We start from the raw sequence: 72,089 nt of genomic DNA, 5'->3' as shown, positions 1-72,089 counted from the left end.
TCATATAGTTACTAACTTATTTAAACGCCTATAACAACCTGTTACCACGTTTTGACCTGACGCAGTATGTTCTTTCAGACACGCCTCTCTGTGTGCGTGTTTTCTCCAGTTTTGTACATTAAATTCAATTAGTGCTCCTTCAAATTGCTCACTACACCGAAGACACGATCTACCTCTACGGAGGAAGTAGGCGAAAAATACCTTTCTCGATGGATCATCATCATCTAATCTCTAGAAATTACCAAGTCAGAAAAGCAGCTGTTTGTTAACTATATCAATGTCGTGGTAAAGCTGATTTAGTTATGGTTCATTCGGATACAGTAGTCGTTACAATATTATACAGGACCATAGATCTTACAAAGAACTTTTCTCTCGAAAACTCACAGTGCTGTTTCATTATTATATAATAGAATTCAATTCTTTGTTCTATACAGAATACAGATAAGATGAGCGATAAGATGAGCGAAAACTTAGAGCGTAAGTTTTATTTCTTAAGAGAGAATCCTACATCTTAATTGCCTAATAAGCCCACTTATTGACAATGGTGATTTTTAGTCTGATCTCCAGAGATTGTTTTTGTTTGTTACGTCGGTGCTAAGGTACATCAAATCCTCGATAGATTTAAGAGTACAGTCGCCAGCCACCAGCTCGGCGTCCGAGCGACTAATAGCTGACATATTTGTCATTTTGTCCTCATTCATCATTCAGCCAACATTCGTAGGTTGATGTAAGTAGTTTTACGAATTTTTAGAATTGCTGACTATTCCTATATAGAATATAATGCAAAATTTGAGTACTATGTACATGCGTACAGCTATATATTATGTAAATAAAGTGCAATAGCTTACAGGCAACTCGACATTAAAATATTCTTTCGTTCATTAAAACTTAAATATATAAATAACAAAACACTCCACTAAATATATAAACTAAATTCAAAATAGAATTGCAGAGTTATTGAAGATTTTTAGCGGATACTGTTATTATTATTTCACACAATCTTTGGGGTACGGTGTAAATTTGTTTTTTCTTATTTCTTCTTCGTTTGTTTTTGGATAAACACTGGTTAGGAAGCAGCTCCAGTACGTCTATTCTATTTTCAATAAACCAAATGAGGTTTAGACAAGGTACGAAGAGATGTTGTGAGGTTTTTCAATTGCTTTAAATTGTGAAGGTTGGTTTAGTAGAATCTGTTCAGTAATAGCATAATATGTTAGTACGCAATGTGAAATTGTATTTTGTAATAATGAGAATAATGAGTGAATTTGTGCAAGTATGAATAAATATATATCAAGTTGTCTTAGCTAAACCAACATTCAATGCAATTATTTGTAGTTAGTAATATGGAACGAAGTCCTTAAATAGAACATCCATAATAATTTGTTTGCAATGTTTATCGTTTGTAAAACAAATGCTTTTAATATCCACTATCCTAATAGCGAAACGTAGCCCAACCTCTTAGAAAAATCAATTTTAAAGTTGTTATAAAATTTAATATTAACAAAAAAAATTAATAATTTCTAAAATAAATTCAAGTATTAAATAAACCTGATTTAACCTGTCATTAATTATCAGTGCGACAACTATAAATACCACGGGTTAGAAATGAATGCTCATCACTTCATAGTTCCAAGTCAAAGAATACGAAGCGGTTGAATTTTAAGAAAAATGAAGTTTTTATTTGCTTTCTTTTTAGTATTAAGCGTAATTGCAATTTGTCTTGGTAAATATTATATTTTTTTTATTTATCTTATAACTATTATATGTTTTTTCTTAGGCGTTGATCCAAAGGTACTGCAATCTTTACCGGCCTCACAACCTCAACAAAAAACTAACGATAAACCCAGTCATAGCGGACATGTACCTGGTTATATAAAAAGTGTATTAGGACGTTAAGTCAAAATGAAAATAATTGAATTTTATATAAAAATAAAAAGAAAATAATAACTAATACGATGATAAAATGTATAATTTTCACTGCTTGGCTTATTAAATTTAAAGTGTGAGTTGGATAAGTTTCTTTTGATGGGGCTTTATTATTGTTGAAATATGCAAAACGTGAATGATATCATTTAAACTTAATTAATATTACAAAAACAAGTCATAGTCTCAGTGCTCTTAATATCTACAGAGGTGAATGTTGAAACCTATTGTGTGGTTGGTTAGTTGGTATAGCTTCCTTTTCTGTAAATATACTTTAAATATACATTACTTATTAGTGTTTACTGCTAAGTTATTCTTTTACTTTTTTTAAATATATCCATTTTTTTGAGTTCTAGATTTTTGACATCTTTTTAAGTGCTTCTTCGTTATAGGTGTTATTCTCAAAACGCACCAATATACCTAATATTTATTTGAAAAGGGATACGTTACTTGTGATCTGAACTAAAAATATGCCTGCGCAAAAATAGTTTGATTCCTGTCTTGTAGGATGATTTATCTTTCGCATTAAAATAAACCCTTAGTTTCAACAACGACTTTTTAATCGAAACCAAATTTTTTTCTTTGTTGTGTTTCTTGAGGTCTACGAAGAGGAAGTAGTCACGAAAACGAGTCGTAGTGGGTGCGAAAGTAATGTAATTCGTGTGATTTGGCCATATTTGGAAAAAGAACATTTTTTTATATTTGAGGCCGTTGTTTTGGGAGTTCCTCCTTCGAATGCACCAGTTGGGCTATGTAGTGATCGCTACTGATGGTTTGAGCAAATGTCTTAAAACTTGAAAAGCAAAATTTCACACACATTACAAAATACGGACAGCATAAACTTGTCCAGGTGTTTGTCAGTTGACTGCCGATTGGACCTTGGCTGCGCTTGTAGTCAGTAAACCACTTCTCTCCTTTTTGTTTCAATCAAGGAGAGTCCACGTAGCACTTCTCAAGCCAAACTTATGCTGTCATTGCATTTTTTCCATTGTTTTAGTTTTTTAGGCAACAGCAACTGTTTACTAATTGTCTAAACACAAAGTCTCTGCTAATAATAAACCAATCATTCTAATTTAAATAAGGGTTTTATGATTATATATAGTGATAAAAAATATACACAACAATGTTTCGGAAACGAAAAAGCAATTGAAAAATTAGACTTGATGAATTAAAAAAGCCGAAAACAGTTCCGTATTAAATTACGAATTATTAAATTGATTTATATAAATACTACAAATAATTTAAATTAGCATGGCTTCCGCTAAATTTAAAAATGATTTCCAATTACAATCACAATTCACAATTACTCGTATATTTACGATTTGCAACTGCTAAATATACTTTCACGTTTCATGAAAATTATAATTTATGATAATTGATCGACTAATGTCCATAGTACTTCTACCACTAATTAATATTTTGGTGGCATCGAAATATGCTTCTTCACAGAAGCTATTAAAAATTGAAATATCTATGTATTAACTATATAGACCACAAAGGGGTCTACGCTGATAATGGGGTGATAAAAGGGGTCTAAAGCATAATGTCATCTAAAAACAAATTTTTTGTTTTAATTTAATTTTATGTATTTAGCCACTTTAATCCATTACAGAAAAATATGGAAGTTTGTAATTTTAAGCATTGGTATTACATTATGGGAATTACATTTACGGTTCAAGTCTTATGTTGAGCATTTTCCGAGTTAGTGTATCTGTTCACTTTTTCTCTATGATAGCTGGGGGGTTTCTGCAGAGTTCCACCCATCTCACTGACTAATTTGAGTATTGCTCATAATCTTCGTGATTATTCAATGACTGATTTAAGATCTGCGTACCGCCTCGTGCGGTCAGTGATAACTCTGAGATTAGATAGTGCTAAGTAGGGCAGCCCGCCGGTTTTCGCATATAGCTTCAGAGCTCTGTCCCTTATGTATTTTTTGACCGGATCTATTCTAAGGTCTCTTAGCATGTCCTACGTGCGGATGTACCATTGAACTTTGAAGAGCCTTCGGAGAGCCTGACTTTGTGCAATTTGTGGCTTTTGGATAGTAGAGTCGGCAGCTTTGCTATACGCGACACATCCATAAAGTAGTGCTGGTCTAATTATCTTGCTGTAGATCAGCTTTCTGTTCTCCACGGTAAGGTTGTTTTGTTTGAAAAGTGGTTGTAAGCATTGCAGTGTTTTTGCGCAACTACTTCTTTTGACTTGTATGTGCTTGTAACAAGTGAACCGCTTATCAAACGTGATTCCTAAGTATTTAGTGCTGTTCTCCCAATTAATCATGATGTCACCAACTCTTACTCTCGGTGGATGTTGCCTGTGTTTACGTGTAATAAACAGGGGTTTAGTTTTCTCATTGTTAATTTTTATTTTACATTTCTGGAAGAACTCCAGGATGAAATTAGCAGGCTCCTGCAGCGTGTTGATACGGTTCAAGTCTGATAAATAAATGTCTCGAGGGTTTGTTTTCGAATCCTTTCAATAAGGGAATTGGTTTCAGATTATTAAATTATTGTAGTGTTTTGAAAACAGTTGATGATGATGAAGAGTAGTACGACGTAATGTCTATATTTGCACGAGTTGCTAATCTGCGAAAATTGATATAATAATTAATTTAAAATTGCTTTACTATTCAACATATATCTGTATTCCAATATCTAAACTTTCATAAATTTCATCTTTTTTATTATTCATTCTTTTTTAAAACAATATATAAAGAAAGAGAATTCATGAAAATATAATTAAAAATGACGTTAAATTTTTTTCAGAACAGGTTTAACTTTAATATTTAAATAAGCGTCTTAAAACTTGATTAATTAATAATTTAATATAACATACTAAATAATTAAAAACAATGCACTTCAACTATTCAATACAAATCTGTATACAAACATTTTGGAGTTTATTATTAGAAGTTTAAGTATATATGATATATACCAAAAACTAAAATACGTCATTTTAGAAAATATGAAATATTTTAACTGGTGAGAATTTATATATTGAATAAATTTTATATGTAGGTATAGTTAGTTACTTGTTTAAATATTTATAACAACCCGTTACTAGGTTTCGGGCACATAGTGGCGCAGTATGTCTTCCCAGACACGCCGCGCTGTGTGCACTCTTTCTCCAGTTTCGTACATTAAGTTCTTCTAGTTTTTTACACACGTTTTTGACATCAATGAATTTCATTATAGACCGATAAGCCTATTTTCGTAGGTTAATGTAGGTTAAATATATAAATAAAAACGAAAACATTTAAATATGAAAACAATTAATCCCACAAAATATATAAATTTAATTCAAAATAGAACTACAGTGATGTTTAAGATTTTTAGCGAATAATATTATTATTATTATTCCATATTTGTCTTATCTTATTTCTCCTTCTTGTAATATATAGATCAATACAGGTTAGGAAGCAGGTCCAGAACTTCTATTCAGCTTTCAACAAACCGAATGAGGTTTAGATATAGTACCAAGAGATATTGGTAAGTTTGTCAGATACTTTAATTTGTCAAGATAATAATAAGAAAAATGAGAGGGTTTGTCAATGTTCAGGTAATATATATATCAGGTTATCTTAGTTAAGCTAACAATTAATGCGATTATTTGTAGTTAGTAATCTAAAAGTTTTTAAATTGAACCACCATAATAATTTATTTGCAATCTTAATTCTTTATTAAACAAATGGTTTTAATATCCACTATTCTAATAGAGCAACGTACCTAACCTCATTGAAGAAGCAATTTTAGAGTGGTTATAACATTGAATCAAAACAATCAGAACATTCTGTAATCAAAAAATAACATTTAATTCATAAATGAGCTAATTAAATTTTTTGGAGTTTCGAGTATAGAAGAACGTGTTGTATATTATATTTGTTTATTAATAAAAATGTAATTGCTAAAATAAATTCAAATATTGAATAAACCTGATAAAATCTGTCATTAATTATCAATTCGGCAACTATAAATACCACGGGTTACGAATAAATGCTCATCACTTCATAGCTCGAAGTAAAAGAATACGAAACGGTTGAATTTTTGAAAAAAATGAAGTTATTATTTGCTTTCTTTTTGGTATTAAGCATAATTGCTGTTTGCCTTGGTAAATATTAAATTAATTTTATTAAATTTATCTTATAACTATCGTATTTTTATCATAAGGCATTAGTCCAAAGGTACTGCAATCTTTACCGGACAATGGCGATCTTTCCGTTCCTAAATTAAAACAATCAGCAGGACGTTAAGTCAAAATGAAAATATTTCAATTTCATATAACAATAAAAAGGACATAATAGCTAATACGGTGATATAATGTATTATTTCCACCGTTGGGTTTATTAAATTTAAAATGTGAGTTGGATAAGTTTCTTTTGATGGGGCCTTATTATTGTTGAAATATGCAATAGGTGAATGATATCATTTAAACTTAATTAGACTAAGAATATTACAAAAACAAATCATAGTCTTCGTGCTCTTAATATCTACAGAGGTGAATGTTTAAAAGAGATTATTTATTGAAGAAATTTGTATTAAAACGAATATATAAGGACAGTGTAGGACAACGCTTTCTGATTAAAATATTTAATAACATTCATCAGGAAATATACTTTATTTATTAGTATTTATTGTTAAGTTATACCCTTACCTTTTTTTAAGTAAATCTATTATTTTGTGTTCTACGATTTTTGAGATTATTTTAAATGCTTATAGGTGTGTTAAAGATGTTATTTTGAAAATGCATCTACATACCAAATATGTATTTAGGACCTACAAATAAATACTTGTAATGTAAATACCTACAAATGCATCTACAAAAACGTGTGCGTTACATATAATCTGAATTAAAAATAATATTTTTATATAATATTTTTAATTCAGATTTTTAAAATATACATGTGCATTAATAATTTGATTTGTCAGTTGTAGAAATATTCATCTTTCGCATTGAAATATTCCTTAGTTTCGACAACGACTTTTAAATCGTAACCAAATCTCTTTCTTTTCTATAGTATTGCTTTTTTTTTGAGGTCCATGAACAGATAAAACTAGAGAAAACAAGTCGTAGTGCGTGCGAAAGGAATTCATATGGGGCCATTGTTTCGCGATATCCTCTTTCGCGAATTTGGCTATGTAGTGAACATTATTGTTGGTTTGGCTAAGTGTCCTGTAAAAATTTAACACACTTTCCAAATTACAGATACAATACCCTTGTGTATTATTTGTCGGGTGACGGTCGATTTGACTTTGACCGCGTTTGAAACCAGCAAACAACTTCTCTATCATGTATTTCGATCGAGGAGAGTTAGGTAGTTCTTTCCAAGTCAAGCTTTTGTAGTCACGGTATTTTTCCATTGTTATAATTTTTTTAAGCTCATTAATTGTCCGAAGAATAGCGTGACTTTAAGCACAATAAGTCAGTACCTGGTATTATCTTTATATAATACTATGTTAAGTTACAGAAAATTACAGAAAAGACAAAAGAATACAAAATAACTTATTAACAATATGATTTGAATTAATAGGATGCTACTAGAAAGTATATTACTTAGATTTAACGAAAATTTGAAATAACGTTGAAGCTTTGTTGATATTGGATTACTATACCAGCCGAAAATACAAAGTCTCTTATAATAATGAAGCAATCGTTCAAATTCAAATTAGGGCTTTATGACTATATATAGTAATAAAAAATATACACAACTATATTTCGGAAACGAAAAAGCATTAGAAATATTAGATTTTATGAATTTAAAAAACCGAAAACAGTTTCGTATTAAATTACGAATTGTAAAATAAATATTTATAAATACTAAAAGTAACTAAATTTACCATAGATTTTCAATTGCAATCTCAATTTACAATTGTAGATTTGCAACCGCTAAATATACTTTCACGCTTAATGAAAATTGTAATTTATGTTATTTGATCGACTATAGTCCATAGTACCCTGAAAACAAACATAAACCCCAGACATTTTTTAAAACCAACTTAAAATTTATACCTTCATAATAATTTTAAAAATTATTGCCTGAATGGTATATGTAACATTTGCAGTTCTTCCAGTCCTCGAACTTTTTCAATGTTATCTAATAGAAAAACATTTAGTGGATGTTTTTCTAATTTCATCAGTGCTTCATTTTTGTAAAAAGCAAAACTTTGAATAAGATTATTATGAACCTAAAAAAATGTTTGCTTTTCTGAAAGTTCTAAGTTCTAAAAAACAGAACGAAATATATGCTGGAAATTTTTAAATAAAAGCTTTTTAATTTGGTTTGTTTGCTAGCCGATAAACAATTTTATTTCTAAATAAAATGATATCAGATGATAAAAATACAAACACAATTGAAGATTTTTAATGGATAATATCATTATTATTATTATTTTATATAACCTCCGGGGTACGTTTGTTTTATTTTATATCTTGTTCGGTTTTTGCTGTGTTTTATCGTTCTTGTAATATATGAATAAACACAGGTCAAGGAGCAGGTCCAGTACTTCTAATCACTTTTCAATAAATCGATTGAGGTTTAAATATAGTACAAAGAGATGTTGTGAGGTTTGTAAATTGCTTTAATTTGTCCAGATTGGTTTATTAGAATCGTTCCAGTGATAACAGAATAATTTGCAGTATACCATTATACTTTGTAATAAGAAGAATATTAGTGGATTTGTCAATGTGCAAGTATGAATAAATATATATCAAGTTATATTAGTTCATCGAACATTCACTGCGATTAAATGGAGTTAAGAATCTGGAACTAAGTATTTAAATCAAACCAACATAATAATTTATTTGCAATCTAAATTGTTAATTGTTTGTCACTATTCTGAAAGCGCAACTTAGCTAACCTCTTAGAAGAAATAATTTCAGTGGTTATAAAATTAAATCACGACAATCAGCACTTTTTCTATTCAAAAAATAATGTTTAATTCATAACTAAACTAATTAAATTTTTGAGAGTTTCGAGTATAGAAGAACGCATTATAAAATTATTGTATTTGTATATTAATAAAAATAAGAAAGTTATTACTAGACTGAATTTAAATATTAAATAAACCTGATTAAACCTGTCATCAAATACCAATTCGGCGACTATAAATACCACGGGTTAAGAATAAATTGTCATCACTTCATAGTTCAAAGTCAAAGAATACGAAGCGGTTGAATTTTAAGAAAAATGAAGTTTTTATTTGCTTTCGTTTTGGTATTAAGCGTAATTGCTGTTTGCCTTGGTAAATATTAAATATAGTTTACGAAGTTTATCTTATAACTGTTATATATTTATTCTTAGGCCTTAGTCCAAAAGCACTGGAATCACTACCGGCCTCACATCCTCGACAAAATGCTAACGAAAAACCCAGTCATAGCGGACACGTACCTAGTCATATAAAAAGTGCATTAGGACGTTAAGTCAAAATGAAAATAATTCCATTTTATATAAAAATAAAAAGAACATAATAACTAATACGGTGATATAATGCATTATTTTTACTGCTTGGTTTATTAAATTTAAAGTGTGAGTTGGATGAATTTCTTTTAATGGCTTTATCTTATCTTATGATCTATAATCTATATGACAGAAATTTAATTTGAGTTTAGGATGTCGAACCATTTTCAATAATATTTTGTTATTTTCACGATACAGATGATATACTTTTTGTCGCATTATGCAATACGTATTATCGCATTATGCAATACGTAAATGATTACATTTAAATCTAATTAGACTAAGAATATCACAAAAACAGATCATAGTGTCGGTCATAGTATCATAACAGCTATGGAGACATATGATGAAACCTATCGGGTGGTTGGTTTGTTGGCATAGGTTTCTTTTCTCTGTAAGTAGCTTTGGTTTCATGGTCATTAAAATAAAAGTTTTAAAACTAACCAATGCAGTTAATGAAAAAGATTATTCATTGGAAAAACTTGTATTAAGTCAATTATATTCAAAATATTCAATAAAACACATTTTTCTATTGTTCTGTTTATTAGCTTTAATGTTAAGTTGTTCCATTAATTTTTTTAAATGTTCTTTTACTTTCGACAATTTTTATAATGTTCGTTCGTTATAGCAAAGAGTATATATACATAGAGTGTGCATCACTCAAAAAATCTTAAAAATGAAGTGATGGCAATTTCACAAAAATCGGTCGCAGAAATCGGGGAAATAGTATTTGAGTTATTTTTGTGTCACATGGACTCGTTGTGACTCAATTTTTAATTTTTCAGCTTTAACATGCGGGAGAGTTTGGAGTGTTTAAGCATTTTATACTTAATAAGTTTTAAAGAAATTTGTATTGCTTTTCTGCGCTCTGAACTACAGTTGTTGGTATTTTTATGTAGAAAGGTGCATTTAACAATTGAGAAATCAAAAACAGCAACTAATGAAAATATCAAAGCAAGAAATGTCTGCAAAAATACCAAAAAACTTATTTTTTGTCCACAATCCGTTTTTTTTCTTCATTATTATATAGAATTTTCTGTAAAACCGAAATTTTTATTTTCAAGTTTAACTGAAACACATTTGTATAGAAGTAAAGAGCACAGTATATTTTGTAAATTATTGTATGTTATTCGCAATTTTATGAAATTTTGGCAAAATTGAGATTTCGTACAATTTTGGCGAAATTTGAACCCTTATAATTTTATATCTACTAATTGAAAAATTATTATTTTTTATATTTTTTACAGCTTAGAATATTGTTACCATTTTTAAATAAAAACATGTTTAAATTTTATTAACAGTTAAATTTAAAAGTGAAAATTTGCAAAAATCCCTCGTGTTTTTACGACTTTTTTCACTACAATCTAATACAATCGATACCCAAAAAATGTATACAAGTTTTCCATAAAATTTTTTCACTAATGCTAATGCCTAATGCTTAAGGATCACAAAAATTTGCTGTTCCCAGTCTATGTTTTGTATATATTTCAGATCTCAGAAATTACTGAATAATTATGCAAAATATGAGCTTCAGTAAACTTCATAAAGTTTAACAAAAAATTCAATAAGTAATAATATAAGGACAGTTATTATATTATAAATATTGCTTACGATGGCGACTATGATAATATAAGTGCAAACTACCTGTTCTTGTTGCGCTATAGACCACCCTGCTAATCCTTCTTTTATTGCGGTTTTGTTTTTAATTTTAATAGTTTATTGTTTTTTACTATTAAGTTATTTTTATTTTATTGCTTATTATTTATTGTAAAGGTTTTTAAAAAACAACATATTTAGGTAAAAAATTGCACCATATATAAATGGTGACTTATAATATCATATACATACGCTAAAAAAGTAGCCAACTGTGAAAAAAGTGAGGATAATGATAACAAGTGCCTTGATGATGTGCTTTCTTCTTCTTTGATAGAACTCTATGAAAATAACTCTAGGGTGTCTAGTAACTGTGCAGTAGAAGCCTACTCTGATCTAGAGTGCAATGACATCGAAAATTGCATTATATCAGATGCATTTTCCAATTCAAAAAACATAAATATTGATTTATTGTCTTTAAGATACACAATAGGGTACGTAGCTAAAAAATACTTTCAAAACGAAAGTATTCTTAGAATTAAATTAATTTGTAATATTGTAAATATTAGTAAAATAATAAAGAACAAAACATATAAAATAGTTTAATAAACGAAATATAAACATATTTAAATATACATACAAATTAAATAAAACGAACATAATATAAAATGCATATATGTATATACATATGTTTTCATATCCAAAAGAGCATATTTATAACCAAAAAAGCGGTTGAGTGTGATAATGTGCACATATCAATGAAAATGCAGTCTCTTTGCACACATATAGTAAAAGGACTCAAATATTGAGTAATTCCTGGGTTTTTAAAAAACCAGTAGAACAAAATTTTTGTGACTGATATTTTGTTCGACATGCACACTCTATGTGTATATACTCTTTGGTTATAGGTATCATTCTGAATATTCAGCTACTTTTATATTTACCTATTTATCTGGTCACCAATTAATTAAGCAATTCGATTTCGCTCTTGTAGAATGATTTAAGTTTTGCATTAAGTTTAGTGTCGTCGAAGCCAAATCTCTTTCTTTAGAATAATTCTTTGAGATCTACGAGCAGGTAGTATTAGCGAAAACAAATCGTAGTGGTTGCGAATCAGAGAACTGCAACGAGGCATAATTTTAACACTCAGCATGCACTCATAAAACACCAAATTAAAATGCGTATAAATGTTTTTCTCATACACTACTTGTTTGTATTCACATTCGCCACAGAAAGGATTCATAAGTATATTTGTTAAGGAATGTCGCTGCTAATGAATCAGGTTCACAAAAATGCGTATATAAATGGCAAATGATTCATGAATCATAGCATAGACTCGGGTGGGTATGAATATAACCATCGAAAGGAATGACTGAATCACTTGTAACATTCGAAAAAATTTTGTGTTGCTGTTTGTGTTGTTGTTTGTTAAGCAAAATATTTGTGTGTCGTTAGTTTTATACTATTGGTTTCATACTATTTTGTTTGTGTTTTTAAATATTTTGTCTGCATTAAATTGTGGGTTGTTTTAATCGAAAATTATATGCGCAGTACACAACTCCAGGCATACTTTTGCCGACTATAACATAAAACTGTCGGTGTGTATGAATATCAAATGAGGAGAGTATAAATGATTATAAGAGCTGTATATATGAATCAGGTAGAGTCGAATATATGAAAAAGAGTGTCAGAATGCATATAAATGAAACACGGTCAATAATTCTAGTGTGATTCGAGTATTAATAAATGGATTCGAGCATTAAGTGACGGTCGATTCGACTCAGGCCGCATTTCAAGTCAGCAAACCATTTATTTACCATTTGTTTCGATAAAGGAGAGTTCACGTAGCACTTAGGATTATGCAAGATAGGATTATGCTGTCACAGCATTTTTTCCATTGTCATTATTTTTTTAAGCATGATTTGTTAGTTTTATATAACTAACATTTGTTTGCTCTAAAGCAGAGGCTTTAAAAATTTAACTGAAAATGTAGATTTCTATGTCAGCATGAGAGTTAACATTTAATCAAAATATCCTTCAGTTTTGTATAAAAACAAATGCAAAATAATTAAAAACATATTTTCATTTTTGCATAAATACACTTACTTTTTAGCTCTTGTAATTATCAAAGTATGTATTGTTAGACTATCGTTTTATACTAAGAAATAAATAGTTATTAAAATAAACTTAAATACAAACCTGATTTTGTCGTCAATTATATATGCGTATATACGAGTATAAAACTGGTAACATAGTGTTCTTTTCTAGTACAAATTTGAAGACAACAAAACGGTTGAATTATCAAAAAAAATGAACTTTTTATTCACATTTATCCTTGTATTAAGTGTCGTTGCTATTTGCTTTGGTAAAAAAAATAAAAATTAAATAAAACTTTTATTCTATATGTGCTAAGCCCAATACTACCAGGCACTAGTCCACCAAAACTAAGTGGAGTTCTGTAAAAGCAGGTAAAACGTTTGGTGTCAGTAACCCAACAGATAAAACGTCCAAGAAAGATCTCTAAGTCACATTATCGAAGAAACTAGGTCCACACTTGTTAACTGAAGCAGTTGATTTGACTGAAGCAGTGGACTTAAAATTAAACTTAAAATTAAAATAATTAAATTTTAATTAATAATAAAGAGGACATATAATATATTACATAGTATAAAATGTTTTATTTTTATTAATTTTATTTAAAATTTGAATTTAATGTGTATTCAGTTTTATGGGGACATTTGTTATATGATTTTTGAAAACTTGACAAATTTATTTAAATGAAATAAACTATTAGTTCTTTAATCTTTGTAACTCTATGACTTCATTTCCATTACTTTGGGCCTCGTACGCTTTTTGTTTGTGTTGGTTATATTCTGTTATATCTGATAATATTCTCTGCAATAAATAATGTTATAAATTTCATATCACTACAATTATAATTTCTACGTTGCTTTTAAAAGCTTTTCTTGCTGCTTTTTTGGGTTTTAGTAGTGTTGTGATGTACATATACTGTATAAATAGATTAGAAGAGGAATGAAAACGAGTGATGTACCTCCATCGATTTTCTATGAACTGAATGAGGGCTGGGATCTGCATTCAGGTTTAACCATACCACATGTTGGTTTTTATATGTTTTTTACTATACCATATGAGCAAGAATTTTTCTAACAAAATGAATTTAACCTGTATGTGGTTAAAGCATATTTTTCTGAGTGTAGAATCAAGTAACATTGTCAATATTAATGTTCGCATATAAATAAGAATAAATATATATCTACTTATCTTAGTTAATTATGAATTAAAAATATTAACCAAATCATTAAATCGAATTTCCATAATTATAAACAATTCAGACTTGGTCCTTTTAATAACGTTCTTTACCGACCTCTTCTTTTTCAATAGAAAACGTACCCTAATTTTGTAGTCCTGTGTTGAAAATACGTTTAAAAATATATTTAATTTTTACAGTGTTGTTGTGATGAATATTTACCGCCTGTTTCAGCAAATGTAAAGGCAAAGTTTGCTAAGCAAAAATTTATTATTTTTAATTTAGTTTTATCTACAATATTTGGATTCTCTAATCGCTACATTGCAAAGATGGAACTTTATAGTGTAAAGTAGTGATCAATTAGTCCATAATTCTACGTGCAGTTTAGAACTAAGAAATAAACACGTATTTGGTCAGCTCTCGAATATTTTATATAGGTGAATTAGTTTCAAATTATAAAACTATTGTAGTACTTTGGAAACTGTGATTAGTGTCATTCATAAGACAGTTAGGATAGTGAGGAGTAATACGGCATCATGTAATGTCCCTATTTGCACTATCGCAAATTAAGAATTTCAAATAATTAATTTAAACTTGCTGTACTATTCTACATATACTTCTATTCCAATATTTAAACTTTTATTAAGTTCATATTTTTTCTTATTCATTCTCTTTTTATGCAATATATAATAAAAGACAAGTCATGAAAATATAATTAAAAATGTCGTAAAAGATTTTTTCAGAACGGGTTTAATTTTTGATTTAAATAAGCATTTTAAAACTTGATAAATTAAAAATTTAATATAACATACTAAATAATTAGAAATTAATGCATCTTAACTAATACAAATCTGTATCCAAAAATATTGGAGTTAATTAGTAGCAGTTTAAGTATTTATCATACATACAAAGAACTAAATAACGTCATTTTTGAAAGTACGAGTATAAAATATTTGAACCGATACGAAATTATATATTATTTATTAATATAGTTACTTACTTACTTTAATGTTCACAACAACCCGCTACTAGTTTTCGACCTGACTTACTATGTCTTTCCAGACCCGCTTCGCTGTGTGTATGTTTTCTCCAGTTGCGTACATTAAGTTCAATTAGTGCTCTCTCAAATTGATCACTACACCGAAGACGTGATCTGTCTCTACGGAGGAAATAAGCACAAAATTCCTTTTTCGCTGGTTCATCATCATTAATTTATTTTTACCATACAGAAGCAAAAATTAGATGAGCAACCTTGGTTAGGTTAGGTTCGGAAGGCGCGTGCTGACCGTTGTCAGCACTTCCACTCGAAAGCATATATTGCCCATTGTGATTTGTTACGTTGGTGCTAAGATGGATCAAATCCTTGATAGGATTAAAAGTACAGTTGCCAGCCATCAACTCGATGTCCGAGCGGCACACTTTTCAACCGACAAATCCTTCGTTTGGTTCACATTCATAGATACGCCCACTTTCAGAGATTATAGTAGGTATTTTTACGAATTTTACAATTGCTAACTATTACTGTATAGAATGTAATGTAAAATGTATGTGCTATGTACATATGTGCAGTTATATATCAAGTATATAAAGTGCAATAGCTTTAATGTATGTAATAGACGTACAGGAAAGTCAACATTAAAATATTTTTTCGTTTATTTATATTTAAATATATAAATAGTAACGAAAAAAACGTATATATGAAAAGAATTAACTCCTGAAAATAAATTTAAATAATCTTAAATTTAATTCAAAATAGAATTGCAAAGTTATTAAAGATTTTTAGCGGATAATATTATTATTGTTATTTCACACAACCTCTGGGATACGTGGTACGTTTGTTATATCTTACTTCTTCTTGTTTTGTATTTGCTGTTTTTATCGTTCTTCTAATAGGTATATGGAGCAATTCAGGTTGGGAAGCAGGCCCTGAACTTCTATTCAGTTTTCAATAAACAGAATGAGGTTTAGATACAGTACCAAATGATATTGTTAGGTTTGCAAATTGCTTTAATTTGTCAAGATTGGTTTATTAGAATCTATCCAGTGATAGTAGAATAGTTCGCAATGTACCATTGTTCTTTGTAATAATAAGAATAATAAACAGATGTACAAATATAAATAAATATACATGAAGTTATGTTAGTTGATCGAACTTTTAATGCGATTATATGTAGTTAGTAATCTGGAACTAAGTATTTAAATCGAACATCCATAATAATTTATTTGCAATGTTAATCGTTTGTTAAACAAATGCTTTTAATATCCACTAACTAAACTCTTTGAAGAAACAATTTTAGAGTGGTTATAACATTGAATCAAAACAATCAGAACATCTGTATTCAAAAAATAACATTTAATTTATAAATGAGCTAATTAAATTTTTTGGAGTTTCGAGTATAGAAGAACGTGTTGTATATTATATTTGTTTATTAATAAAAATGTAATTGCTAAAATAAATTCAAATATTGAATAAACCTGATAAAATCTGTCATTAATTATCAATTCGGCAACTATAAATACCACGGGTTAGGAATAAATGCTCATCACTTCATAGTTCCAAGTCAAAGAATACGAAACGGTTAAATTTTTGAAAAAAATGAAGTTTTTATTTGCTTTCTTTTTGGTATTGAGCGTAATTGCTATTTGCCTTGGTAAATATTAAATTAATTTTATTAAATTTATCTTATAACTATCATATGTTTATCATAAGGCATTAGTCCAAAGGGACTGGAATCTTTACCGGACTTAGTATATGAAAGACATCCCGGTCCTTCCCCTCCTGTATTAAAACAATCAGCAGGACGTTAAATCAAAATGAAAATATTTCAATTTCATATAAAAATAAAAAGGACATAATAGCTAATACGGTGATATAATGTATTATTTTCACTGCTTGGTTTATTAAATTTAAAGTATAAGTGGAATAAGTTTCTTTTAATGGCTTTATCTTATTTTATGATCTATAATCTATATGACAGAAGTTTAATTTGAGTTTAAGATTTCAAATCAATTGCAAAAATATTTTGTTATTCTCACGATACAGATGATTTATTTTTCATTTTGGTAAACACCTTAAAGTATGAGTTTGTTTAAAAGTTCTACTATGTATTTTGTTTAACATAATTATTTTTAAAGTATGCAATATGTGAACGATAACATTTAAACTTAATTGGACTAAGAATATTACATAAACAAGTCATAGTATCGGTGCTCCTAACAGCTATGGAGGAAAATGATGAAACCAATCGTGTGGTTGGTTAGTTGGTATAGCTTCCTTTTCTATCTAAGTAGCTTTGATTTATTATTCATTCCATACTGCGCTAGGAGCTTAAGGATACAACAAATGATCTCCATCTATCCCTATTTTGTGAAATCTGCCGAAGTTTCTTAAACGATTTTTCAGTTTCAGTATTAACAGTTCTTCGTCATGTTGTTGTTGGCCTGCCTTTACGTTGGGTTCCCTGGGGACTCTATGTTAGCGCTGCGTGCGGGATATCGTCATAAGACTTAATAGATGTTTGGTTAGTTTGCCTTCAAAGTTCTTCATTTGATGTTATTTTTGGCCACCATATCTTCATTATGTTTCGCAAGCAACGATTGATAAAAGTCTGTAGTGTCTTTTTAGTCTCCTCCGTTAGAAGGTAAGTCTTTGATCCGTATTATAAGACAGACTTAACGCATGTATTCAAAATTTTTATTTTTGTGTTTGTGCGGATGTTGTGTGCTCGCCATATATTTCGTAGCCTTGCGAAAGCTCCTTTTGCTTTTTGTATTCGACTGCTTATGTCCTGTTTTGCGCCTCTATCTATGGAGAGATTACATCCTAAGTAATTAAATCCCTCCACATCATTCACATCTTCGCTGCCGATTGTGAAGCAGGTTGTATTATTAGATTTTATTCGCATAGATTTATTTTTTCTTATATTTATATTGAGACCGACTTTCGAGGATTCATTATGCAACTGGGTCAGTTTTGACTGCATATACTGGTGATTTTGCGAGAGCAGGACGATGTCATCTGCGTATTCTAGACCTTCAAGGGTAAAGTCTCCAGTTGATACCTCTATTTTGCGTGTTACATATTTCTAGTACATAGTCTAATACTACAATAAATAGCAATGGTAATAGGATGCCGCCTTGCTTGACACCAGTGAAGAAGTCAAAGGAGTCACTTAACTTTCCGTTATGTAGCACTCTGCATTTTGATTGTTCGTAGCTTTTTCTTATAATCCTTATTATTTCTTGTGGCACTCCCATCCTTCTTAAGGCTAATCATATGCAGTCTCTTTTGATAGAATCAAAAGCTTTATCGTAGTCGATGAATACAAAGTGAATACAAAGTGCTGTTGAATTAAATGCATTATTCAATAATGACTCGCATACTATTTATGTTATCAATGCATTGCCAATGACCGGAAACCCGATTGTTGTTTGCGAAGTTGTGCGTTGATGGGGTCTACAATGCGATTTAGTATTACTTGCTCACTGCTGGGCCTAGTGCTATTCCGCTGCAGTTGTTGCAGTCAGAGAGGTAACCCTTTTTTGTTAATTTTACTTTTATCGATGCTTTCCACTCTGAAGGGATTTCTTCATTGTTTCAAATATCTCTAAAGAGAGGATATAGCATATCAGTTGTGCAATCGACATTGGTTTTCAAACGTTCAGCTGGAATATTGTCGACGCCAGCAAATTTACCATTTTTTAATGAACGTATCGGTGATGCTATTTCTTGTTTAGTTGGAGGTTCATTACATATATTGCGTAATGGTCACCTTGGTTGACCAATTTGCGGCATATCATTATTAGTTGTTAACACATTAAAAGTCTTGTTAAAATGGTCGCGCCACATTTTTAATTGTTCCTCCTCCATAGTTATAGAGTTTCCACTGTTATCTCTTAAAGGCACAGTTCGATTGTTGTTGTCATTGGATAGCTTTCTGGTGATATAATACTTCTCGTAGATCGCCTTTAGATGCTGCTGCTTCCCCTTCGCTAGCCAATTAGTCGTAGAATGCCTTTTTATCTGCTCTTGCTTGTCTTTTTATTTGTTTAGTAAGTGTTGCGATTTCTCTTCTCAGTGCCAAACCACTTCTTAAGTTTTCTTTACTCAGTGGCATCTCTTTTTTTTTGTCTTTCTGGTTTTAACTAATTGCCAGAATAATGCGCGTAGCCATTCTCTATTATTTCTCGTTTCCTTTCCTAGCACCTCAGTAGCTGCTTCTAAAATGGATTGTTTTGCGTTTTCCCATAAATTACATACATATATCTATTACATTGTTTATTCTGGGACGTTGTTCAAATCTAGTGCGCATTGATTGAGAGAAGTTTGACTTAATATTACTCTCCTGAAGTTTATGGTTCTAAAATATTTTCCTGTCAGACATATTCTTACGAGCTACCGATATGGTTTTTAGTCTCATTTCTGCTACAATAGGGTCGTGGTCACCTATTACCACACTACCTTTATTTCTGACATCGAGTAGAGTGTGAGTCCATCGCTTACTTACACATATATGATGTATTCGAAAATTTTGATTTTTCAGTGCTGATCAATATTACCAGATCGTTGCGATTAATTTATGTAAGCGTTCTATTTAATAAACTGTAGAATTGTTCTTTGGCTTCAAATTCACTTTCTTCTGTTGGAGCGTGGCATTAAACAATTGTTATTTTGAGATTTTTAGAATTCAGTCGCGCTGTTATGATTCTTTCTGATATTGGATGCCATTTAAGTGAAGCTGGTCTTATTTTAGGACTGAAATATATGCCAACGCCGTTAACATGTGGGTCGTCTAAATTAATCATGCCAGAATATACCACCAGATCACCATCTGCAGTACGCTTTTCGCTGGAAGTATTCCACCTCATTTCATTTATTCTCATTACGTCGATACATAGCCTTTTGCACTCAGATGTTAACTGCGCTAGTTTTCTTGCCTGATAGAGAGTTTTCACGTTCCACTGAGCAAATCTAGACTGTGTGTGTAAGCCAGTGTTCGTCATCAAATAGTTCTGCTGATTTCTTTGTCTTGTGGATTATTGTTGATAAAGGTTGTTCTCAAGAATCATAAGGTATCAGCCTTTAATTTTCAAAGTTTGGTGGTAGGGCTGCTACCTTTGACGCATATCTATGGGAGATGCGACATCCGAATTTGCCACATTCACCGCTTTAGCTGCAATCATTACCTACTACAGCAAGATGTGTTGGCATGGATATACCGCCATGAACGAGGTTGCGAGAGCCTCTTCTGTTGAAACAGAGTGTACCACGGGAAGGTAGAAGATTGACATTAAAGCCAAAGGTGCTGTTTGAGACGCATCCGACTTCTTACACCCGACTCCTAGGCCGTTGATTTAACGATCATTAAAACCAAAGTTTTAAAATTAACCAAAGTAGTTGATAAAGAAGATTGTTTATTGAAGAAACTTATATTAAAACGATTATAGTATAAAGACAGTGGAGGAGAACGCTTTCTGATTAAAATATTTAATAAAAGACAGCAGAAAATATACTTTATTTATAATTTTTATTGTTAAGTTCTTCAATAACTTTTTTTCAAGTAAATCTTTTAATTTCGTGTTCTACGGTTTTTGACAATTTTTTAAATGCTTATAGATGTGTTATATGTGTTATTTAGAAAACGCATCCACATACCAAATATGTATTTTGAGAATACAAAATAACTTATTAACAATGTGATGGGATTTGATAAGAAACTACTAGAAAGTATATTGCTTAGATTTTACCAAAATGTGCAACAATGATGACGTATTGTTGATATTGGATTATTTTAAAACCTGGGAAATACAAAGTGCCGTATAATAATGAACAAATCACTCAAATATAAATAAGGTCTTTATGATTAAATGTAGAGAAGAAATGAGTTTACAACTATATCACAGAATTGAAAGAGCCTCAGTAAAATTTGACTTTTCATGATAAATTTAAAAAGCCGAAAACTGTTTCGTCAGTTCGTAAGGTTATGGCTACTATATAAATAAGAAAAAATATCGCAATGCACTACTCGTATAAATAAAACATAATGTTGTATTTCTTAATACATGATTCAAAATACATTTATTAAATAATTAATACTACCTTAAATTAAAGTGGATAATTTATGATGAGTTAGCAATTAAAGTCCATAATACCCTGAAGATGACTTCAGACTGTAGTCGAGCCGTAATAATACAATATATTTTTTAAAACTTATTTTTTATTTATTTAAAACTAAAGTTGCATATATATATCAATATTGACCAATTAGATTATTCCAAAATATTTAAATGTATGATAATTTAAAAAATTATTCTCTGAATGAGATTAACATTGTTTAGTTCCTCCAGTCTTCGAATTTTCCTGCTTGAATCATCCCGAAGGGAATTTCAGATGATTGGGTTTACTTGATTGAAGTGATTTCAATTCAAACAGATCATAATTTCTACCATCAATAAATATTTTGAAAACATCGAAGACTGCTGTTTAACAAGAGATAAAAAGAAATTAAAATACTTCTATAATAACGAAGTTTCATATAAAAAAAAAGTCATCTAAAAAAAAAATTATTGTTTAAAATAATTTTATGTATTTAGCTACTTTAATCCCTAATAGACAAAGATGTAACTTTGTAGTTTTAAGCAGTGATGTTTATAATTGCACTTAGGGTTCAAGACTGTTGTTAAATACTTTTAATATGTGAATTGGTTTTAGATTATCAAACTATTGTAGTGTTTTGGAAAGTATAATAAAAGTCATTAATAAGACAGGTGAGATCGTGAGGAATAATACAACGCTTGTAATGTCTATATTTGCACGAATGTCTAAGCTGCAAAAATGAACGCAATAGTAATAATATCATATAATAAAATATATAATAAAATAATTTTTGAGAAGAATATGTTCTTTTATACAACTGATAATTGCTTTCTGTGAAAAAGTTGTTTTAACAGTTGTACTAGAAACGTAACTCTCCATATCAGCAAGAACAGTTCGGAGTCTGTTAAAACATTAAACCGAAACACTACTCGTTTTTGTATGAAAACACATTTTGTCATATCGAAGAATAATTAAAAATGTATTTAAATTTATGCATAAGTAAATTTAGTTTTCAATTGCTGCAATTACATTATAGCTTTATATTAAAAAATTAATAATTGCTAAAATACACTCCAATATAAACCTGATTTTGTCGTCAATTATATAATCATTGAGTATAAATACAACTGGTAACATATAAATACTCATCATTTCATAGTTCCAATTCGAAGATAACAAAACGTTTGAATTATCAGAACAATGAAGTTTTTATTTACATTTGTCCTTGTGTTGAGTGTAGTTGCTATTTGCCTTGGTAAATAAAATAAATATAGAATATAATTTTTTATTAAATATATGCTACAACTAATACTATCAGGCACAAGTCCACCAAAACCAAGCGAAGATGATGGAAAATCCATAGAAGCGGTCGATGTCAATGATCCAGCAGAGAACACATCCAAGGAAGATTCCAAAGTTACATTATCGAGCAAACTAAATCCAAAATTGTTAGCTAAATTAATCGGACGTTAAGTGAAAACAAGAATAATGAAATCTTAATTAATAATAAAAAGGACATAGAATATATTATAAACATTATTGTGTAATGTTTTATTTTTATTTATTTTATTTAATATTTGGATTTAAAGATTTAATGTGAGTTCAAATTGATGGTAACTTTTGTTCTATGACTGTTGTTACTTATGGTAGAAAAGTCATTTTTATTTATTTATTCATGTGTAGGACTTTGAAATAATTTTAGAATATTATAAAAGAATAGTTGTTCTTCTTTCAAAATTATTTGAAAACTGTCTGAAAATATTTAAATGAAACAAATTATTAGTTCTTGAATCCTTGTCAGCATCTCCGCAAAGGAGTATCTCCATAACTTTAGTGCTCGTACACTTTTTATTTGTGTTGGTAATATTCTATTTAAAATAAATAAATAGAATATTGTTATTAATATTCTAATATTATTATTACATAGATTATTATTACATAGAAATTTATAAACTTTTAACTTAATTCAAATTAACGTAGTTTCATTAAGGCCACTAAATTTAAAAATAAATTTTAAAAAGAATCAGTTAAGAATTAATTATTCTTTGAATATATAACATATGCAATATCGTCAGTCATCGATTATTCTCAATTTACTCTAATAAAGCCACGACTAGTGGATTAATTAACTTTTATTTTTCAACATTTAAACAAAATTTCTATGGAATTGTAACCAACTTTATATTTTTTATCAATTACAATGCTATTAAACGAATTTTTGGTATAATTTTAACTCTAATATTCCAGCTGAGTTTAGAACGTAGTAGACACATACTTTCATAACTGAATACGTTAATTATAATTAAAATGATTAATAAAAAAACTTATTAAAAATTGAAAAAAAATTGCATCAGCAAGAAGAATAAAGGTCTTAGTAACAAATTTTACTGACAATTACCTAATTTTTAATATAGCTAAGATTTGTTAAATTTAAATTATTATGTTTGAGTGTTAATACCACAAATAATCTTTGTAATCTCTGATATAAATGAATGAATATGAATTAATATATATATGTAAATATGTAACCAAATCTTTTAATCGACTTTCCATAATAATAAACAATTCAGAGATAGTTATGTTCGTACTAAGGTGCATCAAATCCTTGATAGAATTAAAAGTACAGTTACTAGGCACCAACTCGATGTCCGAGTGGCATAGTTTTTTTACCAGTAACCGACAAATCCTTCGTTTGGTTCACATTCATAGATAAGCCCACTTTCAGAGATTATAGTAGGTATTTTTACGAATTTTACAATTGTTAACTATTACTGTATAGAATGTTATGTAAAATGTATGTGCTATGTACATATGTGCAATTATATATCAAGTATATGATGTGCAATAGCTTTAATGTATGTAATAGACGTACAGGAAAGTCAACATTAAAATATTTTTTCGTTTATTTAAATTTAAATATATAAACAGTAACGAAAAAAACGTATATATGAAAAGAATTAACTCCTGAAAATACATTTAACAATAATCTTAAATTTAATTCAAAATAGAATTACAAAGTTATTAAAGATTTTTAGCGGATAATATTATTATTGTTATTTCACACAACCTCTGGGATACGGGGTACGTTTGTTATATCTTACTTCTTCTTGTTTTATATTTGATGTTTTTACCGTTCTTGTAATATATGGATCAACGTAGGTTAGGAAGCAGGTCCAGTACTTCTAATCACTTTTCTATAAACCGAATGAGGTTTAAATATAGTACCAAGAGATATTGTTAGGTTTGTAAACTGCTTTAATTTGTCCAGATTGGTTTAATAGAATCTTTCCAGTGATAGCAGAATAAGTCGCAGTATACCATTGTTGTTTGTAATAATAAATATATTTAATAGATTTGTCAATGTGCAAGTATGAGTAAATATATATATATCAAATTGTATTAGCTCATCGAACATTCAATGCGATTATTTGTAGTTAGTAATCTGGAATCAAGTCTTTAAATCGGACATTCATAATTTTTTTACAATCTTAATTGTTTTTTAAAAAAATACTTTTAATATCCACTATCCGAATACTGAAACGTTGCCCTTTTAGATAGAGGCAATTTTCGAGGGGTTATAGGATTCAAAACAATCAGCACTTTTTTTTCAAAGAGTAATGTTTAATTCATAACTAAGGTAATTAAATTGTTGAGAGTTTCGAGTATAGAAGAACGCATTATAATATTATTGAATTTGTATATTAACAAAAATAATTAATCATGTCTAAGATAAATTCAAATATTGGGTAAACCTGATTAAACCTGTCATCAATTATCAGTGCGGCAACTATAAATACCACGGGTTACGAATAAATGCTCATCACTTCATAGTTCAAAGTCAAAGAATACGAAGCGGTTGAATTTTAAGAAAAATGAAGTTTTTATTTGCTTTCTTTTTGATATTAAGCATATTTGCTATTTGCCTGGGTAAATATTAAATTTTTGTTTAATATATTTATCTTACAACTATTATATTTTTATTATAAGGCATTAGTCCAAAGCTACTCGAATCTTCACTGGACTCAGAACATGGACAGTTTAGTAATGACGAACTTTCACCTGGTACGCTAAAAAGACTGCCAGTACGTTAAGTCAAATTGAAAATAATTCAATTTTATATAAAAATAAAAAGAACATAATAACTAATACTATGATAATGTATTATTTTCTTGGTTTATTTAATTTAATGTGTGAGTGGGACAAGTTTCTTTTGATGGCATTATTTCATTTTATGATCTATTATGTATTTTCCCTCCGTTTTCCCTGCCTGAGATAAAAGGCATTACGTTAAAGTTAGAATGTCAAATATCTGGGTATCTTTCTGCACTCTAAACTCCTTCTTCCTTCTTTATAGGGCTGCCTTCTGGTGGCAGGCAACTGAAAAGGCGTGCTACACAAAATTAATTGAGAAAACAAAAAGGATAGCTGCCTTACAAATCACTGGTGCTCTACGCTCCATACTCACTCAAGCTGTGCTTCACTGACTGCCATCTAGGCTTTTTGTAGAACGGCAAGCTAAAATAGTAGCAACCAAACTCAATGCTCTTTCGTGCTGTTCAAGAATTGATATAGGGTACGTGATCATACTGAACCAGGATCTGCCAACCCTCGTGTCGACTGACTACACGTGGTCTTACCCAGACCTTAACTGGGGGTTTAAATCTCTAATACCTTGTAGGGAGGACTGGATACTTGAAAGAGTGATCCCTCTCTATACGGCAGACATTTACACAGACGGTTCCAAATCGACGAAGAAGTCGGCTGTGGTATATTGTCTGAAAGACTGGGTCAAAGTCTCTCGTTTCGACTATCAAATCACTGTAGTGTCTTTCAGGCAGAAGTAATAGCAATTCATCATGCTGTGGAATGGATTCTAAACAATCTAACAACCGATGTATCCATGTCAATCTTCTCGCATAGCCAAACTTTCATCAGATCACTGTTAGGCACCTCAACCACATCAATTATAACTCAAAACTGCCGTGCTTCTCTCAATGACTTAGCTACGCTTGTTAGAGTTTAAGTTTAACCCTAACAAGCCTAACAAGGGTTCCTGGTCACAGGGATTTCTAGGGTAATTATAGGGTAGATGACCTCACCAAGTCAGGCGCTCTAACATTTCCTAACATTTTCTTCTCAAATATAGGCGTTGCACTTGCTACAGTTAAACTGTCAAATAAATAAAAATAACTGAGCGTGGTCAAGCAATACTGAGCTGATGAACCTCATTGTAATATATCTAGGTTGCCTTGGTCTAATTTAAATAAGAAACAAACTATTTAGCTACTTCAACTAAAGTTGAAGTAAGGTCACTGCGAATTAGGAAGGCATGCTAGGAGACTGGGTCTACCCTATAATGATTTTTGTTCAGGTTGTGGCTCTGAGGATGAGGAGGAGATCATGCTCCATCTTATGTGTTGGTGTCCTTCTTTAGCTAGAAGAAGATTAAAAATCTTTGGACCCCCTTTTCTCACCGATCTGACTGAGCTGTCACCCTGTAATATTAAGGACCTGGCCAAGATTATAGAACTGTCAGGTCGGTTTTCCTTTATCTAATGGGGAGTCATTACCATTTTCGGCGTTGACTGAATACTGATATGAATCTATGTACTTACCAATGCTATTCCTGTGGTACCAAAATGGGCCATCATTTGAGCTCAAATGAGCTTTTCGGAGAAAAAAGACCGTCACTCCAACCTACCTACCTATTTATATGACGGTAAGTTCATTTGAGTTTAAGATTTCAAACCAACTGCAAAAATATTTTGTTATTCTCACGATACAAATGATTTATTTTTTCATTTTAGTAAACACCTTAAAGTATGAGTTTGTTTATAAGTTCTACTGAATATTACATAAATAAGTCATAGTATCGGTGCTCTTAACAGCTATGAAGGCAAATGATGAAACCCATCGTGTGGTTGATTAGTTGGTATAACTTACTTTTCTGTCTAAGTAGCTTTCATTCATAACTTTTTTCCAATCTTAATTGTTTGTTAAAAAAATACTTTTAATATCAGTTATCCCAATACTGAAACGTAGGCCTTTTAGATGGAGCCAATTTTAGAGCAGTTATAGGATTAAATCAACTAAGCTAACTAAATTTTGTATAGTTTCGAGTATAGAACAACGCATTATAATGTTATTGAATTTATATATTAACAAAAATAATTAATCATTTCTAAGATAAATTCAAATATTGAGTAAACCTGATTAAACCTGTCATCCATTTCAGTGCGGCAACTATAAATACCACGGGTTACGAATAAATGCTCATCACTTCATAGTTCAAAGTCAAAGAATACGAAGCGGTTGAATTTTAAGAAAAATGAAGTTTTTATTTGCATTATTTTTGGTATTAAGCATAATTACTATTTGCTTTGGTAAATACCATTTTGTTTTTTAATTCATCATATAACTATTATATATTGATCCTTAGGCCTTGATTCAAAGTTGCTGGATAGTTCACAACACTCACGTGTTCCAAAAAAGACTGACAAACAACCCAGATCCTACTATTACGACCAGATTCGACTACCACCTGCTAATCTAAAAGATGCAGCAGGACGTTAAGTCAAAATGAAAATAATTTAATTCATATAAAAATAAAAAGGTCATAATAACTAATACTATGATAATGTATTATTTTCACTGTGGATTATTAAATTTAAAGTGTGAGTTGGATAACCTTCGTTTAATGGCTTTATCTAATTTTATTATGTATTATCCATATGACAGAAATTTAATTTGAGTCCAGGATTTCGAGCTATATGGAGGCAAATGATGAAACCCATCGGGAGGTTGGTTAGTTGACATAACTTCCTTTTCTGTCTAAATAGCTTTGATTTAACTGTTATTAAAGGCAGAATTTTAAACTAGTGACTATTGTCTATACTCTATAGACTATTGACTATAGATGACTATAGTCGATCGGTAATAATACAATATGTTTTTTAAAACTGATTTAAAAAGTTGTTTATATATTTTATATTGACCAATTAGCTCATTCGAAAATATTTAAATGTATTCTAATTTAAAAAATTTTTGTCTGAATGAGATATGTAACATTATGTATTTCCTCCAGTCTTAGAACATTTTAATTTCATCTAACAAAACCACAGTTAGTGAATTAGCTAACTTGAATTTTCTAGTGTTTAACCCGAATATCTATAAAACTTAGTCCCGAAGGGAATTTCAGATAATTGGGTTTGCTTCATTGAAGAAATAATAATAAATATTTTGATAACATCGAAGATTGCTGTTATCAATATTATCTCTCGATAGCAAGAGATAAAAAGAAATCGAAATACTTCTGTAACAACTTTATAGTGAAAAGGCACTACGTTGCAAAGCATAAAAAGTCATCTTAAAAAAAATTGTTGTGTTTAATATAATTTTATGTACTTAGCCACTTTAATTCCTAATAGACAAAGATGTAACTTTGTAGTTTTAAGCAGTGATGTTCATAATTACACTTAGGGTTCAAGACTGATAAGTAAGTGTGTCGGTGGTTTGTTGTTAAATACTTTTAATATGTGAATTGGTTTTAGAATATCAAACTATTGTAGTCTATTGAAAAGTATAATAAAAGTCATTAATAAGACAGTTGAGATCGTGAGGAATAATACAACGCTTGTAATGTCTATATTTGCACGAATGTCTAAGCTGCAAAAATGAACGCAATAGTAATAATATCATATAATAAAATATATAATAAAATAATTTTTGAGAAGAATATGTTCTTTTATACAACTGATAATTGCTTTCTGTGAAAAAGTTGTTTTAACAGTTGTACTAGAAACGTAACTCTCCATGTCAGCAAGAACAGTTCGGAGTCTGCTAAAACATTAAACCGAAACACTACTCGTTTTTGTATGAAAACACATTTTGTCATATCGAAGAATAATTAAAAATGTATTTAAATTTATGCATAAGTAAATTTAGTTTTCAATTGCTGCAATTACATTATAGCTTTATATTAAAAAATTAATAATTGCTAAAATACACTCCAATATAAACCTGATTTTGTCGTCAATTATATAATCATTGAGTATAAATACAACCGGTAACATATAAATACTCATCATTCCATAGTTCCAATTCGAAGATAACAAAACGTTTGAATTATCAGAACAATGAAGTTTTTATTCACACTTGTCCTTGTGTTGAGTGTAGTTGCTATTTGCCTTGGTAAATAAAATATAAATAAAATAAATATAGAATATAATTTTTTATTAAATATATGCTAAACTAATACCATCAGGCACAAGTCCACCAAAACCAAGCGAAGATGATGGAAAATCTATAGAAGCGGCCGATGTCAATGATCCAGCAGAAAACACATCCAAGGAAGATTCCAAAGTTACATTATCGAAAAAACTAAATCCAAAATTGTTAGCTGCAGTAGCCGGACGTTAAGTGAAAACAAGAATAATTAAATCTTAATTAATAATAAAAAGGACATAGAATATATTATATAGTGTGTAATGTTTCATTTTCACTGATTGGATTTTAAAATTCAATGTGTGCTCAGATTGGACTTCATTTTATTGGGAATATTACATTTTATGATTCCTGTTATTTATGATAGAAAAATCATTACTTATTCATTCAAGTGCAAGATTTCTGAATATTTGTAAAATAATAATATTTATATTATTACAGTTTTTATTATTATAGAGTTTATTAAAGATTTTTACATGAAACAAATTCAATTCCTGAATCCTTGTAAAATCATATATTAATCTCTATAAATTTGACTACGAATATTATGTTCTTAAAGGTGTTTAAGAAATGAAAATTTACTGCTTATATAATAAATTGGATTCTTGGAAAGAAATTTGGTTTTTGGCCAACCATGAAATTGTGTTTTTTCACAACCAACTTTAGATTTAAGCTAGATAATTATTATGTATTCTGATAGCTGATATGGCAAGGCTAGTTTGTGAGAAATTTTTATTGCTTTTGCGTAGTTGTTTTTGGTTGGTGCGTTTTTATTAACGCTACAACCAGAAAGATGGAAAAAGCTATCGAAGTAGAATGAACAATATATAATTCTATAATTTATTTATTCTCTGTAATAAAATCGGGTTTCATTTTCATAGAAAAAAATGAAGTCATTTTCTAAAAAACCTTATTCTGATTGTTATAGTACACGTTATCTAGACTGTAACTTGATGTTTTTTACACTTGCAAAAATGTATTATTTAATCTACCTTTCTCTACTGGATACGTTACTACTTAATTTTAAGAAACAGTAAATAATTGGTCATGTATTTACGTCTGAAATTAGTAATACACATATGTATATTGCAATGTAGATACCGCAAAAATACTAAAGTGAAAATATGAAATTAGTTTTTTTAATATTTTAAGTAGCATTTACAGTATACTTCTTAGTTTAGTAAAACGAAACTACGCTTCATCGAAAGAACAAAACTTACAGACCTGCTCTAAGCCCAGAAGGTGGCACAATAGACCCAACGGTCGCAGTGGTATGTCCCATATCAATAATAATAAAAACCAGCTTTATCAGGTTAATACTTGTGACAATTAGAACTATATTAACAATACCTTAGTACCTTATTGTTATTAATTACTAACAAACCTATTTGCTATAAATATGCAAATAATTTCTTTGTTTCTTTTCTTACTGACTGTAGAGGAGAATTGAAACAACGTATGTAAGTTTTAAATATTACTTGATTTCGTATAGTTCAGTGAGTTCAATGGTTCATTAACTAATACTTCATTAATATGATACTGTTTACATCAAAAATTGCATCACATTTTCAGAATTACATATTTAAATATAAACAAAATAAAATATTAAATAAATAAATTTTTCATTGAGATAATAGTTTGTTTTATATTTTATTACTTTTTATTATATTATATAATTTAATATATTATATATATATAAGTTATACAAGCATAAAGCATACATACTTATATGCAAATTCGACCCAATTCTAAAGCGGTTAGTGTCTATCCTATTAATGATGATAATAAGACAGTGGATTAGTTACGACAACGTCAACCGAATACGGTTGCAGTTGAATCGCGGTGAGCCGGTTGAAACGGTGGCTAAGACAGAATTGTCGGCTAGGAAAGTTTTGCTTTATGTTTGGTGGGATAGGTGGAATCTTACCTCGGAACTGTACTGTTAACTGGCACAATTTGACCATCTGAAGAAAGCAAATGCCCAGAAACAGCAATAGAAGATGAATTATGTTTCATCACAACAACACCAGGCCACGCATATCGATATTGGGGCTGCACCTTAAAGTCTAGACCTGGCACCAAGTAATTACCATTTGGTCTTGTCCATAGCAAACGATTTTTGTGGTGATAAATTCGCTTCAAGAGAGACTTGTCAAAATCAACTGTCTCTATTTTGCCAATAGGGATGAGGACTTCGACGAGAGGGGCATAATGAAATTACCTTCAATATGACAACAAGTTATCAAGCTAAACTATAGTAAATAAGTCTTTCAAGCAAAAATATTAAATTTCTATTTATTACACTTATTTTAAACAATATCGTTCTTGTTAACGATAGAAGTTTTACAAGTTTCTTTATTGATATTGATATTCAGATGTCTGAGTTGGTGAATCAGCACCTTTACTCTATTTTATCTGTGGACAATTTTAAGTCACACTAAATACGGGGCTTTACGGGGCTTTATAATATGATGGATCTGATATCTTTGTATCTGCCTGTGTTTATCAAATTTCGCTGTATTTTTAGGATACTGAGTGTTGGATTATTGTGACTGTCAATTGTATTGAATAGTTTCAGAGCACGATCTTTAATGTATTTTTCAACTGAATCCACTCTCAGATCTCTGTGGATATCAGCTCCTCTTACATACCATGGGGCGTTAACCAGTTTTCTTAAGGCAATATTTTGCCCTCTTTGAAGAATTTTTAAAGTTTCTTTATAAAAGTATAAGACCGTATTTCTGATATTATTAAAAATATTTTACTGCAGAGTTTTCTTCAATGTTTTTAAACTTGTACTACGTTTATATTTTGTAATAATGTGTGTCAACAAGTTATAAGCTGATATTAAGTGATATAGTTTTTTATTGAAATTGAGTTAAAGTATATAAAAATTATACAAAAAAAAATGTTATTTATTATAAACAATTGTTATAATAAACTCCTCAGGAGGGAATTGTAATAATACTCCGCTCTGTGTAAACAAACTTCGAAGTGTCGACGATTTGTATAAGGACTACTATATAATAATAAAAACAAAAATAAAATCTAATGTATATATTCTATTCCCATTAGTCTTTTTATTCACTAATTAAAAATAAAACTTGAATACGAGGTTGTTGTAATATCATCTTTCAATATTTTTTATTATCTATTAACATCAATAAATAAATTATTCACAACTTATGTTTCTTTATAGAAAATAAAAAAAAATACAAATAAATTTATTGCAACAAATAGTTAAACACTGTTTGAAATACATAAAAACGTAATACTTTTTATAAAAGTTGAACTGATGAAATTAAAAATTTTAATGTATTAAAAATCGTGTCTAATTTAATTTTATAAAATTTCCATTATATTACATGTTCGAGTTAATGTAATCCATGAAATAGAATGCATGGTTTTTTAATTAAAACAGTAAATCAATATTAATGAATAAGTTTCCAAAGGCAAACTGCAAGAAGGCAGTAAATTATAGTACTTGCCTATGTTTAGATAAAACCTCATTCTTAGTTTATAACTGCGATTTCATTACAGTTCTCTTACGACCATTTACGGATTTTGAAATCATTTGTAAGTTGTAATTCGAAGGAAACTGAACTACACCTAACTGAGCTCAATATGAAATATTTAATGACTTTATGTCTTGTCTTGGCTGTTGCTGGTGTATGCCTGGGTGAGAAATAATTAATTTATAGTAAATATATAATATTATAAAATATAATTATAATATATATATATTTATAATAATAATTTTAAAATTATTTTTGGCTTTTTTCTCAGCCAGAACAGCAAATGTGCAAAAATTGAATGATGAAGTGGCTGGAAAATCAGGATCGACTGATAATAAGAGCACTGAAGATAAAAAACCTGAAGAAAAGGTTGAAGCTAAGGAAGAAGCTAAACCAGAATCTAAACCTGATATAAAGAAAGTTGAACTGAAAGAAGATGTTAAAAGTGCTGAAGTGAAGGTTTTAAGCAAAACTAAGGACGCACAGAGTGGCGAATCTAAAGTAGGTGTTATTACACCTCCTGCCGGTGATGAATAATTACAAGTTACACAGAATTGATTTAAATAGAAAAATTAAAAAATTTTACTTTGCATATATAAACGTTTTGATTAAAAAAATTGCTTAATGGTTTTAAAAAAATTCAGTTTGATATAAAATATTAATCGTTTTTGTAACATTTGTATACAATTTTATTTAAATATAGAAAATTTTTTATTAATTTTAATAACGAGTTTTTAATTAAATAATTTTAATTCATGAATAAATTGTGAATGTTTGAAATAACAACGAGAAGAAATTAATAATTTGTGAATGTAGACTTATTTTAAATAAGAAAATGAAAAGAAATGATATCTATCAAAATGTGATTTTAATATTAAAAAGAGGAAACTGATAAATAACCAAATAATTCGTCCGTCACTTCTATATGGATGTGTAGCGTTTAGCAATGCTTCAAACACTACTATTCGCCAGCTAGAAATTGCACAAAGCCAGGCTCTGAGAAGACTTTTCAAGGTATCATGATACATTAGGACGAATGACATCCTCAGGGGCATCAAGATTGATCCCATCCAAAAATACATAAAGAATAGAGCCCTGAAAATATTTGAGACAACTGACAGACTTACCAACACCGCGTTATCAAATCCCAAAATGGTTGCAGGTTCCTAGTGGAGGTATGCAGATCTGAGGTCAATTATTGCTTAGTCTGATGAAGTGATAAACAAAAATCCCATCAAGGCTTAAAGAGGTGTTTTAAAAATACCTCGAGTTAAGAAGGATTAAAAGTGCTCAAGTGCACTGGCTCAAATAGCTCCAACATAAAATTAAATCTTTAAAATTAAAGTATTTTTTTTATATGCTTTCCTTATGTTTTTAAATAATTATCGTGTGCAGTTTTAGTTGCTATTTGACCAACTTCATTAATTATACAATCCTATAACTTTGACTCTTTTTTTGCACAACATTAACTTATTTAGTTCGTTAAATGTGATATTGATATTATATATAATAATATATATATGGAGTATATAAATATATATATAAAATATGTAAATAAATATATGGAGCGAATTTTAATATATGGTCTACGCCAGTTTTGTTGACGTAAATCCATTTTTACTATTTTTTTATTTATATGCAGTCAGAATATTATAAGAAGTTTTACCAGTATATTTCAATATGTACTTTTAATATATAATATAAAAAATTAGTTTTTTGTTCTAGTGCTTGAAAATAAGCACATCAAATTTCAGTCCAGTACACATGAATATCTAGCTATACAAATAAGTTAAAACTATATTTGAATTAAATCTATTGCATGAGGATAATTTTTATTGCAATTTTAATAGATAAGTATCAAAACCATTCATTTTATCGCCTACTTTATTCCATCAAAACAGTATTCAGTTTTTTTGCAATTTTAGTGGATAAATACCAAAAACATTAATTTTATCACCCAGTTTATTCTGTCAACCAAATATGAATTTAATTTACCTAAAGAATCTTATTTGAACCAAATTTTTCGCAAGATGATAAATTTTTTGCAATTTTATATATGCCAATTTTACATAGTTTTGCATATATATATTAGATATATGCTAAAAACTATAATAATAACATCTCGTTTATTCGATCAACTAAAACTGAAATCTTTCCCAATCTAAATAAATGATTTTGATATTATAATTAATAAAGCAAATATTCAGAAATTCTTCCATGAATTTGATTTATTTTTTTATAAGATTCAATTGGTATCATGGCATTTCTTTTAATATTTTTTCCAATATTCTTAAGCAAAATTATTTCTAATGGCGTTAACAATGGCATTATTTGCTATCTAAAATATTTTAAATATCACTAAACTCTATTTATTAATAAATATTCGAAAGTAAAACAAAAGGTTTTAATTAAAATCTCATTGAACTATTCTTAATCTTTACATAAGTAAATTGATTCTCTATATAAAGTTCAAAGTCGGAAATATATTCTTAGATTCTAACATTATATGTTAAGCTTTAGTAAAGCTTTAAGCTTATAAAACAAGTTTGTATTCTAAATATCAAAATAGAAAATATCTTAAAAAATGTAATTCAATTGATGTAATATAGATACTAACATCTAACAATTAGCTGTAATTCTCTTTACTCTTTTTTAAGTTATTTAAACTGGTTTATCAAATGTTTTGAATTCATGTTTATAAACTCGATATATTGCAATTTTAATGTGACTGATTATTAAGAATACGATTTAATGACTAAAAATTTAATTATTATCATATATATAAATTTCATCTCATATATATAAAGAAATGTGAAAAGTTATTTTAATAGTTGTTTGCTTTTATACTAATAACTACTATAAAGAAAATAGATTACGGAAAAAAAATGAAGTATCTTATTACATTTTGTTTGCTATTGACTGTAACCGGCATTTATATTGGTAAGATCAATTCTTAGATCTATCAAATCCATTATTTTATCATATTTTTTTTTTATTCTAGCTAGTGCTGATCATATTCTAAGGCTCAATAAAGGTGCTCTACTTAGTTCTACACCTGAACCAACTGCTATGAAATCGACTACAGAAAGTAAAAATACTGAGTTCGATAAAATCACGGAGAAAACTGATGATATCACTGAAAAAAGTAGCAATGTAGTCAATGACAATATAACGAAACAGACAGAAGAAGATAAAATTACTACTACCACTACTACTACTACGGAAAATGCTCCTTTCATTTCGTGGAGTATTAATTTCTGATTAATTTATAATTATTACTTATATATCCACTAATTAAAATGCAAATAATTTTGCATTTTTATTTTTAGTGAAATTTAGTAATTAAATACTAATAATTACCTTATATTCAGAAGTGAATGTGAATTTGTTGTTCACACTTAATTTAAGATTTTAGAATAATAAAAATAAGAATAAATGAATGTTTTTAATATTAGAATTAGTATTAATAAAAGGTACAGAAAGGAATATTATAATATGTAAATAAAACTATTAATAAAATCGATCATTATGCCCTATTTGCTTTCAAACAAAGGTACACATATTTAAAGTGAATGAAATAAAATATTTTCTAAAAAGTTTTGCTAATATCTAGTAAAATATAGATATTGCCAGACACAAAGAATGGCTATCCTCAAATCTTGCTAACGTAATTAAATCATGTATTATAAATAAACTAAAATTCCAATAAAATATTCGAAACGGTTATGAAATTGAACAGAAATCAAAATAAACTATTAAGTTATTAATTTTATTTATTTTATCAATTACTTCCCTGTAAAAAATTTCAATGTTTTTTTTCTTAATTTTTGCTAAATAAAATTTAATTAATAATAATAAATTTACATCTCAGCGAAGTTGGTATTTGCCTTTAATTCATTTGATCTTAATATTTCACTAACGTATACCTTTAAAATAATGAAAAAAGCAGTAGCAGTAGCACTAACTTATTTTTTTTTAATGTAGTCGATATATAATTTTTACATGTAGTCATATGCCATGTTTATATAGCAGCACTGATTCGAACCGATTTAGTAGACCTGCACGTATAAACGCAGTCTTGAACCGTATCTAATGTTTTCAGCGTGTCAAAAAAAAGGCCATCAATGTGCGTATTCTACTTTTTAGACCCCATATAAGCGTTTGCATTTTAAGTATAGTACACTAAAACGACTGTATTCGATATGGTATTTTATTTTGTGTAAATATCGTAATAAAGGTATTTATACGAGGGCTGCTATATATATTTCTCCTAAGACTTCAGGCAAAAAAATTGTGGTGTACAACTCAGAAGTGACTGTCCTTCGTTGCTCAATCGGAACAGTCGCCACATGACCAGTTTTGCGGAACAAACAGGCGACCATTTGCTTCGAAGTGCTTCTTCCATGAATAACTTTCGTTGAATTTGTTTCGGGCTCATACGCATAGATCCATGATTCGTCACCTGTGACGATATTATAAACGTCTTTTTAAGCAATACGAACGTATTTTTTCAACATTTCTTTGCGATCGTCAAATTGTGCGGGATTCAACGAGAACAAACCTTTTTTACGGCCAGGTGTTCATGCAATATCGAATGTGTGCTAGTGGGAGAAATGCCCAAGGATGCCTCTACCTCACGGTATGTCACATGACGATCTTGCATTATCAGTTCACGCACGGCATTAAAGATCTCTGGCACAACGGCCAGAGAAAAATATATCTTTCTTATTTTGTTTTCAATATTATCATTATCGTTATTATCATTATAACAATAACCAACAACAACTTCATATAATAATCATCGAAGATATCATTATTATCATTGTCACTAAAATAATCATATTAAATTACCTCATCATTGTTATTATTATCATATTTATTATTAATCTAATCATTACTGTTAGCTTCATCATCACTTAAGTACTATTCTAGCATTATCTTTTAGTTTTAACAATATCTGAATGTAATTAATAGGGCCATCTCTTTCAAATTAAAATAATAGTTATTATTCTTTCTAACATTATGCTAACATGTAAAAGGCTTTCAAACTCCTGTTTTTTATGATCTTTATGATCTGATATTGCCATTAGAGAATAGCTGATCCTTTATCTTAATTAGCTTTTATATCAAAAAGTGGTGCTTTGAAGTTATGTTATTGCAGCGTTGGATATCTTTCATACAAGATTTGACATGGAATTTTAATAAACGCAGTTTTTTTGAACAATTTTCTCTACTACACAATATGTCAAAATACCTTAGTTTACGAGTTATCGGTCTTTAAAGTTGGAAATTTAGATATGAAAGTCACCTACAACCAGTTATTCTTTCTCGTCATTTGGTGTGTGTTTTGATCCTAAATTAAGTTTTTAATTCACGGTCTCTAAAGTTGGAAATTTAGATATGAAAGTCACCTACAACCAGTTATTCTTTCTCGTCATTTGGTGTGTGTTTTGATCCTAAATTAAGTTTTTAATTCACGGTACTCTATTATGAAGGTGATTACTTAGGTAATTCACTCTAAGTAAGACTTAATTTTAAATATTGACTAAACTGCATTGATTTTCTTAATGATATCAAGCATTGCTGAATGCTGAATATGCTGAAATTATATGTGCTACTGGCGTCAACAGAATTGAAATCAAACATTGATTTACAATCTTAAATATTAATATCTGAGGAAGTAAGCTTTATAAACATAAAACGGTGTAGAAAAATTTATTGAATTAGGTGTGTATTTGAAATTGATTTCGAGTATTATTTAATATCGAAGAAAGTTTTAATTTTGAAGGAATAACCGAACTATTGATAACAATATATAAAAAAAGATATTATATTTAGTATGCTAGTAAATATTTTCATTCTATATTAATATCAATGAGCCTATGTTGCATAAAGATAATAAAAGGTTCGTTTTCTTTCTTCTTATGGTATAAAATGTACTCAAATATTATTATATGAAGTAAGATTAAAAAGCTAAGGTTGACTTTAACTCTATAATACTTTTTATATAATCATTATATGTTAGTTTTGGTGATGTCAATACCTAGTATTCTCTTCACTGTTTGGCTGTGATACTAGTCATTATCGCTGAAATAGGTTCTTGTTGTTTACAATTTGAATTAGTCAAATGTTACTATCAGTTCTCTTTTTATTTCAAGCTCCCTCTCATATAAACCTCTCACTTTTCTATTATTTTTAATATGATTTATTTTATTAATAAGCTAAATGAGCTTATCTTATTGTGGCTCTTTTATTTTTTTTATTTTTTTTGATATTGATTATCTACTCTCATTTTTAGTTTATACTATATGTGTTGTCCAGATGCTACAAGATACTTGTACAACTCCTATTAAGAAATACTTTTAAATTTAAAAATTCTTCAATTAGGTTAAAGTTAGTTGAAACTACAATATTTTATCTTGAATTAAGCTTTCATAGATTGGCACTTAAATATATTTGAAATTCAATTATTTCCTATCATTTTCTCCATGCGACGTTAAAAACATTAGCATTGATTTTAGTCTATTGAATGCGATAAACATAATACCTAATTTATTAATTGACTATGTAATTGATAATTGATAGTAGAATAACACAACTTTTTTATCTGATTCAGTATAACATTTGCTTTTTTGGTTATAAAAAATGTTATAATCAAATACTACAGAGAATTTTTAATATTTTTATAAATAATGTTACCGACCTCAATTGTTTATATGTATTTATTTTTTAATATGGCTTTAACTTGTTTTTTTATTTATTTTTAATTTTTCTGTTTTACTACCAATAAAAAATTGTACATGAAATATTATTTACCTAAAACAATTTTAACACAAGAAATAATTAGTTATAATTAATTTACCCAGATTAATTTGATGATATTAAAATGCTTGCATGCATATAATGATGTTGAATTTATTTTAATTATTTAATATAAATCAAATTTGCAATATTAATATCTTGACAGTTCAGTGTTAATAATGATGAAATCCACATTTATTTTTGTGTTGGTGGTTTTCACCTTAAGCTTTTGTGATGTTTGCAATGGTAAAATTTATTCTAAAAATTTCAACTTCAGTAACAAAACATTTCCTTGAATTCTGTTCATTTTTTCTTTTCTTGTAGGTTATTCCATAGAGGATACCTCTTCTACAGTATCCATATATGCTGAAAATTTTTCCGCTGAGAAAAATGGGTACTACGCTTCTTCTACAGCATCCAAATATCCTGACTACAACATATGCTTTCTGGCAATATTTTTTTCTGTTTTACTTTTTGTTTAAATACTATGTAAATAATATAAAACTAAATATCGAGGTTTTGAAGATACCTCGAGTTAAGAAAGAGTAAAAGTGCTTAAATGCACTGGCTCAAAAAAAACTTCAACATAATAATAAATATCGGGCACAGTTTAATTATACAAAATGTGCGCATATTAATAAATATATATTAAGTGTGTTACTTACCTACTTATTTGGTTATAACAACCCGTTACCGGGTATCGGTCTGATGCACCATGTCTGTCTCAGACACCTCTGCTGTGTGAGCACTTTCTATATTTTCGTATATCAAGTCTGGTTACTGCTTCCTTAATTTGATCACTCCACCGGAGATACGGTCTACTTTTACGTCTTATTCCTCCAACTACTGTTTCAAATACTTTATTCGCTGAGTCATCTTCATTCATTCTTACGACATGACCAAGCCAGAGGGGCCGTTGAATGTTAATTCGCTGCATTATAACAATGTCGTGATACAGTTCGTACAGCTCGTGGTTCATTCAGATGCGGTAGTCATCACCAACTCATAGAGGACCAAAGATCGTAATAAGAATTTTTTTTTTCATCATTTATCATCATTCTTCGCCATATAGAAGCATATGAAGAATAAGCGACCTGTGGAGTGTAAGTTTTGTTTGTCGAAAGAGAGCGCAGCATTCCAATTGCCTACTAAGCCCTTAGTAGCATCTATTAGTGGTGGCGTTTTTTCGGCAAAAATCATTATTGTTTGTTACGGCGGTGCTAAGGTAGGTAAGTAGATCGCCAGCCACTAACACGACGGCCGATTGACGCATATTTCTACCAGAAGCCGACAAAAACTTCGTTTTGACCTCATGCACCTCTAAGCTTATTCTTGCAGATTCTATTCCAATAGCAGCATAGGCAGCTAGCTCATTTTGTTACGCCCAATGATGTCAATGTCGTTGGCGTAAGCAGGTAGCTGAACACATTTGTAAAATATTGTACCATTACTATGAATATGCATATATATACATTATATATATATATATATAGGATGCTTGGACTCTAAATACTTCGTATAACAAATTACAAAACTCACAAAGCTATTCATAAAGTTGGTGTTTATAATATTTATTCTGGTGATAATAAATTTACTATCAGTTTCTTTGAATTACGTTGGGTTTTCTAGAAAACCATATAATCACTTCAGTTGTATAAAATGTTGTAATATATTTACAGGAATTTTTTTACACATTTCGAAACTAATACCTCTAAAAAATTCCTTAAAGCATATTTAAGTTTCGGACAGTATGAATTATTGGGTATAGTGAAGTACCCAGTAATTTGTAATTTAATTAACTAATTCAGTAAATTAATTAATTAAATTTATTTAATTATAATTTAATCAACCGAAAAGTGACAATACAACATATTCTAGTTCTTTATAGATATAAATTGTTTTGTTAGTTTTCTAAAAACATGCATATATCGTTTTTTTTAATTCATTAATTTAATTCCAATTAATAAAATATAACAATTTAAATCTAATTACAATTCATTAGAACATGTTAGCTTTTATGCCTTTTTATTTAAAGAAGTTAATGAATTAAAATGCATTGGTTTTTTTTGCAATTAAAATAGTGAATAAATATTTATGAATAAGTTTCTAGAAGACAATTATTTACAATACAAAATTGAGGAAAAAAACCACTTTCCTAGAATGAAACTGTGAACATTTGTATTCTATCTAGATTCTATCTAGACTGCAACGAAAACCAAGTATAAAACAATATAAGTTCAACAGATTTTTATTTCATTTGTTAGTTGAATTCGAAAACTGAACTACACCTTACTGAGCACAAAATGAAATATCTTATTACTTTCTGCCTTGTTTTGACTGTTGCTGCATTATGTCTGGGTAAGTTATTTTTTATATCTTTATATAATATTTATTAAATATTTATACTTTATCTCGTACAGCAAATGCGCAACCATTAGATGCTGGTACGTCTGGCAGTATTCAATCGCCCGGTAGTAACACCAATGATGAAAACAAGACGCAGGGTAGAATTGAAATCAGTGAAGATTCAAAATCCAATGGTAATGAGAAAAAGGTAGATGATAACGATGATGAACCAAAAAGTGGTGAAGTCATAAGCGTTAATAACAAAGCTAGAAGTGTCTTTAGTGAATAAACTAAGAGACTTTAAATCAGGATAGATATTTTAATAAAAGTTAAAAGTATTTGTAGTATTATAGCGTAATATAACTTCAGCATTTATTTAATAATTTTATTTCCCTTATTATCATTTTTGAATAATATATATGGGAATGTAAGTATGTAATTGTGATATCTGTTTAACTTAATAAAAATTTTTTCTTTGTTAACATTGTGTTTTTATTAAATAGTACTAATATAAAAATGTTATTATTAATATTTTCATGTTATAAAAATATTATTATGTTAATATCAATATTATAATCAATATATTCTGGGTAACTATTATATAAATTTCTTACAAATAAAATGTTTTAAATATATTTTAACAAAAATAATGTAAAAATGCATTTTGTATTATTTAAAGTTTAATTAGATTACTGTACTTCCCATTATTGAAAAGACTATTTAACCAGAAGAGTTAGCTTAAAATTTTGATAATATGTGAAAGACATGCTAAAATATTACTGTCTATCAAGAAGTCACTACATCCAATCTCCTCATTCGATCTTTAAAATTATGCTTAGAATCGCTAATGAGATCCTATCACATGTCTTTCTTATGACTACAATTCGACAACATATTTTTAAAAAATAAAACTTAAGATCAATGTAATATTTGAACAATATATTTATTAATAATTTTATTGATTGCTTGTAGTTAAAGTAACTGCTATTAGATTCCATATTTCAAAAAATTTAAATATTATGCCAATAAAAAAATTAATTAATATTTTATCTGCATATATAATAAATAATAAATAGTAATACATCTCTTAATAAGTTTCCAGGGAATGTTTTGAATGACTATTTTAAAATTGCTTTCTTAAATTTTTGGTAAGCATATCCATTTTTAAAGACCGAGGTGACAATCTACGGCTAAATGAAAATCGGATATAAAGTACAAACTCTAACATATGTTAATTGTGTAACTTACATAAAGTTGAAGATTTTCAACAATTTATGTGAAGATCTCCACTACTAAAAGAATTTCGATGTAGACACTTTGGAACCTATATGATTGATGAAAAAATGTCTTTTAATGAAGTTCAATAATATTTAATAATAATACTTAATTATTTTTCTTACATTTTTGTTTTTTTGATTTATTATTTAATGTACTATATACATCAACTTCTGGCAGACGGCCTAGAGCCATGTCGTACTACAAACTAAAGTATATTCAGCATTCTCTTTAGACGTTAATTCAGTTCTTTGCTATTGCTTTTGAATTTCTACAAATCTTTGATTATGGGTTTAATCAGCAATATTGTCATTGCAACAGAGATTCGCATATAATATCTCGAATATCAAACCTCTGACTTCTTTTGTTGGAATTATGTTTAAAGATTCATTTTTAAAATTCTTTAGAATGTATTTAACGCAAATGTAGGAATGAATCTGATGACATTTTATCTATTTCTGTGAATTTATTCCACTCATCCACACAAGAAATTTAATATGGTCTATTCGTATGCTTCTTTATGAGTAGGTAAATGATCGACTCAGTAACATGTGTATAACATTTTATCCAAAATTAATTATTCTCTTATGTTTGTAGATATAATATTAGTAATAATAGTATATACTTGAACGTTCCTAATTGATACCAATCATATCAAACATGGACTATTAAAAGAACAACGTGATTTCATTTTTATACATACCACAGAATGATTAGGAAGAAAGTAATTGTAATTTTGATAATTATTACTTGCATTATTATTTTCTATACTCTTTTAAACCACAATATAAGAATATTTAAAAAAAATTTGATTATTATTGTATAAAAATATATTTATTTATAATATTTAATATAATATTAAAATGTATTAAACAAATTCGATTCTATCATTTAATGTAACATAATTTTGAACACCATATAGCAATGGTAAAGAATACTTGTTTACATAAATTTTATAATTGAAATCAGGAACTAAAATATTAAGCCGAAAAAATTAATATTTTTCGGAATTAATAATTTTTTAGGCGTTGGAAATTTTTTTTCAATGCTATAGATTCTATAAAAATTGACATATTTTGTTTGGTATTGTTTGGGATATCGGACTTAGTAGTTAAATTAGTAGACTTCCAATATCCAATGCCTATATCAAATATATATATTAGTATTTGCAATATCGGTTAGGCCTTTAATTTCTGTAATGCAAATCTTTGAATTTGCTTACGAGTATTTAAATGTTCATTCTTTTTTCTGACGGTAGCTTCTTCAATTCTAATAGCCAATTTCATGTGAGTTGGCATCAAAAAAAAAAGGGAAACGACCATGTCATTATAACGTAATAGTAACATATATTATAAAATATGGCAAAATAACAGATATAACAGTATCACATACCAATATATTTTTAATTCTATACATCATACTTCTATGATTAGGTTGTATATGATATGAAGTGAATTGCATGTATTTTTATAAAAGTTCCATAGACAAATCAGTCTCCACGATTTATTTCTAGGAACGAATTTGAAGCATTTTTTTAATTGTTGCTGATTATATATTATACTTAACCCTTTTGAAAGCAGATTTTTTCAGTAAAACTATCATAATATAATAATAAAATAAATCAAAAAATAAATAAAAACACAAAATTTAATAGTATATTATTATTTATTATTCGCTGAATTGCAATTAAATTTGTATTGAATCAAAATGCGAACTTCTTATTCCATAAACACAGATAAAGATGTTAATAATCAGCACAGTTTTTTTTTAAATAATCTAAATAGTATAAAATTATTCAAAAACATTTTCAATTATTATGTAAAAACCCTTGACACCACTAATTGATAAGAAAAATGAACAATATTAGATACATAAATATCAGAAATTAAGTAAGCATTGGATTTCCCAAAGTGTCACTTAATTAATTTAAAATGCGACTTTTAGATTAACAGAGCAAGTGATAGACATTTAGGGATGCATATACAATTATAGCCCCCTTATCATAATATGTCGTTTAATCGATTTATTTTTAAATTTATTATTAAAATTAGGATGAGTTTTTAAAACTAATTGCAAAAAACTAGTGGAATAAATATATTTCATATGGAATATTTTTAGTTAAGTATGTTATTTATACTCATTTGATACTCATCTGATACTCATTTGTTTAAAAACTACACAAACTAATTTATCATTAAAATAGTAAATTAAAATATTATTATTCAAATTGTAAAAATCAGCAGCGGATGTTATTTATCTTTAAATATAAATATTGAAATAATAATATTAAAATTAAAATGATTCATATGAGCATTAAAAAAAGTGCAATGTAGAACGCACATCTTTACCAGAAGTATACAACCTTTTCTTTAGTTGTTGAGGTTCTTAGCTTATTGTTTAAAATATATTCAAATAAAGTTACACAGAAAAAGAAATTGGAATATGCTATACAAGTCTGTGATAGATAGAATTTAGTATAGATGATATTTTTACATATTTTTGTAATAATTTTTTCTTATAAACAAATATTATTATTATTAATATTATTAAAGAGTTATAAAAGCTTAAAAACACACAAAAGAAATAAATTATTTTTAAGTACATAATGTAAATACTTTCTTTGTTATTATTGACTGAAAAATAATAATGGAGAATATTTTTTGAAAGTTTATATTTATGGTGTTTTGCTTCTATCTTAGTAGAATGTTATAATCTTGCCAATCCTAGGTATATGCATAAAAAGTGTTCCACTATTTTAGTTTCCTCTTTCTCTCTGCAGCTCCCTGATCCTCACCTAATTCTTGACATGGGCTCCTACCGGTCTACTAGAACTGACACAAAATTTCCTACTTCGGTCTTAGCTCTTTCAAGTAAATTTATAGTTCTCAATAAATTGAAATTTGGTCGTGTGAGTTTCGACTTTTTGCATTCAATCGAGCACCTTTAATGGGATCAGTACTTTTTCTTTTGCAGAGATTGCTTTCAACCCTTGTCTAAATTAAATACATTTTTATGATAGAAATTTATACTTAAAGATATGTTAAAAATCTAAATATGATTCCAAGTAAAACCATTATCAATATTCTTCAACAATTTATGTCTAACGTTTGGCAGGTGATACCAACTAACATACTGATGCCAATCGACAAAACATTTTACAGTGTCGCTATCAGAAATCTAAAAATTTACTTGGGGTAAACTGAATTTCTATATACCAAAAACGCCATTTTCATCATGTTAGAAGGATTTCTTTGAACGTATTTTTAAACTTTAATTATATGTATTTTAAAGTGATAATTAGTCCTATAGCCAAGAGTAAGAAAAACTGGTTTGGGTTGAAAAGGGATTTGAGCGAAAGAATATCATTATCTATAGCATCCGTGACAAAGTAATCGTAATCGTCTTTCTCGTTTTATATCTGCATCTTATGAAAGATATCCTGAAAGTAGCCTGTATGAGATATAAATATAAACACATAATTTATATATGTTATATCGAAATATATTATACAGACATTTTCATATTAAATAATATTATTTAATACTTCTTTCATGAATGTATTATTTTGTTGCAAATGAACTACAGCAATTATTTTTATGTGTATAAGACTATCTTAATATAATTAAAATTATAAATTTTTGTTATTTTCATTTTACCTAAGCAACTTCGTTATTTTTTAATGAAAAATTTATATTTAAATATTTTTAAAAATAAATTATATTTTTGGTTGCCCATTTCTGACGTAATGATTCAGTTCAGACAGATTGTGTGCTAATTGTTACACTCTAGCCGTCAACTATATAAAGAAAAACTGCCAGTGTTTAGATATCATTTTGTAGCTGTTTATAAAAGCTGCGAAGTGTCTGAATCGCACATAATTCAAAAATGAAATATTTACTCACATTTTGCTTCGTACTAAGTATCGCCAGCATTTGTCTAGGTGAGGCTAATATACAAAATATTTTAAAAATATATCAAAATTCAACATTATTTTATTTTTATCACATTAGGCAGCGATGGAGCTCCTGGAGCACCAGGTGCACCTGGTGGTAAAGGAGGTGGCGGAGGCGGAGGCGGCGATGGTGGTGGTGGTAATGGTGGCGGCGGTGGTAATGGCGGTGGTGGTGGTAATGGCGGTGGTGGTGGTAATGGTGGCGGCGGTGGTAATGGCGGTGGTGGTGGAGGTAATGGTGGTGGCGGTGGTGGTCCTGGTGGTCCTGGTGGTAGAGGAGGAAGCGGTAGTGGAGGAGCTCCTGGTGGTAAAGGGGGAAGTGGAAGCGGAGGAGCTCCTGGTGGAAAAAGTGGTGCACCAGGTGCTCCTGGAGCGCCATCTGGTTCACCAGGTAATCCTGGAGCTCCTGGCCGTTGATAATAGTTAACACAATCAGTCTGTTATGTTATTTGAAAAAATAAAAAAAATTGTTATGGTAAACATTGTGTCATAATTTAAACAGCTAAAATATTTTTCATACCAAAATGTAAAGATTCGAGGATCAAATGGGATTGAAAAACTTGGATGAATTGTGACTTAAGTTAGTAAAGAGTTTTATTTTAATATTTTATAAACTTTTATGAAAATTACTAACTATCAAATTGGGTTTTGTTGACTTGAATGATAGTTAGACCTTTTGTTATGTTTTTGAAGTGCTGAGGTCTTTAAAAAAACAATTGACGAATATTCTATACTAAAAAATTTAATTAAAGTCTGTTTAAATTTTTTAAAATATTTATAGCATATAACAGAATAAAATCTATTTTTGGAGTTCTTTCAGTTTACTATTCTAAATATATTTTTGCAATCATTTTTTTTAAGGTATACAGAAATCAAAATAATCCATTAATGTCAGTATGGTAATAAGTTTTTGTTTTAAAGGGCATCAAAAATTCAACAATTATATTCCTTTAGTGCACTTTATTTTTATATATATGTTCTTGTTGTGGACATGGTTTACACATTTATTAATAGATCGACAAAATTCGGACTATGATTGATTTTATAATCAAATATTTTATTTCTTAAAATAAAAGATTTTTATTGATTTATTATACGCAATTGTATAAACTGTATTCTTATGTCCAAACGATTGCATATAATTTATAATATATTTATATACTGTTATAAATAAAAAAAGTATCAAAATTTCTTTACCATCCCTTCGGAAACGATCGCATTGTGATACCCTCCAAGTTACCTGAGTTAGAAGAGTTACACTGGCTTGTTTTGTTTGCAAATACTGTCTTTGTTAAATCATTTGATATTACGGATAAAGGTTACGAGATCGATAAGTCTATTTTTGTTTTATTTGTCAGGCTAATGAGGAAAACGTCTCTAAAACATAGACTTTGTCTGTAATCCCGAACAAAGCAATACAATGACATTAATAGATTTTACCTCTAACTTATCATAACAACATCTGCATAATTCACTTGTCGAGTTATGAGTTGATACATCGATGTTATGGCACAGTGCGCCCATACTACTTCAGTAAGTTCATGAACTGCTAGTTTGCTAAAGTCCGAAACCCTTTTCGTTTCATTACAGTCTTATAGTTTGGAAGATTATATAACGCTAAGTACCAGTATATGTCTGAAATCAGTTCATATCAATGTAAATTTTAAGAATATCTTAATATATATATGCTATACTAATCAAATACACATAACTAAAACATTAATAGTTAATGATTTATAAAAGAAAAGTTTCACTAAAATCTGCGGTTTCTTATTTGTTCTATTTTAATAATAATATATATTTTAGATGCATTTGCTTATACAAAAGCATCATATATGTATTATTATATACGATTCGAATTCGTATTTACCTTGAGTCATATTTAGTATTATTGGTATGCATAATATATACCAATAATTACAATTTTTGTTGTAATAAATTGTGCACATAAATTATACAATTTATGAGCACATAATAAAAATTACAATAAGTATTGAAAAGTATTTTCCGCATTAATTTAAATTTGTATTAAAAAAACTAATTAAAAATTAAATTAGTTAAACAAAAAATAAGTTATATTACACACTAAATAAATTAAAAATAATTACAAAGACCAAAATATATATCAATTTTTTACGATGTGAGAAAAGAATACAAATGAACAGAGTATTGGCTCCCAGTGAAACAAGGCACTGCGACCATAACAGATCTAGTAAGTGAACAGAAGACTGACATTTTGGCTTTTATTCACCCTTCGAATGAAGGTCAAAATATCATCTGTTTACGAACTCTCAATATCAGATATGAATAATAGCTCCGACTAAGAATATATCTAGAGAGGTACACTTCCAAGCGGAGTCAGCCTTTTATCCCCTCAGACAGGCCCCTTTTGTTAAGTTGTTAGCGCATGTTACATTCTCACATTCTTAATACATATATATTTTTTATCACAGCATAAAATATATAAATTAAATTTATCAGATATATACAATTTAAAAGTCTGTTCATTTAATAGATGTTGTGAAATGGTGCTAATATCAAAAACTAAGGTATAAAAATATTACTTAGTGAGATGACAGTTATACTTCCATAAATATGGTTTTATTGTATATGTTAATGCTTAATATATTATTCATTACATGACTTTATTCATTAATATATATTATCATAAAATAATATATGTTTGTGTTCCTGCATCTCAATAAAGCACGCTATTATTAAGCCAATTATTTGGGCTGTTTAATGTTTTTATAAAAATATTAGATATTTGAAAATTTAATATTCTTCCCTGTCCAAGCTTGTTTCTATCAATTTAGCGTTGTTTTTAAACGCCAATAAAATTTAGTTTAATAATTTATTTAGTTTAATAATTTACTTTAATAATCCATTAATTTTTGTGTAGATACTTAAAGTTTACATTTTTTATTTACTAAATATTTGAAATGTTGTGGAAAGGTAAAGATTACTCATTGTGGAAGACAACCCGTCCTCTCAAGCGCCCATTCCTTTATGTGGCACCAATCCAAAATGGAGTAGAAGAATGGATCAGAAAAAATGTTGAGAAAGCAGAAATGTTTGCCCAACATCTTGCTGCAGTATTCCCACCGCATGACATTCCATCTGATGTTAATATTACACCTTTATACCAACCATCGTCAACTATCAAATCCATAACACCTACAGAAATAGCACAAGAAATTGATAATAACCTCAATCCAAAAAAAGCACCGGGAATAGATGAAATATCACAGGGCTTATTTAAAGAGTTATCACGTTAATCAATTATCATGATGACATATTTATTCAATGCCTGTCTTCGGTTAAGATACGTACTGAAATGTTTAAAAATAGCAAAAATTATCATGATAAAAAAACCAGATAAGCCACCAGAACAAGTTAACTCATATCGACCGATATCACTGTTACCAACAATTTCAAAACTATTCGAGAAGCTATTACTTCGACGCCTCAAGTCTATGATCAATAACGTGACTTTCAATTTGGATTTAGGAATAAGCACTTGACTATTGATCAATTTCATCGAGTAATTAAGACAATTGAAAAAGCATTTGAAGAAAAGAAATACTGTCCTGCAGTGTTTATTGACGTATCCCAAGTATTTGGTCGTGTATGGCACCAAGGACTTATATATAAGATGGGCAAAATACAGCCGACTAATTATTGCAAACTTCTTGAGTCATACTTATCAGAAAGAATATTCAGGGTAACATATGAAGAAGAACATTCGAACATATATTCATCGAAACGTTCGCCAATGATACTGTAGTAATAGCATATGGAAACACACAACAAGAAGCCACAAATAAACTACAGACAGCGCTCAACAATAGCCATCATTAGACCGCTGAGTGGAAGATTAAACTTAATCAATCAATGCTGAAGCTGTTTTGAGCTAGTGCACTTAAGCACTTCTATTCTTTTTTAACTCGAGGTATTTTCAAAATCCCTCTTTACACCTTGATTAGATTATTGTTTATCACTTAATCAGACTAAGCAATAATTGACCTCAGGTCTGCATACCTCCCCTAGGAAGCTGCAACCATTTTAAGATTTGATAACGCGGTGTTGGTTAGTCTGTCAGTTGTCGCAAATAATTTCAGCGCTCTATTCTTTATGTATTTTTGGATGGGATCAATCTTGATGTCCCTGAGGATGTCATTCGTCCTAATGTGCCATGGAATTTTAAAAAGTCTTCTCAGGATCTGGGTTTGTGCAATTTTTAGCTCTGAATAGTAGTGTTTGAAGCTTTGCTAAACGCTACACAACAATATATATATATATATAATATATAGATATATATACATATAATTATATATATATATATATGTATATATTCATGTCTATATATATATATTTAATAGACTGATTATTCATGTAGTTACAGGCTGCATATAATTTAATGGAACAATGTTTCTTTTCTTCTGTTATTGTTTTCTTTATTATATAAATTTGAAAACTCACATTCATCACTTAAGTGTCAGATCATGTTTTTACTGAATATAACAAAATGGCGGCTTACGGATGGCTCTAATATAACACCAAAAAGTATCTAAAACCAAAAAAGAGCTCAATAACTTAGTGATTTTACTCGCCACTACCATCTAATACGTGTTCCAATTTCACGGGACGCTATCTTATAGGAATCTTCTAGATCTTTTTAACGTATGTATATTGTCATAGCTAAGGCCTAGAGAATGTAAAATTAAGTATTATTCACCTACTGCGCCACTAATCAACGCTCATGGTTAACATATGTCCAGTATAGAATCTCCTTTCACCACTATTGGTTAGATAAGGTTAAACCAACAGTCTTGTGCGCCAAAGTTCACAAAAGCACAAATAACACACTTTTGTGGTAAAAAGACTACTTTACCAAGTATTGCACGTTTCATTAAAAAGGTCAGAGTAGATCTTAGTAAAGTGCTAAGACAATACAATATCAATCAATAATATTGCCATCAGTTATTTCTTTCTTCCCAACTACACGACTTTTTTCAACAAATGGCCAATAACCCGATTTAAATTTTAAAATTGAATTATCGTAGGATTTTTTTGTACAATGTAAAAAATAATGGTTGAAAATGTTTCACGAATCGCTTATCATTCATTTCTGCAACCAATCGACTATAATCCCAATATTTACTATAAAAAAATTTAGTCTCAACGACGACGTATTCATTAGTTATTTTAAAAATTACTTCACACTGAATACAAAGGACAGTACAAAAATTTCTCTTCAACTGAAAGGTCTGTAACATACAATCAGGAGCTGATATGTCGATATATAATCTATATTTAATTTTTTGAAATCTTTATTTATATATAACATAAAACAGCTTTTATAAATATACATCTTAAATAATATCTTATCTTCATATTATCGTCATATTATATTATATTATTTATTGAGATTTACATTTTTAAATCTTTAACTCATATCTACATAATGCTTAGATCTGAAATTATTTATATAATTTTTTTAGAAAACGTTCTGCTCATTAAAAGTTTAGTTTACATGAATTCTATTAAACACAATCCACGTAAAATTTATTGACTGCTCATTTGTTAAAGATCAAAATTGAACTAAAATCGATGAACACATCGAAAACTTTAAGTTGTTAATAATAGTTAGTAAATATGTGAATCATTTTTTTGTTCCTTAAATTTAATTGTGTATTTAATTTATTATTTCATGTTCTTCAGAACTATAAAAGTTTGCAACGGCTTTATCGAAAATTTAATGCCCTATACAAATGAAGCGCTATATGAGGCATAAATAAAATAGAAAAATATTAAAAATTTTACTCATTCTACATACACACATATTTATAAATGTACATTTTTACATTTTTTTTTTGCGCTATGTGGAAAACAACGATAGTGACAGTGTAAAACTTTATAGTGGGTTAAAGCACCTCTTAGAATTGAATAGAAAAAATTTCCATCACAAATTCGAATTACAGTAGATGGAACTTCAATTCAACAATTAGAGAAGAGAGTTGAGATAAAAAGACAGTACTTAGAAGTCTAGACTTATCTAAGCCATAAAGCTTAGATGTGATAAATATGAAACGAGTGGGGTTATTGTGTAAACGCGAGGGATATATCAGTTGTAAACCCTGTGACCGTGTTCACGAATTCAACGGTTGTAGAAGGTGGTGATGAAAGCATCTGAGTACCTTTCATCGAAGTGTAAAGTTTTGTATTACAGTATTTAAAAGAAATACTATAGTGAAGCACGCTATTACCTTCGAAATAGGCTTCATTTAAAGCAATACGTTTATGGCAATGAAAAATTTTAATCATCATAAAATTGTTTTAAGACTTCAATGATCGGGACTTGATTGATATAATTTGTTGAATTTTTATATAAATATACACGTACAATTGTCTTTGTAAAGTGTTTATGTAGACCTATCTATCGGACACTTTATAACTTTCAAATATTTCTATTTCTTTAATAACTTAGCTCCATGGGAGAGTTCTGGGAGAAAAAATAAACTTCACATATTTCAGCTCATTATTAAAGCGAAGTTCTGAAGCCAACTGTTTGGTATACATATCAAACTAATACACTATGTCTCACCACCCGGTCTCAGTTACACCAGTTGTTCATTAATTTATTATTCTTATGATTTGGAAATTATGGAAATATATCCCAAAAGATAAAGAAAAAAAGTTTTTGAATAGAAATGATAAACCGAAAAACTAGATCTCTTTAATAATAAGTTGAAAATCAAAAATCCTTCAAACGAATGCAACGGCTGATCCATTACAGTAGCTTCAATTACGGTAATTAGTAAGTGCTTTTAAAACGCCATTTCAGTAATTAAATGTGTTTGGATTTCAATTATTTTAATTAATTTTCTTTTTGTTGTTTATTTAACATCATTTTTTAGTTTGCTTTAAATTTATAAATTAAATCGTTATTGAAATTTTCCTTCGATTACTTCAACTGAGAGGAAAATAAAAAAATCTTTCCATTACACAACAATAGCATAAATTAAAATACAATAACAGAAATAAAACGTTTTCTTTGTAAATTTTTAATAAAAATTATTAATTGTAAATATTCTGTCTGCTACTCGTACACACTTAAAGTTATCAGTACTTAAATATCAGTTTTAATTAAATTTAATTATATTTTAATTAAATACTTTTCATGCAACTGATCATAATTACCAAACGCAATCCCAGAACAAATCCAACTTTAAATAAAATATGAATAATGCAATACTATTATTTATTGTTATTATTATTAGTAAAAAAGAATAAATATTATTATTATTATTACTACAATTATTTTTAAAGAGGTTTTTCAAAAAGTAGTGAACTACAACACAAAAATTCTTTAATATTATTTTAATTAGCTGAATTTTTGGCTGACCATAGAGCTTTTTCGAGTATTGTCAAATACCCATCATCAGTGGAATTCGAATTATTTTTTATATGTAAATATTCTTAAATAACTTTTTGAGAGTGGAAGTACCTAGGATTGAAGTCGTGCCCTGTCAAATTTGAAGCTCAGAGTCAGCGTTCATTAGCCAACTGACCACAGTATCGATTAGGTAAAAACAGTCACTACTGTCAAACTGGCGTTAAAATCAAATTTATAATTATGAGTAAAATAAAAATTATTATTATTATTATTTACGAAAAATTTGGTTAATAATATAATAAACCATAATTATAAATTTAATCATATGTAGATATTACAATTTATTTATTAACTCATAACCATGTCTCAACTTGAAGTTACTTGTTAAAAATTGTTTAAAGGGTATTTACTGAATGATATTTGGACAACACAATTCGGTTCTCATAAGTTCACGTTATGTACGTGATTATTGTAATTAAAATTAATATATTAATTTATGGTTTAAAACTTCATCTTGACTTAAGTCATTAAAAGCAATTGAGAAGTGTGAAATTTATGTCAAAATTGAAGGTTAAAGGGGGTCAAATTAAATCGTTCTAAAATAAAAAAGTACACACGACCTTTGATAAGAAATGAATACAAGCTGTCAATTATGTAACCAGCAACTATAAAATAAATCGAAAATCAACAGTTGAGTATCATTTTGAAGTTGATATCTGAAGATTGTAGTGCACGAACAATGAAGTTTTTAATTACAATTTGCCTTGTGTTGTGCGTAGCAGCTATTTGCTCCAGTAAAAAATAATTTTTAAATAAAAAAATCGAATAAATAACAATTTAATATTTTAAAGGCACTCCACATAGTCCTCAGAAGCCAGAGCAAAGTACTCCAGGCTCCCCAGATGAGGGTGGTAATGGTGGTGAAGGTGGTGAGGGCGGTACTGAAGGACATGAACATCATCCCCACGGTGATGCTCCTAACGAAAACGGCGAAGATGGAGCTGATGGAGCTGATGGACATCATGACGGGCATGGTGCCCCAGGAGCTCCAGGTGCTCCAGGTGCAGCCCATTTGATCGGCGCTGCACATCATACACTTTAAATAAAAATGAACACGTCCTATTTTAATATGTTTAAAAACGTTATATTAATAATTGTTTTAAAGTAAAATTATAAATAAACTGTTATAAAGTAAAATTATTTTACAGAAATTTTAATTTGTAAAAACGTATATGAATTTTAAATTAGTTTCTTAATCTTATAGACTTAAAGTCTGTTTGTTCTTATAAATATGCTCCAGATCTTTATGTAAGATATGTGTATTAATTTAAAGCAAAGTATATAGTCAAGTTTTCTCTAGACCATTCTTTCTACACTTTCTCTCTTGATTGATGTCAAGCGCGTTCTAGACTTGCGAACCTATAAATTGATTTTCAAAAATCAATATATATTTAAATAGTATTTGTAAAATATTCATCTTAAACTGTCTTTCCATTACTAGATGTTGGTGGACATATTTATTTTATTTATTTATTCTACATAAATTTAAAAATTCGTATAAGATACATTAAGTTAAAATAATTAAGGTAGAAAATAAAAATTAAATAAGAAAAAAAAAATATATTATGCATTGAGAATGACATTTTGTCTTAAGCGGTATGAATGAGTTTCCCAAATGTAAATGGACATATCTATGTCATAATATCTATTTACATCCAATACCACTTTTTTGTTATTATTCTTTACTGTAGTATATTTTGTAGTGGATTAATTATTAATTATTAATATGTCTATGCATTAGACAAGATGTCTCTTAGTATTTGAGAATTATAAGTAGATATCGGCCTTTTTAATAATATCTTAGAACTTCGTCATATGCTACATGGTCCATCTCAGGTATCCTTATTAGACGATGGTAGCTATTTTGTTCATTGCCTCAACTTCAAGAATCCCTGTGTCTACTTTATACAATAATATGGTTTAAAAAGAACATTTTATTTATCATATTCGCAATTTTATATTTATTTCACGATTAGTTAGAACTTTTACAAATTTAAAGCAAGCTTTTCTTGTTTTCTAACTTATCTATGAATACTTGTGTCATAAGGAGATTAGAAAAACTCCATCAACAACTGCATATCATACAAGCCTTAGTAACATTTTCACTTACATAAAATTTAATAAAATGGATTTTTAAAAATTTAGTTTTCAGATTACTGGTTCTGTCTTCATTTCTGGTGATTATATAGTCATCGAAGACTTTCCTCAACGTTTTTTATTTTTTACTAAACATTGTCAAATTCGGTCTCCAATGCATAAGCAGCACTAAAGAAAAGATTGACAACTGATGTCTTGCTTTGAACTTATTTCAATTTTATTACATTAATTATAATTATAATTAATTATATAATTTTTAATTAAAAAGATTATATTAACAGTTAAATACAGTACAGTGCAGCACCAAATAAAACATTAACAGCTGGTGGCTTGCCTTTAGATTTATTTCAATTTATTTGTTATAATTATAATACTCTCCCAGCACACCAAGCTGCGGTTATTTAACAGTAATGTTAAGAGCGTTCTGCTCTACGGCTGCAAAACCTGGCTTACCACCTACAACCTGATTCATAAACTGCAAACTTTTATAAACAAATGCCTTAGGAGAATTCTGAAAATTTGGTGGCCCCGCACTATTAAAAATTCCGAACTATGGTCAAGATGCCTCCAACTTCCTATAGGAAACGAAATCAAAAAGCGTAAATGGCAATGGATCGGGCACACTTTGAGGAAGGCACCAAATGAAATCTGCAAACAAGCAATAACATGGAATCCTCAAGGAAGCAGAAGACCTGGTAGGCCCAAGCAAACGTCGAAGCGAACACGGGAGAAAGAAATCCAAGCAAGCGGAAAAACCTTTGGAGAAATTAAAACCCTGGCAAAAAATCGTGACAGTTGGAAAAAGTTTGTTATGGCCCAATGTTCCCCTGGGAACGTACTGGATTGATTGATAATAAATTTTTTGAACTGTATTACTACTTTATAAATATATGTTGTTGGATATTAATTTTCGATATATATATATATAAATAATTTATAAACAATACCTAACGAAAAGATGGTATCAATTAACAAATTATTAACAAGTAGTGTTAATATCTTTGAAATGACAAAAATATCTACTAAAAAAACTCTAGTAAGGCTTATACTTTGACTAGCTGCTACTATATTTTTATCATAAAATATATTTTATCTCCTAAATAAAGTAAATTAAATTTTCGTAAATCTAATTTTTCCTCACAGTTAAGTCGATTTATTAATCTGTAATTAATTTTTGCCAATACAGTATCTAAAAAGTATGAGTATGACAATAATATTTATATAATGGTAATAATTTTTCTGGTTCCTTAATATAATCAGGAAGTATTTATCCTGTTTCTATTTAATCGTTGTTAAAATAGATTAACATAGATTAATTTAAGCTAAACACATATATTTCACAATCTAGTGTGAAAACATTGTGATGAACTTATAACTTTTACATATGAGATGATTAATTGAAATCATTTTAATATATAAATAAATGTAATTACTTTTCAGTAGTTACAAATCTAAAACTAGATGTAATATTCTCATAACTATTAAAAATAACAACGGGTGTAAAACCTGATTTTGTCATTAATTATCTAAGCGGTAACTATAAAATAAGCTACTAACTAATAAACACTTATCACTTTATTGTGGAAATTCATAGATACTGAAGCAATTGATTTCTTAGAAAAATGAAGTTTTTATTTACTTTTTGTCTTGCTTTAAGTGTAATTGCTGCATGTCTTGGTAAATTTTGAATTAACGTTTTCTTATATAATAAAATAATGTAATTACTTTTTTTTAAAATCAGGAGCCCAAAACACCCCAACGAAGCCAAGTGATGATTCAAAAACACTGGAAACAGATGGAAATGCTCAAAACAATGAGAAAACTGAAACCACGAAGAGCATTAGTGATAACATTTCTAATCTCAAACTCACAGAACAACAAAGAATTATCTTGAAGACTTTGTTAGGTAGACGTTAATTAATAAAAAATAAATACTTTATTTTTAATCAATTTAAAAAAGAGAAAGTAATATTTATCAAAACAAAGAACTTAATATATTTATACATCATTCATAACATATAATTAAGTAGTATTATTTCATGGCATAACTTCTTATATTTTCACTTGTGACTTTGACTTACGCTCTCTGTCACACCTGACACTATGTTATACTATGTAATCTATATAAGTTATATAAATGTATGTAATGTATTGTAATCTTGAGCCTTTTCCAAGTTAGCGCATCTGGGCACTTTTACTCTTTAATAGCTGAAGAGTTTCTGCAGAGTCCCACCCATCTCAATGACTAATTTGAGTATTCCTTCGTAATTATTCAATGACTTATCTAAGACCTGCGTACCGCCACGTGCGGTTAGTGATTACTCTGAGATTAGTTAGTGCTAAGTAGGACAGCCTGTCGGTTTTCGCATATAGCTTCAGAGCTCTGTCCCTTATGTATTTTTTGACCGGATCTGTTTTAAGGTCTCTTAGCGTGTCAATAGGGCTTTAGTTTTCTCATTGTTAATTTTTATTTTCCATTTATGGAAGAACTCCAGGATGAGATTAGCATATACGTCTCTTATTTACACTCTTTATTTATTATATGTGTATTTCAACTAATATTTACAGAGTTGTATTTGCACTACTTTATTTAATAATATATTTTAGAAAAAAAAACAGACATTCATGTGGTTTCATAGAGCACATAAATCTATTGAAATAATTTCAAAGCAGGAACAAGAATATATCGCCAAAATGCCAGTGTGGCTTTATAAAAAACTTAAAAAGTAAAACTGCCCTCTCTCTTAACTTTAAAATGCTAAGAAATCCTAATTACACTCAAAAAAATCAAACTATTCGAATAGTTCAAAACGTATAAACTATTCATATAGATTGATGTCGATTAATTCAAATTGTTTGAAACATTCGATATATTCGATGCAAATCCGAATACTCTTATGTTCTCTGAATAGTTCGTATATCAAATAATTAGAACAAAATAAACAGCACCACTATATATGGCAATTCCTGTTATATTTCATTGTATTACACATACTTTACAAATTAAATATTCATATCTAACCACAATGTTATTAATATGAGAATGTGTTCATATTAATGCAATTTTTTTTTTTTTGTATTAAATTATAGATAAATTTTATTAATTTTAATGTCGAAAGTGTGTAAGTGAACAACTCTCATAACTGAATGTAATAATTACATCCAATAAATCGAATATAAACCTGATTTTCTTCTTTGAATAAGTCAGTGGCAAACTATAAAATCAACTAGTGAGCCATATATACTCATCATTTTATATATAAAATTCAGAGTTAATAAAACAATTGAATTGCGGTTAAAATGAAGTTTTTTATTATTTTATACTTTATGTTAAGTGTAGTCGCCTTATGCATTGGTAAGTTACAGCCAAGAAAAATTATATTAGTCAAATACATTAACTATTCAAATATATTGTATAATCAGGTGCTTCAACTACCACACCAAAATCAATTGATACGAGCAGTATTGCAAAATCCGAGGAAGCTACTCAAGCTTCCTACCCAGACAAGGATGGTTCGGGTAATACTATCGGACTAGAAAAACTTCTTGACGAACTCTTTTCAATTTAAAATAAAATCAAATAAGAAATAAAATAATAAAGTCAAAAGAATAGAATGTCTTCATATTTTTTATGAATTATATACTTAATAAATTATTAAAGATTTCAATTACTCTCCAATTTATAAATCATATGTTGTATTTTTAGCGTAAACCTGTAAAATATTCTTCTACGAGAACAATTATCTTTTCGGGTGCTGTAAAGTTTGTTTGCTGTAAAGAATTCTTTGGGGTAGTGATTTAAGGATGGTTAATGGAAGCAAGTTCATATTTAATATTTTCCGGAATATTGTATGTCCATCCGAAAAAAAATTTACTTAGACAACCGTTACGGGTCATGGAGAAGTTGTCATTCGAATGGTTTAAATCGTGTTCTTACACTTATACTTATAAATCGTATTTATAATACCTTTTGATTATTTTAAAAATCAGCCCCGTATATAATATATTTTTTTATTGTTTTCTGAAGAACCCAAATTATACAACAAAAATATCCCTAGAAGGCTCGTCGCAAAATGACAGATTTACACAACATGTGCAAATCTGACATTTGCAAATTAAAATAAATATCACCTATGGACCAAACAACTAAAAAAATCCTATAATTTTAACATAGGAAAAATACCAAATTAAGACTTTGAAGCCCTTTTGGTGTATATGTAATTTTTCGTACTTATTAAGTAACGTGATTAATATAGCGTTAATTAAGCTCTATGTACATGGAACGGAATTTATGATACATGATACATGAGGCAAAAGTCAGCTGTTTGTGGAACCAAATCTCTAGACAGCTATTGTTCTATTTAATTAGTTTGTTTAGTTCTTTCGCCTGTGCTTCAACTGGATGAAATATGGCTGAAATATTGTGATTTTTCTACTTTTATTAGATTATCATCGGTAGCCTATGTCTATAAGTGGATAACCTCACTTCATCTTTATAGATGGAGAGAGATGAGCACTTGTAGACAGACCAAACTCATGTTGCCGAAACTGTGGGCCATGGAAGCGACAAAAGTGCTTAGTTATTCGCGGAGCACTCTAAGCTGGCTGACCTCACTAATTACTGGACATGGCAACTTCAAGTATAACCTCTAAAAGATAACTCTTGCTGAGGAAGATACTTGCAGACTATGTCTAGAAGAAAAGGAGATAGCGGTGCATATATTGTGCCAATGTCCAGCACTGACAAGTAGGAGGGCGACCACCATTGGATTGGTGATGACTTAGCAGGAAACCTCAAGCTAAATGAGATGCTTGCATTAACAAAAGATGTAGTTATACGAACGGAAGCCACACCAGCTTTAACTCAATAACGACACCTGAGAATCGAAAGACGAAAAAGGACCCAAACCGTTTCGTAGTCTACTTCGACTAATCCTTTACCTCACATGGGGCCACCTGTTGAACAGTGCGCTGTCCCAACGTCCCACTATATATATACATATTAGAGCCAAACATTTATATTTATTTTTATTTAAATTAGGTTTAAATTAATTATTATTTATAGGAACTCCCACTAGTCTAACGAAATTTAGTGAGCATTCAACATCAAACGTTAGAAATTTGAAAACTTCATCAGAAACAGAATTCTTAGTGTCATTTAGGAATAATAAAGGAGGAGGCGACTACAATAACTTCATTCCTCTCTATCGACTTCAATGACTTCATTCCTCTCTAGCGACTACAAAATAAGTTTAGAATAAATATATAGCAAAATAATGTAATTCTTTCAAATTTTGGATGAATAAGTTAAAAGTGAACTATATGTATATAATTTTATATAATCTGTTCTAAAAATATTATTTTTTTATAACATAGAATAGTTATTATTTATGTTAAATTGATCGGTTTGTCTAATCTCTTCATCATTTCATAATACTGAAATCTTGTACGTTAAAGATATCAGCTCCAAAGCAGTTTTAAATTCACAATGTATTATAAAAAATGTAAACATATGGAAAGTGTGTTCATTTCTTTAAAGTAGTATAATAAAATAGTAGGATAGGATGCTATAGGTACCATAGATAGTACTATAGTTCACTTCCTATCTATTAAAACAAAGTTTTTTCTATAAAGAACATATTCTATTGGACTGGAACTTTTAATGTTCGATTGTATTAATGTATTTTTAGTAAGCAAGAATTTTATTTATTTTTAAATTTATATTATTTAACATATATCGTAAATCAACGAAAGGAAGCATGCATTTATGTGAATAAATTTCTTTTTTCTATATCTTTTTATGTAAAGTTTGCGTTTATAATAATATTCGTTGCATGCCTAGTTTATTGACTTTGTATCTAGAACTGTATATGCTTGTTATTAACAATGCTCTTCAACTGTTCCAATAGTTTAAATGTCTTAAAGGGTAAATTATATGTAGATTACTTCGAATTTCTTTACAGATAAAATGTATCGCTTATGTTATAAACCACCAATACAAACTGGAAAATGAAAGAAAAAGTTGTATTGAACTTAAATTTGTTAATATATTTAATTTTCTGTTCAAAAAATAATTTCAACTATATATAAAAAAGATTAAATGACATATTCAAAGGTACCGAGATGATTTAGAGAATAGAGCCCTATCCTTGTCAAAATACAAACTGAAATCAATGTCTTTATTAATCTACAGATAATAAAAACTATACGATATTGATGTATTCTAGTTTGTATGTTTTAGCACTATTATTCACCAGAATTTTTACTGTAGGTTAAGAACCACTTATCACCTATGGAAACAAAAATAGTGGAAGAGTAAGCTTTTATTTTTAAGCATACTGTATTTTACAAAAATATTAAAAATAACAAAAATAAGAATGTAATATTCTTCCTTTACTATTGCTTAATCTCTTTATTAATTCAATGAACTGAAAAAATACTGCCAAAAAAATATTTACTAGTAAATCTTCTCCTGCTGACACAATTCTAGCTATGTTACTAAGAACACATTCATTCATTTACTAAAGTTTTTATTGGAGACATTGGAAACGAATGTTAAAATAAATCAAATTTGACAAAAATTTAACTAAGTTCTTACGTTATAAGGTGATAAATTAAGCATTACAAAGCAGACTAACATAAGTTCTTTGCAACTAATTACTTGAAATATAATTATAGTAAATCAAATTAAAAATTAATATACCACTTCGCTTCCTTGTTGTAATATATTACACTTAAGTTTTAAAAATGTTGAATATCACATAAACTATGGATATAGTCTTAATAGTCATATTTCGGACTGTAATATCGAAATAAATAAAACGTAAAAAAATAGAATTGTAATAATTAAGAGAATTCGTTGTTTACGTATATGGTAAACTTTTTCACTATTCTGACAAAATATTTACTATAAATATACTATATATACATGATATATATATTGATATATAACAGAACTTCAAAAGCTTTTAGAAAAATTACTGTCTAACGGTCTTGTGTATACCGCTGGCATTACGTCAAGGTAATTATGGTACCTATTTTTAGTGGATATCGCCCTTTTATTTGAAGAGAATTCTCTCTGTTCTCAAAGCCAATATTTAAACCGAAAAAGAATCACTGGGAACCAGATCGGATAAATAATCTTGCTAATCCTTCACTTTACAATGCAAATCATACATTTTGCCATACAACGATCAAACTGTGAACCAAAGCTTTACCTGCTCTGTTATCTGTTATATATACCTGTAGATAAAACTTTTATCCATTTTCCATGTACTAACGATATCCACCACTATTGCTAAATATGCTGCCCTTTTGTAGTTAATCAGAAACGTCTCATACGCAGTCCTCCCGAAAAAAGAATAGTTGTGGCATAGTCACCTTTTCAATTGACACCACAGTCTTCGCCTTTTTCAGTGTTCTTTCAAAGTTTATAATCCATTATTTTGTTTCGTCGAGCATACAAAATGCTGCCTTACTCAATTGAATTGCTTCTCTACAATAGATTGTTTAGTTAGCAGTAGTACTATTTTATTTTGAAAAAGCATTTTATATATAAAAGCTTTTTAATAACAAAATTCCAAAGTAAAATTATAGCTATTTAATAATTTTAATTATTTTATTTCTATATATAATTTTTGTTTGGTTAATGTTTCGTACGGAACCATCAATTATAGACATATAAGATAGATACGAGTTCGCAGCGCGTCTTAAATACTTTGTGATTAGTTCGGCAATGTTTACGGCAATATTCTGGGGAAAATACTCTTCCAATCATTTAGTTACGGTTGGGTGTACATCATCTAATAAAAACCTTAGCTGAAAACGCTCATAGATTATTTGTCAATTGTATTTCACAGTGAACGAATAGATTTCACCGTTTGTACTGAAAAATGAAACAATTTCAGATTGTGTCGATTATTGTGTTACTCATCAATGCTATAGTTTGCACTGGTATGAACTTTTACGTTGAAATCTAAATGAAAACTGTGAACAGAAATATCTTGATTTTGTTTTTATAATTACAGCAAGTGATAATGACGATTTGTGTGTATTGGATAATGGCTGTAGTGACTTGCCATTAAAAGAACCGGTTGGACCACCTGTGCATACAATATACAGACGTTCGCCAAGTTATGGTAGTGGAAGTGGTGGAAGTCCAGGACAACCTGGGCAACCAGGTCAGCCTGGTGGATATGGAGGTCAAGGTGGACATGGTGGTGGTGGTGGTGGTTATGGTGGTAGGGGTGGAGATGGTGGTAGTGCTGGTGAGCCAGGACAACCAGGTCAACCTGGCGGGTATGGTATTGGTGGTCATAATGAATATGGCGGCGGTGATGGTAGTCCTGGTCAACCGGGGCAGCCTGGTGGATATGGAGGTCGAGGTGGACATGGTGGTGGTGGTGGTGATTATGGTGGTAGAGGAGGAGATGGCGGCAATTATGGCTCCCCTGGACAACCAGGGCAACCAGGAGGAGGAGAGTATGGCGGTCAGGGTGGTCATGGTGATGGTAGTTATGGAGGCCAAGGTGGATATGGTGGCATTGATGGTTTACCAGGACAACCTGGCGCACCAGGTGGTGTTGGTGGTTGGAGTGGCAATGGAGGAGCTGGAGGAGGATGGAATGCTGGTTGGGGAGGAGCTGGTGGTAGTGCTGGTGAGCCAGGTCAACCTGGCGGGTATGGTATTGGTGGTCATAATGAATATAGCGGCGGTGATGGTAGTCCTGGACAACCGGGGCAGCCTGGTGGATATGGAGGTCAAGGTGGACATGGTGGTAGTGGTGGTGGTGGTTATGGTGGTAGAGGAGGAGATGGCGGCAGTTATGGCTCCCCTGGACAACCAGGGCAACCAGGAGGAGGAGAGTATGGCGGTCAGGGTGGACATGGTGGTGGTAGTTATGGTGGCCAAGGAGGAGATGGAGCAAATTACGGCTCCCCTGGACAATCAAGTGGTGGTAAATACGGCAGTCAGAGTGGTTATGGTGGCGGTAATTATGGTAGCCAAATTGGAAATGAAGGAGGATGGGGAGGAAGTGGCGGTGTAGCTGGTGGTTGGGGTGGAGCTGGTGGTTCAAACGGAGCTCCTGGACAACCTGGCTCACCGGGCAGTTACGGTTGGCCAGCAAGTGAACCTAATGCTTTGTCTGGTAATTATGGCGGTTACGGCGGTGGAGGTGGTGGACAATGGTCTGGTGCTGGTGGTGCCGGTGGTGGGGGCGCTGGTGGTGGTGGTGGTGCGGGAGGCGCTGGTGGTGCTGCAGGGGGTCGTGGTGGTTATGGTGGATTAGGAGGAGCCGGTGGTGCTGCTGGACATCCGGGTGCATCGGGTGGTTACGGATATGGCGCTGGTGGTGCGGGTGGTGGAGGTGCAGGTGGAGGGGGTGGTGCTGGTGGTGCAGGTGGTACAGCAGGTGGTCATGGTGGATATGGAGGTGGTGGTGGGTGGCATCGCTGAGAGATAGAAAAGTTTCGATTCATATAATGATATTAAATTAGTTACTACAATATGTAAACTTAACAGTTGTTTTTCAGAAACTAACTTAAAGATAAAGCAATGTGTAAATAATAATAAATAATAATTTGCATATTTTACGTTTTCATGTAACAAACATTGTGCTATTATATATTTATATGTTAATCGAGTATTACATTTAATCTAAAATAATGTTTATAAAAGTAGTTTTACTAAGTTTCACTTTTTTCATGAAAATGGTTGTAAATATTTCTTATTTAATTGCATATATGACATATTCTACATGACTCGAATGTTTAATAGCTTCTTATATCCGAAAATAGTAATAAATATTTTATACTGAAAAATATAAATTTTGTTTTTGTTTTTAAATATTGTTTAGTAGTCGTTTACAATAAACTAATAGTGTCAATTCTTCCTTCCTATATATAAATCTTTAGAGACAGTTATATATTAAAGTTGGTATTATATATTTTATATAACTTTGAAATAAGAAAGTTTTTATAAACTTTTTTGTGAAAAAACTGAACGCTGTTCAGTGTCTAAGTTTGTATCTCAAATATATTCTTTAATAGCTTTTATTTCTGTTATATACTGAAATGATTATTGTTTATTAAATAAAATTCTTACAATTTCATATATAAGTTTTATTTTACAATTTCAATTTAACCTTTTTAAAAGTAAATAAATAAACAATTATAATTGTTATATATTTTTGCTCAATAATGCGAAATGCATATTATATATATAATTTTCAAGTAGCATTAATGAAGCTATAAACTAAAGTTCTATCGAAATGAATCACTCTTTTCAGAATAAATTTATTTCAAATTTTTTATACAATACATTATAAATATAACTGAATTTTATCTCATATCTCATAAATTTTTCACAGAAAAATGGTCCAAAAACTGACTAAATAGACCACGATTAATATAGCACACAATATTCATTGCATTTTTATTTAAAAAATAATTGCAATAATTTTATTAAAAACAACAATATTAACTTATCAATCAATTGTAAATATTTTTTTCTTATATTTTCTATTAATTAATGCTAAAAGATGTGATTGCAATACAATTTAACAACTTCTTAGCTGCCTTACTAAGTATATCTACTATGTGTATATTATATAGTTTACTATTATCTGTTATTGTAAACAAAAAATATTAACGAGCAATATATTTTTGCGTTGCAATTTTTCAAATACGTAATTAGCAAAAATTTTCATCTCAGTGCAAATATGCAAGTAGGTAGTTAAATACATATCATCAATAAACCTGAAAATATCAGCAAACACTCACTCTATATCCGTAATTGAACAGTATGTTAAGTACACAATCAACTTGAAATGCAAAATAAATCAAATTAACAATTACTAATGTAAAAATTACTAAAGCTATTACCTATTAGCCTTGTAGCTATTAACTTAAATGTCAGTAGGTTTCTTTTTCATACTATTAAAACTTTTTCCCACTATATCCTACTTTCACTAACTCAAAGAAAGTCATTTAAAATAATATCATTTCTTTTTTAATTACTTTTCTCGCAACAACCTAATAACTTGTAAAGCTATGTTTACACTTCACATTTACAAACTTCAACGACACTTATACACTTAAAATTATGTGTTTACACTGTGTTTTTTAATTACTTTGCTCGTAACAACCTGCTAACTTGTAAAGCTGTGTTTACAGCTCACATTAATTAAACCCAACTATACTTGTGCATTTAAAATTAAGTGTTTAGACTATAGTAACTAAATTAGCACAATATAAATTAGGCAGACAATACCTGGCAGACAATTTGAAGTTAATGAATAAATTCAGTAAAATTCAATTATTAAAAGTTTATTAACAATTTACTATATATAATAGACCCAGCTTTAGAAAAGATACTATGGCCGTGTGCGAGTTCGAGTAAATTGATAATAAATTGAGGGAAATAGTAAATTATATCGATATTGCACTGAATGTTGGTATTTACCAGAATTTGTAAATTGAATTGTAGGGCAAATTAGATAAAAATTATATAAATTAGGTGTTACCATTGTGAAAATTTTATAAGAGGTTTAATAAATAAATAAAAAAATTTGAAAACTTTTAACCAAAAATTATAAATAAATGCAATAAATTTACATAAGTGCAATGCAGAAAATCCCTATGAAATTTCAATTTACTTTACCTCAATTTACTAAAATTCGCACATGGCCTATATATTACTTTTTTTTTTTATAATTTTTTTGTTTTTCTTTCAAATTTGATCGTCAGTATAATCAATATAATTATCTAAAACATCTTCGCATCCGTATCGCTACTAATTGCTATACAATTAGCGAGTTAATTTTGAAAATGGAATTTTTTCGATACGGCATTCAACTAATTGAATTAAATTAGTAGACAGTTAGGTTGTTTTGACACAATTATCTAAAACATTTTCGTGTTGGTATTGCTACTAATTGCTATACAATTAGCGAATTAATTTTGAAAATGCGTTAATCATAAATATAAACACTTTATATGTGCTATAGGGCATTTAATTGTCCATATGATTTAAACAACTATTTTAATTGAATTTAAATCAATTCTGAAAATGTGTAAATAACAAAAGCTAAGTGTTTGGTGTGGCCTAACATATTTCTAGGAAATGCTTTAAAATGCAATTAATTAGTTACTTGTCACGTGTATCTGCGGCTTCTAACAAACGAATCAAAGTAAAGTTTAGTAAAATTAAAACGGGTTTGTTATAAATTACAAGGTCAGCCAGTTTAGCACCGACTGCAGTTAATAATATAATTGCAAAAATATGCAAATTGACTGCAATCTTCTGAATCACAAGTGCAAATACTGCTGAGCACTAATTTTGAAAATTTTAAATACTCCGCAGTTGAAGTACGCAAATGTTAATGATAAGTTGTCAAGTATCTCACAACAAAGCCGTAAAATCTTAATGAAAATTACAACATAATTCTATAAATAAAACAATTGAGATCTGAAATTAATACTAAAAATAGTTTAAAATTGTTCATTTTCAATTTTAGAGTTCGGATTCGTGTTTATGTTGAACTTTTATATGCAAAGTTCTGATTACGAGAAAATTCAAGTGTTAACCTACAATGAATATTTATATTTAGCAATTTGTTTTACTAAATTTATATGTAAATACATGTTGTCTGGAATGGAAAAATTTGCTAATTTAATTTTACTAAATGTGAACAATAAAAAATTAATTTTACATTTTATGTTCTTATTTTAAAGCATTTATTTTGTCATCACAAAGTTTCAATTTCACATGTAAATTAATGCATATTGTTAATATGGCATAATTAAATACTAAAATTGTATTAAAAAAAATTTTAACAACACTCTTTATAGCACAATAATTTTAATAATTAAACAAATAACTTCTAAGAGTTTGTACGAATTAAAAAGTATATGAATTTAATTTTTAAAAAAAAAAAATTTATTATAAATTTTGAACACAATTTACTTTTATATGGCTTATGTTAAAGGTAAACTACAAAAAAACCTTTTCAACCTGACGCTATCGTAATTCGAAAGTTTCTACTTCACTTACGCCTTCTTAACATATTTTTCGTGTTTCAAATGTAATCAATATTTCTTTAAATTGATTATTCTATCGAATTGATGATCTTGCACTACGTCCACTTTCTCATACTGTTAATTGAAACATGTACTTCGCTGGAGCATCACCCTCCATCCTCAACTCGAGCCAAAGAACTCTTTGGATATTTATTCGCTGCACAATGTGAGTGTCAGGGTTAAGTTCACAGAGCTCAGATTGTATATATCTGCTGTAGCCTGAATATTGTATAAAGGATCATGATGAGAACTAATCACTTGAATATATTCCGTACAAATATTGTGCTAATGTCTATGTTTCTGTGCGAGATAGAAACATAAATAGAGTAAATAATCTCTAAAATATAAGTTATAGTGACCTCTGCATTACTTACTGAACTCATAGTGACAGTTATAAGTAGTAATAGTTTTTTGCCGCAACTTCAAACTAATTTCGTGGTAATAATTAAAAAATTCATTGACTTCACCGATTATCCAAGCATTTACTTCATATTAAAACTTTTTTCTTATTATATATTTTTTTTATCAATTAATTTCACTGACAACTGTCGACTGAAACTGATATCTAAAAATTGAAAACATATTATATTAATATAATAATTATAAAATAGATTAAAATAGATGCTCAGATTTACAGCTTCACTTAACTTTAAGAAACTCATTACTTTGATCTTTCTGTCATTTATCTAGACTTTATAGATACTTTGAGATATACAAAATATTGGCAAATCAAAGTTAAAGTTGTTCTAATTAAATTATATTATTTTTGATTATTTTATATATAATATACGTATATATATTTGTTTTAAATTAATTATCAGTTTTATAAATTGCTTTTAAGTTATCCTCCCCTTAGTGAATTGTTAGTGTTTATATCGTTAGTAAGAAGATTATTTAAAAATTGAATAATATTTTAGGGGCAATAACTCCTTAATAAAGATATTTAGAAGATGAACAAAATTTATCGGTATGTATCAAAGTAATCGTGCAATACATATTTTCTTTAGAACATATACTGCAAAAACATTCAAAGAGATTAAGTCGTAATTGCATTTAAGCTTAAAGAGAAATTTAGAATTTCAAATATATTTCCCTTGACTCCGTTCACTTAAATCAGAATATATTTTTAATCATTTAAAAGTCGAAAAGGTTTGTATAGTAAGCACAAGTTTTCTAAGTTTTCTAGAGTAAAATATGATCTACATATAATAAGCATTAGTTTAAAAATTTACTTTCGGTTGTAAAATTTATCTAAAATATTAGATACACACTATATATATATAGAAATGTACTGCAAAAACTACTTATCTTAATTTAACAGATAATTTGAATCAGGTACTTCTAACTTTAGTTCTTTTCTTCTAGTGCTATATATAGATAATTTAAGCTTATTAAAAATTTATATATTTTCTTGGCGAGAAACCCATATAACACACTGTAAAAATAATCTTTAATCTTGTACATAATAAAGTCGAATTTAATGGATCATGCAATATGTGAATTAATAAAAACAGACTCTATATTTATTTAAATGGGTGCATCAATTGAAGTGCATTTCAACTGCTTGAGATTGGGGTTCTAATTTAATCTAACGTTGTAGCCATCACATTTTATTCTTTAAATAATCGTGTAAATAAAACAAGAAGTGAACTTGTGATAACTAAATTAGTCTTAGTTTTATTGAAACACAAGTAAACAATATATTATTTAGCGATTTCTGGTATATATATACCAGAAACAAGTGTTCCAGAGACTAAAATCTTATTTTATCCTGCAGAATAATTTTGTTTTCTATAAACTTCATTTTGAATATGTTATAACATACATCTTATTCTTCTATCTCTCTTGAATGGCACAAAATCAACAAGTTTTGACGTTCCCTATTGTTCCTACAATTTTGTCCATTGCTGGACTGGTGCATCTCTGGCGATATTCATACACAATTTTTTGTTTATTTTCAGAATATAAGTCATTCATACGTACTATTCGCTAATTTTATGCTGAT

General features: G+C 29.0%; 4 protein-coding genes and 2 long non-coding RNA genes across 6 annotated transcripts; all 6 read left to right on the top strand.

Annotated features, from left to right (window-relative positions):
- Positions 1–16,801: 16,801 nt before the first annotated feature.
- LOC119669759 lies at positions 16,802–17,103 on the top strand. Its single transcript, XR_005251636.1, has 2 exons — positions 16,802–16,891; positions 16,951–17,103. It is a non-coding gene; the product is annotated as an uncharacterized LOC119669759 (long non-coding RNA).
- An 8,040-nt stretch (positions 17,104–25,143) lies between these two features.
- LOC119669736 lies at positions 25,144–25,487 on the top strand. Its single transcript, XR_005251632.1, has 2 exons — positions 25,144–25,263; positions 25,324–25,487. It is a non-coding gene; the product is annotated as an uncharacterized LOC119669736 (long non-coding RNA).
- A 7,618-nt stretch (positions 25,488–33,105) lies between these two features.
- On the top strand, positions 33,106–33,640 carry LOC119669721. The gene is made up of 2 exons (XM_038079728.1): positions 33,106–33,238; positions 33,346–33,640. Exons 1-2 carry the CDS (start codon positions 33,184–33,186, stop codon positions 33,609–33,611), a joined length of 321 nt encoding a protein of 106 aa, XP_037935656.1. The 5' UTR covers positions 33,106–33,183; the 3' UTR covers positions 33,612–33,640.
- A 2,276-nt stretch (positions 33,641–35,916) lies between these two features.
- On the top strand, positions 35,917–36,515 carry LOC119669710. Its single transcript, XM_038079717.1, has 2 exons — positions 35,917–36,014; positions 36,076–36,515. Exons 1-2 carry the CDS (start codon positions 35,960–35,962, stop codon positions 36,333–36,335), a joined length of 315 nt encoding a protein of 104 aa, XP_037935645.1. The 5' UTR covers positions 35,917–35,959; the 3' UTR covers positions 36,336–36,515.
- Positions 36,516–55,529: 19,014 nt separating this feature from the next.
- On the top strand, positions 55,530–55,956 carry LOC119669931 (cuticle collagen 10-like). Its single transcript, XM_038079984.1, has 2 exons — positions 55,530–55,641; positions 55,699–55,956. The coding sequence occupies exons 1-2, from the start codon at positions 55,587–55,589 to the stop codon at positions 55,947–55,949; spliced, it is 306 nt and encodes a 101-aa protein (XP_037935912.1). The 5' UTR covers positions 55,530–55,586; the 3' UTR covers positions 55,950–55,956.
- An 8,680-nt stretch (positions 55,957–64,636) lies between these two features.
- LOC119669930 (glycine-rich cell wall structural protein 1.8-like) lies at positions 64,637–66,832 on the top strand. The gene is made up of 2 exons (XM_038079983.1): positions 64,637–64,957; positions 65,032–66,832. Exons 1-2 carry the CDS (start codon positions 64,897–64,899, stop codon positions 66,459–66,461), a joined length of 1,491 nt encoding a protein of 496 aa, XP_037935911.1. The 5' UTR covers positions 64,637–64,896; the 3' UTR covers positions 66,462–66,832.
- The last annotated feature ends 5,257 nt before the right edge of the window (positions 66,833–72,089 follow it).

Source organism: Teleopsis dalmanni, chromosome 1, assembly GCF_002237135.1.
Source record: "Teleopsis dalmanni isolate 2A chromosome 1, ASM223713v2, whole genome shotgun sequence".
NCBI classification, from domain to species: domain Eukaryota; kingdom Metazoa; phylum Arthropoda; class Insecta; order Diptera; family Diopsidae; genus Teleopsis; species Teleopsis dalmanni.
This window is presented reverse-complemented; position numbering and strand designations above follow the sequence as displayed.

Bases quoted from the DNA above. Each gene is read 5' to 3' on its own strand.
- LOC119669721 (XM_038079728.1), top strand. From the start codon at position 33,184: ATGAAATATTTAATGACTTTATGTCTTGTCTTGGCTGTTGCTGGTGTA. The intron at 33,239-33,345 runs GTGAGAAATAAT...CTTTTTTCTCAG, and splicing joins TGTTGCTGGTGTATGCCTGG to CCAGAACAGCAAATGTGCAA.
- LOC119669710 (XM_038079717.1), top strand. From the start codon at position 35,960: ATGAAGTATCTTATTACATTTTGTTTGCTATTGACTGTAACCGGCATT. The intron at 36,015-36,075 runs GTAAGATCAATT...TTTTTATTCTAG, and splicing joins TGTAACCGGCATTTATATTG to CTAGTGCTGATCATATTCTA.
- LOC119669931 (XM_038079984.1), top strand. From the start codon at position 55,587: ATGAAGTTTTTAATTACAATTTGCCTTGTGTTGTGCGTAGCAGCTATT. The intron at 55,642-55,698 runs GTAAAAAATAAT...AATATTTTAAAG, and splicing joins CGTAGCAGCTATTTGCTCCA to GCACTCCACATAGTCCTCAG.
- LOC119669930 (XM_038079983.1), top strand. From the start codon at position 64,897: ATGAAACAATTTCAGATTGTGTCGATTATTGTGTTACTCATCAATGCT. The intron at 64,958-65,031 runs GTATGAACTTTT...TTATAATTACAG, and splicing joins CAATGCTATAGTTTGCACTG to CAAGTGATAATGACGATTTG.